Source organism: Mesoplodon densirostris, chromosome 1 (genome assembly GCF_025265405.1).
Source record: "Mesoplodon densirostris isolate mMesDen1 chromosome 1, mMesDen1 primary haplotype, whole genome shotgun sequence".
In the NCBI taxonomy this organism is placed as follows: domain Eukaryota; kingdom Metazoa; phylum Chordata; class Mammalia; order Artiodactyla; family Ziphiidae; genus Mesoplodon; species Mesoplodon densirostris.
Genome location: NC_082661.1, coordinates 150,312,238 through 150,384,326, shown reverse-complemented (window position 1 = coordinate 150,384,326; position 72,089 = coordinate 150,312,238). Strand labels below are relative to the sequence as shown.

Sequence of the window (72,089 nt, the reverse complement as noted above, 5' to 3'; positions counted from 1 at the left end):
AGACACTAGACTGAACTGAGCTTTCTTGCCCCCTTGTGGTTGAATGAGCCCCTGTGATTATTTCTGGTCAATGAGTGATAGCAGAAGTGTTACATATCACATTTGGTCCAGATTATGTAATTGCTTTTTCAAGACCCTCCGGAACACTCTTTTCCCTCTACCAAGGTCATGAGCATCTTCCAGATAGTGACTTGTCATCACCTTCAGTCCTAGAGTAGAGATGAAAATCACAAAAGCAAAACTGATCTATGATAGACATTTGATATGAATGAGAATTAAATCTTTAGTATATTGAACCACAGAGTTGCGAGGATTGTTTTGTTATTGCAGCATAATCTAACCTATCCTGCCTGATAAATCCTATTACCAGTGTTTATAAAACGTCTTTCTATTCATAGACTTTAAAGTACTAAATGAGCTTATGTCAGACATTGCAGTTTGTTAAAAAATACATTTCTAGATACCAATTGGACACAGTCAACCTGCTCTGTTTACCTCAGCCATTCTGTTTCCAGTAGGTATTTTCATCTTGTCTTTTTGCCAAAAATATCAATTTGAACTAAAATTTACGGTTTCAAATATTCAGAGTCAGGTAATGTTTTATTTACTTAAACATCATTTATGCAAATAACTCATTTATAATTAATGGATACCACTGAATATGAAAGAATTATGAAAGATGTATCATTTTCCTAGAAGCACATTTATTTGTGTATAAAGAGAGCAAGAGTGAAAGAAACTGGTCTGCATACAGTCCTGTGAAAGTCAAAGCCAATACTAAAGACCAGTTTTAGATGGGGTGGCCTGAGAACAGGTTTCACATGCTGTTTAATGATAGTAGATACATCTTAGAATAATTGTATACATTTTAGGTATAGGTAGATATCAATATTAAGCACACAATGGATGAATGTCATTCTTATAAAGCTCTCAGTAATATCAAAGTTAAAACTCTCTTGATCTTAAGAAAACCTCACATTCATTATTGTCTTTACTTCTTGTGAGATGTATGCCCTTATGCTTCTATAGCTATATGGTTGTGGAAAAAGGTTCAAATATATGGCTAAATTAAAAATCGTAACTAGATTACAGATAAGGTACAGTAAGATACTGTTTTTTACATATACACCAATAATGAGTGTAAAAAGTTTTAATTTAATAGCTGATACAGAAATTTCTGTTAGGAACACTGAGAAGGATGTCTAGATGAAACTAACACTGGCAGAAGAGAGAAACCTAAAGGATCTGGAATTAGCAAAGAGGATAAAAGAGCCAACCTCTTCACAATGTAAACTCTACATTGGATAGGAGAGGAAGCGTATAAAGTCAGACAACTATTTGGGAACTTTGGAGCCTGTGACCATCAGACTATGGGAGAGGAGGTCACCTGGGGAGGGGCAAGTGAGAGAACCATAGGTGTGACATGACCAAAATAAAAATTAAAACACATAAATAGTTTTTATTACATGACCAACACTGTTCTTTATCTCCCAAAGAACTTTAATAAAAACAAGTGCATAGTATTGAAATTAAATCAATTTGCATTGCTAAGATATAAAATGACTTTAGCTACATATTCTACAAGTCCTCTGCCCGCAACATGCATAAATTCTTTGAGAGAGTCTACTGAATTCAAAATTGTTTAGTGAATGACTTTTTGTATGGGAAGGCCCGACTTTCAAATCCGGGTTGATAGATTGCAGAACAGAAATTAAATTTCAGAATAAATACACTATGTGGTATTTGTAAACAGGACCCAGAGGCAAAGGTGACCATGTGAATTATTACAATACTTCAGACATATTCACAGACATCAATGGGTCAAAGGCTGGCTTACCTAGAACTCAAGGCTCTCATAAAAAACCCATCTCAATTTAACATTTAGCTATAATAGTAATAGTTCTAGGTGGTAAGAATGAGAATGGTTTGTGTTTTTTTATTTTTATTTTTTGATTATCAGATTACAAATATGGATAGTGTATGTAACTTTTAAATTATTTATAATCTTTGGAAATTAATGAAAATGATTATAGAATCACAGTAGCAGTAATAGGAAATAAAGCATAGCTTTGTGCTACTAAAATTTTTATATAAGCCATTCCCTAGTTTGGAGATATTTTTTCCCCTTGTAGTTTAAAAGGACACACATACTGATAAGTCTTCCATGACTATAGAAATATATTTTGTTCTAAAATAAATTTGCCTTAATTTGACAAGCAGTTTGGAAAATTGTTCAAGTTTAGGGGAGATACTTGTGTGCTCAAATTATAGCCCACTGGAAACCCGTAGGTGATAACCATCCATTAGTGGAGAAGCAAGGTAAATACAGAGTTTGTTTAGAAAAGCATTCTAATTTTATGGGAAAATGTGGCAAAGTGGAGTCAACATATTTGTGTGGAGTTTCTGACTGTGTCTTTGTTAATCTTTAAGTCTGATGCATTACACATTCTCATTATACAAATATTATTGCATATATTTCCTTATAACATATGTTATAAAAATGGGATTTGAATTCTCTGGAGAAAATGTATATGGCAAAAAGCTTATTATACCTTAGTTAATTTCATTTTTATTTTAATAATTTCATATGAATTGTATAAGATTTAGGAGAGTACGTTTTAATACATTTTAAAAAAAATGTACCCAGCTTCTGATGGATTGATGGTGCCAAAAATTCACTTTTCCTCTCATGTGACCTAATGAGAATTCACTAATGGACTGAGATAAAGTGTGTGTGTGTGTGTGTGTGAGTGTGTGTTATTGGTAATTTTAGCTTGGAAAATGTAAGTAAACATCTATCTTTTGCCTTGATTTGAACTTACCTAGTTATAGCCAAAACATTTTGCGAATGGTTATCCTTCTTCACAGTGAGGGGAAAGGGCTTTATTAGGAGATCTTACCACAAAAACAAATAAAATTAGAGGGGATAAACACTGTGCTTTGGGAATGTGTCTAAGAAAAAAAAGAAAAAAAGAAAAAATCAGAATTACACTACCATTGCCCAATTTCAGTGCAATACCCAGATGCATGGCTCAATGAATACAGACTTGCACTGATGTCACATACTTATGTGGGTTATGCCTCACTTTATATGTTTGAGGAGAAATAGACATTTTAAATTAAATACTATTTAATTCAGAACTCCCTCTAGAGCAATGGACAAGGAAATGAATGCCTGCTAAGGAAATGAACGGTAAGGTGAATGAGAATTCCCTCTAAACACTCCCCATCATATTTTCAGAACACTGGGGTTAATAACCAAACCTAAGGTCAACCTGGACCTGTGCCCACTTGTGGGAAATAAATAACTACTTACCAAAAGTCATGGCCCAACTCTGGGACTCCTCTCCCTATATCTACCACAACTTCTTGTTTATCTTTCAGAACCCCTGTAGGACTATTCAACTGTTGTCCAGAAAGCTGAAGTGAATCATATACCACAATTTTACCATGCATTTTTTTTCTCATCTCACGTAAAAGCAGCCATGTTATTCAGTAACTCACTTATGTTGATTATATAACTCAAATAATAGCATAATATCCTAAATAATATGACACAAGTAATAAAATGATTCTCAAACTTGAGGACTGTGTATTTCCCCATCATTAAACTTATAGAAATAAAGTATAAAATATCTCCTCTCCTCCTTGAAAATTTAAGTTCAAACAAAAAAAAATCAATGTGAATGTAATTAATGCTACTCAATTGTACACTTTAAAACAGTTATAATGGTAATTTTTTTTTTTTTTCGGTACGCGGGCCTCTTACTGCTGTGGCCTCTCCCGTTGTGGAACATAGGCTCCGGACGCACAGGCCCAGCGGCCATGGCTCACGGGCCTAGCCGCTCCACGGCATGTGGGATCTTCCCGGACCGGGGCAAGAACCCGTGTCTTCTGCATCGGCAGGTGGACTTTCAACCACTGCGCCACCAGGGAAGCCGTATAATTTTTTTTTTCAATTTCTTTATCTGCTTGGGTCCAATGATATCATCTTATTCAGAAGACATTTATTTACTTGTTTGCCTATGTACATATGCATGTATGTATGTATTATAGAAGCAGTTGCACCTTCAGCCCACTCCTGTGAATTACCCCCAACATTAAATGATGTTTCACCTAGGCTTCTCTTGTTCCCTCCTTTACCCTAGAGTCAAATGGCTGTATAGCTTCAGAACCAAAAAAAACTTCCCTGGACCCATCAACAAGTGCAGTAAAGAATATTTTCTTTTCCCTTTCACATTTGTCTAACCTGGTCTTTGAAATTTTTACCATTCCCCTAAGGATTTTTTTTTTCTTCTGCCAACATAATTAGCTTGTTTGCTTAATTCCATTTCCCCTTTTCACTGTTGTTCACTTTTTGAGTTCAACAAAAAATTTTCTTTAAAAATATTCACCCTTTAATCTTAAAACAAATTTGATTCTTAGAAACACATTCAGACTCTATACTTTCTTTTTTTGAAGTATGGTTGATTTACAATGTGTTAATTTCTACTGTACAGCAAAGTGATTCAGTTATCTACATTCTTTTTCATATTCTTTTCCATGTGGTTTATCGTAGAACATTGAATGTAGTTACCTGGGCTACACAGTAGGATCTTGCTGTTTATCCATCCTATATATAATAGTTCACATCTGCTAACCTCAAATTCCCACTCCATCCCTCCCCACATCCACCCTCCCCTTGGACAACCACAAGTCTGTTCTCTATGTCTGTGACAGACATATATTTTCAATAACCTCCTGTGCCTTTGCATTTCTAATAAAACTCTAGAGATTTACTTCTTTAACTCATGAAATGGTATGTATCTTTTACAGGCAGTTTCTTTTCCCACTGTCTCTATGTATTCATTGATAAAAATGTTCACACCCTATGACTGAAACCCCAGAGACACTGGGAAATATGTCATAAATCTGTGGACTCAAGGCAAGTTTTACTACCACTGCCCCATCCTTAGTCTTAGATGCAGTTGCTGACAGGAAAAAGAAACACAGTTTGGAACAGGTGTTCAGGCATTGCCTATCAATGACTAATACAGTCATTAGGCTCAATTTCCCTTTCTCACTTTTTTTTCCCATTTTGAATTCAAGAAAAAATATTCTTAAAAAGATTTCTACTGGGTAACATCTTCCTTATCTCATACAAATTAAGAGAAATTAATTATTCCTCAAAATACTTTGTAGCTATCTTCTGAAAAAAAATATACAGTAAATATCCAAAATTGTCACAATCACCATGACATGAAGAGCACTCCCTAGCATTGCATTGTGTACATCCAACACTAAGGTTCTTAACTACATTGACTTTATCTGATTTCATGGTTCAAATACCAGGCTTTAGTCCTGAATGAGATTAATTTTAAGGAGAAAAAAACACTAAATTTATTATACTTCTAAGAAAATGCCCAATAATCCCCAAATCACTCACTGTAAGCATCAGCTAATACTCACCAGAGTCACAGTGACTTTCCATATGAAATTTGAAAATCCCTGGAAAAATTAAATTGCTCACCTGCTAAAGGATCATGAGAGAACATTTCCTTCACTTCACCATACTCCTACTCATTCATTTGAAGTAATATATTAGCTTATCTTGACTCTCAAGAGATATCCCTTTTCTAACCAAGCAAACTCTGCAGCCATATTCCAGAGGACACCAGCCAATGTTGCTCTTAATGTTTATACTGCCAATATGAGACAAAGCCACATACTTGGTACATGATAGATCTATCACCATTGCCTTATTCAAAGCCTTGGACTTCCTGATTGGTATTTTGTCTCTAAGATGCTAGAGATTCTGAAGCTATCTTGGGTAATGGTCCTGAAGATATCTCAGGTAATGGTTCATATTTTGGAAGTTAAGGACTACCTGCTCAAAAGCCCTTCATTCCAGATTCTAATCAATTGAGAGCATTTTTAAAAGGTGCCAAATGATACCACAGAAAATGACACAGTAGAAAGCTCTAATGGTTTGTCCTCTCACTGAAGCAACCATTTATCTGGAAAGATCAATTGGAATCAACTACTTTGGAACCATGGAACCTGGCTGGACAGTTATAATAATCAGGGTAGTGCTTTATGAAGGGAGAGACTGCTGTTCTTTGGTAAGATAGTGGTGTGCATGAAGCAGGAGCTACCATAACCCATTCCTCAGCCTGCTGTGCCAATAGGAGCCCACATTACTGGAGCAGGTGGCCAGTACCAGGGTGGACATTAAGGACCTTGTCCTCCAAGAATTTGAGATTATACATTTTGGTTGGTCTGGAAAATAACAAGCATTGTGGATGCAGAGGAAAGGAACCCTCATGCATTGCTGATGAAAGTGGTACAGCCACTGTGGAAACAGTTTGGCCATTTATCAGAAACTTAAACACAGATTTATATTATGCAACAATCCCCTTTGTAGTTAATTATATACCCCAAATAATTAAAAACAAGGACTCAAACAGCTACTAGTACACCAATGTTCACAGCGGCATTTTTCAAAATAACCAAAAAGTGGAAACAACCCAAATGTCCAACAATACATGACAGATTGAAAAAAAGTGGTATATTCATACAGTGGGATAAATTTCAGCCATATAAAGGAATGAAGTTCTGGTACATGTTGTAACATGGATGAACCCTGAAAATATGCAAAGTGAAATAAGCCAGACACAAAAGAACAAATATGATTCTACTTACATTGGGTGTCTATTAGAATAGGCAAATTCATAGAGATAGAAAATAGAAGAGAGGTTACCAGAGGCTAGAGGTATGGGTAAATCTTGAGTTATTGCTTAGTGGATATAGAATTTCTTTTGGGGATGATGAAAAAATTCTGAAAACAAATAGTGTTGGTTACACAACATTGTAAATGTACTTAATGCTGTAGAATTGTATACCTAAAAATGATTAACATAGAAAAAATTATGTATATTTTACTGCAAAAAAAGGTGTATAGTGGAAAGTGTCTCTCCACCCCTGAACACTCCATACCACTATCAGGTAACCACTCATCATTTTCTTCTACATCCTTACAATTCCCACTTTTATTTAAGCAATAATTTAAATATTCTCATATTTTAACATTAGAAAAGTAATAAATGGTGCCGATTTCAGCAGCAAAAAAAAAAAGAGGAGAAAATAAAAAAATCCCATTATACATCCAGCTATACTAATTAAGCTATGTTAAACCCAGCTGTGTCTGTGTTGAATCAAGACAGAAACCACACAGTGAGTAAAACAGGGAACACTTGATATATGGAAACTCTATTTGTTACCTTACAGCTGAGGGAGAGAAAAAGGAGAAATTTAAAAGAGAACCTCCCTACTCCTGAAGGCTGGGATCCTGATTTTATTAGAGAAAATGTAGTTCCACCTACTGGGAATCAGAAATATTCACTGATTTGCCTAGGCCAGAACTAGTCTGAAGTCACTGGGCAAGAAGTAAGCCACCCTCCAAAGAGCAGGAGGAGTACCGTTCATCAATAACTAATTGCACAGTTAGCAAGAGGTGGTAATGGTTTGGAGGGAACCCTCTGGACTGCAGGCAAGCAGTTCAGGGACATGCAGAAGGAATCAAGAGTGCCAGTGTGGGTAGAAGGTCCTTGGGACACTGATTTCTGTGTCAAAAGGACCACATGAAGGTAATCACTAGACACATTGAGCTGCAGTGTCACTCAGTGAGCATGCTCACTGGCCACAGGCTTGGGCAGAACTCCACCTGATGTCTTCACCCCCCACACCACTGACTTAAGCAACAACTGGAAACCTAAGGTGAGGTATTTCTTTTGCAGTGTCCCTCTAGTGCCCTCTACTGAGCAAACTTGTTATGTATTGTGCTCATTATAAAGGCAAGATGGTTAAAAGGAACTGTACATGATGGGAAAGCATATATATATACAGACACATATAAATTATATATTATATACAATGGTACACATATACATACATGCATGCACGTGTAATGTATGTGTGTGTATTTTGAGCTGAGAGGCAATAAATTGATAACTGACACAGATAACACGACAAAGCTTCCTACACCCACCCAAATTCAACTTAAACACTGGGATTGAGTAGTGTGATTTCAAACATAGGGAAATAAGATGATGATTTCTTTTTGGCAGCAGATTCAAATGAGTGTTGAGTTAATTGGGTTAACTATGCAGTTGCAATGATGCTAAGCAAGGAAAACAAGTCCTAATAGGTGTTAGGCTCTCACCAAAATTCTGCTTAGTTAGTCTCTACTCCTTTCAAGGGAAAGAGTAGGGAACACCCTTGAAAAACAGACCAGGATTGATCTATTTCCTTCTGCTCCATGAAAATGTTGAAACAGGAATGTTTTCCCCCGCTGACTTCAACAATCTTTGAAGATCACATGAATGAGATTCGCGTGATAAACTTTTTCCATCCTCAACTTGAGTATAATTTTACAAACTCAGGGCTGTTTCATAAGGCTTAGAATAATTCACATTACAAGGAATAGCGTTTATCATATGAAAAATAATATTGAGTAGTATACCATACAAAAGCATCAGTTAACCCGTTTTTATGCTGTTATAGGAAATCAGATTCTTAATTATGATTCTATGCGAAATAGAGGCTACACTTTGTGATTTTTAATTGTTCCATAGGTTATAATGAGGATCTTGTTCATCAGGAGCCTTCTCTGTGTATGTGACATGGAGCTAGAAGCAACAATTTATGAAATAGGCAAAGAAATTATGAGATTAGAAGATAATGTGTACTAGTTGCCTAAATTTTTAGAGATAAAAATGATATGAACAATTTTCTCCTTTTAAAGTTTTTTGAAGTATAATTTATATACAATAAGAATAAAATTCAATATCTTTAGTGAATTTATAAAGCTATGGAAGCAGAACATCATCTAGTTTTAGAACATTTCCATCATCTTGAAATATTCCTTTGTGTCTATTTTCAGTCAGTCTCCACTCCCATCCTTAGCTCCAGGCAACTACTGATCTCCTTCTGTCTCTATAGGTTTGCCTGTCTAGGAAATTCCATGTAAATGTAATGTCTTCAGTGTCTGGTTTCTTTCATTCAGCATAAGGTTTTTGAGATTTATCCATGTTAGACCACATATCTATAGTTTGTTCCTTTTTTGCTAAATCATATGCCTTTGCATAGACATGTAACGTTTTATTTATCCATTCACAGTTGATAGCCACTTGAATTATTTTCTTATTTTTTTGCTATTCTGAGTTATCCTGCTATGAACATTCACATGTTCAGGCTTCATGTGAACAGTAGAAATATATTCATTGCTCCTGGATAGAAATCTAGGAGTGGAATTGCAGACTCATATAGTGAGTTTCCATAAAATCTTTTTTTTTTGAATTTTATTTATGTTTTTATACAGCAGGTCCTTATTAGCCATCAGTTTTATACACATCAGTGTATACATGTCAATCCCAATCGCCCAATTCATCACACCCCCAACCTCACCCCCGCCACTTCCCCCCACCCTTGGTGTCCATACGTTTGTTCTCTACATCTGTCTCTCAATTTCTGCCCGGCAAACTGGTTCATCAGTATGATTGCTCTAGGTTCCACATATATGTGTTAATATACAATATTTGTTTTTCTCCTTCTGACTTACTTCACTCTGTATGACAGTCTCTAGATCCATCCATGTCTCAATAAATGACCAAATTTCGTTCCTTTTTATGGCTGAGTAATATTCCATTGTATATATGTACCACAACTTCTTTATCCATTTGTAAGTCGATGGGCATTTAGGTTGCTTCCATGACCTGGCTATTGTAAATAGTGCTTCAGTGAACATTGGGGTGCATGTGTCTTTTTGAATTATGGTTTTCTCTGGGTATATGCCCAGTAGTGGGATTGCTGGGTCATATGGTAATTCTATTTCTAGTTTCTTAAGGAACCTCCACACTGTTCTCCATAGTGGCTGTGTCAATTTACATTCCCACCAACAGTGAAAGAGGGTTCCCTTTTCTCCACACCCTCTCCAGCATTTGTTGTTTGTAGATTTTCTGATGCCCATTCTATTTGTTGTGAGTTGATACCTCATTTTAGTTTTGATTTGCATTTCTCTAATACTTAGTGATGTTGAGCAGTTTTTCATATGCTTCTTGGCCACCTGTATGTCTTCTTTGGAGAAATGTCTATTTAGGTCCTCTGCCCATTTTCTGATTGGGTTGTTTGTTTTTTTAATATTGAGCTGCATGAGCTGCTTATATATTTTGGAGATTAATCCTTTGTCCGTTGATTCGTTTGCAAATATTTTCTCCCATTCTGAGGGTTGTCTTTTCATCTTTGTAGTTTCCTTTGCTTTGAAAAAGTTTTTAAGTTTCATTAGGTAACATTTGTTTATTTTTGTTTTTATTTCCATTGCTGTAGGAGGTGGATCAGGAAAGATTCTGCTGTGATTTATGTCAAAGAGTGTTCTTCCTATGTTTTCCTCAAAGAGTTTTATATTGTCCAGTCTTACATTTAGGTCCCTAATCCATTTTGAGTTTATACTTGTGTATAGTGTTAGGGAGTGTTCTAATTTCATTCTTTTACATGTAGCTTTCCAGTTTTCCCAGCACCACTTAATTGAAGAGATTGTCTTTTTTCCATTGTATATCCTTGCCTCCTTTCTCATAGATTAGTTGACCATAGGTGTGTGGGTTTATCTCTGAGCTTTCTAACCTGTTCTGTTTATCTATATATCTGTTTTTATGACAGTACCATATTGTCTTGATTACTGTAGCTTTGTAGTATAGCCTGAAGACAGGAAGTCTAATTCCTCCAGCTCCATTTTTCTTTCTCAAGATTGCTTTGGCTATTCGGGGTCTTTTGTATCTCCATACAAATTTTAAGATTTTTTGTTCTAGTTATGTAAAACGCCATTGGTAATTTGATAGGGATTGCATTGAATCTGTATATTGATTTGGGTTGTATGGTCATTTTCACAATATTGATTCTTCCAATCCAAGAACATGGTATATCTCTCCATCTGTTTGTATCATCTTTAATTTCTTTCATCAGTGTCTTATAGTTTTCCGCAAACAGGTCTTTTGTCTCCCTAGGTAGGTTTATTCCTAGGTATTTTATTCTTTTTGTTGCACTGGTAAGGGGACTGTTTCCTTAATTTCTCTTTCAGGTATTACATCATTAGTGTATAGGAATGCAAAAGATATCTGTGCATTAATTTTGTATCCTGCAACTTTACCAAATTCATTGATTAGCTCTAGTAGTTTTCTGGTGGCATCTTTAGGATTCTCTATGTATAGGATCATGTCATCTGCAAACAGTGACAGTTTTACTTCCTCTTTTCCAATTTGTATTCCTTTTATTTATTTTTCTTCTCTGATTGCCATGGCGAGGACTTCCAAAGCTATGTTGAATAATAGTGGTGAGAGTGGACATCCTTGTCTGTTCCTGATCTTAGAGGAAATGCTTTCAGATTTTCACCATTGAGAATGATGTTTTTTTTTTTCTTTTTTTTTTTTCTTTTTGCGGTATGTGGGCCTCTCACTGTTGTGGCCTCTCCCGTTGCGGAGCACAGGCTCCGGATGCGCAGGCCCAGCAGCCATGGCTCACGGGCCCAGCCGCTCCGCGGCATATGGGATCCTCTCAGACCGGGGCACGAACCCGTATCCCCTGCATCGGCAGGCGGACTCTCAACCACTGCGCCACCAGGGAGGCCCGAGAATGATGTTTGCTTTGGGTTTGTCCTATATGGCCTTTATTATGTTGAGGTAGGTTCCCTGTATGCCCACTTTCTGGACGGTTTGTATCATAAATGGGTGTTGAATTCTGTCAAAAGCTTTTTCTGCATCTATTGAGATGATCATATGGCTTTTAAACTTCAATTTGTTAATATGGTGTATCACATTGATTGATTTGTGTATATTGAAGAACCCTTGCATCCCTGGGATAAATACCACTTGATCACGGTGCATGATCCTTCTAATGTATTGCTGGATTCTGTTTGCTAGTATTTTGTTGTGGATTTCTGCATCTATGTTCATCAGTGATATTGGACTGTAGTTTTCTTTCTTTGCAACATCTTTGTCTGGTTGTGGTATCACGGTGATGGTAGCCTTTTAGAATGAGTTTGGGAGTGTTCCTTCCACTGCAATTTTTTGGAAGAGTTTGAGAAGGATGGGTGTTAGCTCTTCTCTAAATGTTTGATAGAATTCACCTGTGAAGCCATCTGGTCCTGGACTTTTGTTGGAAGATTTTTTTAATCACAGTTTCAATTTCAGTGCTTGTGATTGGTATGCTCATATTTTCTGTTTCTTCCTGGTTCAGTCTTGGAAGGCTATACTTTTCTAAGAATGTGTCCATTTCTTCCAAGTTGTCCATTTTATTGGCATAGAGTTGCTTCTAGTAGTCTCTTAGGATGCTTTGTATTTCTTCAGTGTGTGTTGTAACTTCTCCTTTTTCATTTCTAATTTTATTGATTTTAGTCCTCTCCCTCTTTTTCTTGATGAGTCTGGCTAATGGTTTATCAATTTTGTTTATCTTCTCAAAGAAGCAGCTTTTAGTTTTATTGATATTTGCTATTGTTTTCTTTGTTTCTATTTCATTTATTTCTGCTCTGATCTTTATGATTTCTTTCCTTCTACTACCTTTGGGTTTTGTTTGTTCTTCTTTCTCTAGTTCCTTTAGGTGTAAGGTTAGATTGTTTATTTGAGATTTTTCTTGTTTCTTGAGGTAGGCTTGTATAGCTATAAACTTCCCTCTTAGAACTGCTTTTGCTGCATCCCATAGGTTTTTTTGTGTGTGTGTGTGGTACATGGGTCTCTCACTGTTGTGGCCTCTCCTGCTGCGGAACACAGGCTCCGGGCATGCAGGCTCAGCAGCCATGGCTCACGGGCCCAGCCGCTCCGCAGCATGTGGGATCTTCCCGGACCGGGGCACGAACCCATGTCCCCTGCATCAGCAGGCGGACTCTAAACCACTGCACCACCAGGGAAGCCCGCATCCCATAGGTTTTGATCATTGTGTTTTCATTGTCATTTGCTTCTAGGTATTTTTTTATTTGCTCTTTGATTTCCTCAGTGATATCTTGGTTATTTAGTAACGTATTGTTTAGCCTCCATGTGTCTGTGTTTTTACGTTTTTTTCCCTGTAATGATTTCTAATCTCATAGCGTTGTGGTCAGAATAGATGCTTGATATGACTTCAATTTTCTTAAATTTACTGAGGCTTGATTTGTGACCCAAATGTGACCTATCCTGGAGAATGTTCTGTGCGCACTTGAGAAGAAAGTGTAATCTGCCGTTATTGGATAGAATGTCCTATAGTTATAAATTAAATCTATCTAGTCTATTTTGTCACTTAAAACTTTTGTTTCCTTATGAATTTTTTCTTTGGATGATCTGTCCATTGGTGTAAGTGAGGTGTTAAAGTCCCCCACTATTATTGTGTTACTGTCGATTTCCTCTTTTTTTTTTTTTTTTTTTTGCGATATGCAGTCCTCTCACTGCCGTGGCCTCTCCCATCGTGGAGCACAGGCTCTGGATGTGCAGGCTCAGTGGCCACGGCCCAGGGGCCCAGCCACTCCACAGCATGTGGGATCCTCCTGGACCAGGGCAGGAACCCGCGTCCCCTGCATCGGCAGGCAGACTCCCAACCACTCACGCCACCAGGGAAGCCCCGATTTCCTCTTTTATAGCTCTTAGCAGTTGCCTTATGTATTGAGGTGCTCCTATGTTGGGTGCATATATATTTATAATTGTTATATCTTCTTCTTCGATTGATCCCTTGATCATTATGTACTGTCCTTTCTTGTCTCTTGTGACATTCTTTATTTTAAAGTCTATTTTATCTGATATGAGTATTCCTACTCCAGCTTTATTTTGATTGTCATTTGCATGGAAGATCTTTTTCCATTCCCTCACTTTCAGTCTGTATGTGTCCCTATGTCTGAAGCGGGTCTCTTGTAGACAGCATATGTATAGGTCTTGTTTTTGTATCCATTCAGCAAGCCTGTGTCTTTTGGTTGGAGCAATTAATCCCTTCATGTTTAAGGTAATTATCAATATGTATGTTCTTATTACCATTTCACTAATTGTAATCGGTTTGTTTTTGTAGGTCCTTTTCTTCTCTTATGTTTCCCACTTAGAGAAGTTCCTTTAGCATTTGTGGTAGAGCTGGTTTGGTGTTGCTGAATTCTCTTAGCTTTTGCTTGTCTGTAAAGCTTTCGATTTCTACATTGAATCTGAAGGAGATCCTTGCCATGTAGAGTAATCTTGGTTGTAAGTTCTTCCCTTTCATCACTTTAAATATGTCATGCTCCTCCCTTCTGGCTTGTAGAGTTTTTGCTGAGAAATCAGCTGTTAACCTTATGGGAGTTCCCTTGTATATTATTTGTCATTTTTCCCTTGTTGCTTTCAATAATTTTTCTTTGTCTTTTATTTTTGTCAATTTGATAACTATGTGTCTTGGCGTGTTTCTCCTTGGGTTTATCCTTCCTGGGAGTCTCTGTGCTTCCTGGGCTTGGCTGGCTATTTCCTTTCCCATGTTAGGGAAGTTTTTTACTATAATCTCTTCAAATATTTTCTCAGGTCCTTTCTCTCTCTCTTCTCCTTCTGGGACCCCTATAATGCAAATGTTGTTGCATTTAATGTTATCCCATAGGTCTGTTAGGCTGTCTTCTTTTCTTTTCATTCATTTTTCTTTATTCTGTTCCACAGCAGTGAATTCCACCATTCTGTCTTCCAGTTTACTTATCTGTTCTTTTGCCTCAGTTATTCTATTGATTCCTTCTAGGGTATTTTTCATTTCAGTTATTGTGTTGTTCATCTCTGTTTGTTTGTTCTTTAATTCTTCTAGGTGTTTGTTCTTTAATTCTTCTAGGTCTCTATCTTTGCCTCCATTCTTTTTCTGAGGTCCTGAATCATCTTCACTATCATTATTCGGAATTCTTTTTCTGGAAGGTTGCCTATCTCTACTTCATTAAGTTGTTATTCTGTGGTTTTATCTTGTTCCTTCATCTGGTACATAGTACTCTGCCTTTTCATTTTGTCTATCTTCTGTTCATGTGATTTTTGTTCCACAGGCTTCAGGATTGTAGTTCTTCTTGCGTCTGCTGTCTGCCTTCTCGTGTATGAGGCTATCTAAGAGTCTTGTGCAAGTTTCCTCATGGAAGGGACTGGTGGTGGGTAGAGCTGGCTGTTGCTCTGGTGGGAAGAGCTCAGAAAAACTTTAATCTGCTTGTCTTCTGATGGGTGGGGCTGAGTTCCCTCCTTGTTGTTTGTTTGCCCTGTGGCGACCCAACACTGAAGGCTACCCAGCTCTTTGGTGGGGCTAATGGCAGACTCTGGGGGGGCTTATGCCAAGGAGTACTTCCCAGAAGCTCCACTGCCAGTATCATTGTCCTCTCGGTGAGCCACAGCCCCCCCCCCACCTCTGCAGGAGACCCTCCAACACCTACTGAACCAGGTAGGTCTGGTTCAGTCTCCTATGGGGTCACTGCTCCTTCCCCTTAGTCCTGATGCACCCACTACTTAGTGTGTGCCCTCCAAGAGTGGAGTCTCCATTTCCCCCAGTCCTGTTGAAGTCCAATCAAGTCCTGCTGGCCTTCATAGTCTGATTCTCTAGGAATTCCTCCGCCCGTTGCCGGACCCCCAGGTTGGGAAGCCTGACATGGGGCTCAGAACCCTCACTTCAGTGGGTGGACTTCTGTGGTGTAAGTGTTCTCCAGTTTGTGAGTCACCCATTGAACCATTATGGGACTTGATTTTATTGTGATTGCACCCCTCATACCATCTTATTGTGGCTTCTCCTTTGTCTTTGGATGTGGGGTATCTTTTTTTGGTGAGTTCCAGTGTCTTCCTTTCTATGATTGCTCAGCAGTTACTTGTGATGTCGGTGCTCCCACAAGAGGGAGTGAGAGCACATCCTTCTACTCTGCCATCTTGAACTGGCCATCTAATCTTTTAAAGAACTGCCAAACAGTTTTTAAATTGGCTAAAACGTTTATTGTGTTGGCCAAAAATTTTGTTCAGGTTTTTCTGTACCATCTTATGGAAAAACCCAAACAAACTTTTTGGCCAACCCAATACATTCCCACCAATAGTAGTTAAGGATTCTAATTTTTCTATAAACTCCCAAACCCACCATTGCTAGTGTTTTTAAATATAACCATTCTAGTTGTTATGTTGCAGTATCTCAGTATGTGTATGTGTTGGGGGAAGGTTGAAAATAGCTTTATCAAGATATAATTCACATACAATAAAATTTATACTTATATTTTAATATGCTTACATCAGCACTACCAAATTTTGGAAAGTTTTTATCACCGTCCAAAAAACCCTGTACCCATTAGAAGTCACTCTCTTCTCCCTTTCCACCCAGACACACCAGGTAAGTACTAATCTATTTCCTGTGTCTATGGAGTGCCTATTCTGAACTTTCAGTGTAAATGGAATTATATAATATATGTCTCTGTGATAGGCTTCTACCACTTAGCAAAACGTTTCCAAGAGTTATCCATATCATAACATTTATTCATTTTTATTGCTGAATATCATTCGATCGTATATCAAATTTTGTTTATTTGTTCATCAGATGATGGGCATCTTGGGTGTTTCTAACTTTGGCTAGTATGAAAAATGCTGCCATGAAGAGTAATATGTTAAGTTTTCATGTGGACATATGACTTCATTTCTCTTGGGTATATACCTAGGAGTGAAATTGCTGAGTTATGTGGTACTCAGTGTTTAACATTCTTGTAACTGCCAAACTGTTTCCCAAAGTGGATGCACCATTATACAATACCACCAACGATTTAGGAGTTTCTAAATTATCTGTATTTTCACCCGCATTTGTTATTGTCTGTCTTTTTGGTGTTAGCAATTCTAGAGTACGTAAAAGTGGTGTTTCATTTTGGTTTTCATTTGCATTTCCCTGATAGTTAATAATGTTGAGCATTTTTACAAGTAATTTTTGGACACATCTTTTTTGGGAAACTATCTTTTCAAATCATTTTTCCATTTTTAATTGGGTTGTCTTTTTATTATAGAGTTGTAAAGTGTTCTCTATGTTTTCTGCATACAATTGCTTTTCAGATAAATGATTTATAAAAGTTTTCTCTTATTATGTGTGTTGTTTTTCACTTTATTTAAAGTGTCATTTGAAGCATGAAAACCTTTAATGTTAATGATGTCCTATTTATCTGTTTCTGTTGGTTGTTTGTGCTTTCGGTGTTGTATCTAGGAACGCTTTGCCTGACTCAATGCCATAAAGATTTACTGCTATGATTTCTTCTAATAGTTTTATTGTTTTAGTTCTTACATGTATGTCTCTGATCCATTTTGAGTTAATTTGTGTTTATTGTGTGAAGGAAGGGTCCAAATTAATATTTTGTATGTGTTTTTTGTTGCAGTTATCAGTTATCCCATTATTGCAGCACCATTTGTTCAAAATACTATATTATTACCACACTGAATTGTCTTAACAATCTTTGTTAAAACTCAATTTACCATAAATATGAGAATTTATTAGTGGACTTTCAGTTCTGCTCCATTGATGGATAGCCAGCAAAACACAGTTTTAATTGCTATAGCTTTATAGTATAGTTTGAAATCAGGAAGTACTTTTGTACCACTCTTTTTCCATTATAGCATTTTTTTTTGGTGTGTGATAAACAGATATTTTTTAGTGTATCATTATAATTCCCTTGTTGTTTAGCTATTTTTTTATTTTTTTAATGGTTGCCCTGGGGATTAATATATTAACTTAAAACAATATAGTTTGATGACAGGAACTTAATTTTGATAGTATAAAAAGAAGTCGCTCTAGTATAGTTTTGTTATCCCTCCTCCTTTTTGCTATCATTGTCATGTAAATTACATCTTTATAAATTATAAACCCATCAATACATTTTAAAAATTATTGCATTATGCTGTTGACTTTGAAAGCAAATAGGAGAAGAAATTAATTATAAACAAACATACATTTATACTTTCTTTGTATTTGTCTATGTAGCTACCTTTATGGGTACTGTTACTTTCTTCATGTCAATTCACATTTCTGACTAGAGTCTTTCATTTCAGCCTGGACAATTTCTGTAGAATATCTTGTAGAGCACCCAAAGGCAAGAACACCACTGTTCTTCCTGGAAATTTGAGAGTTTTTCATGAATAAGTTCTTCTAAATTTGTTGTTTGTCTCTGGTCGATTTCCAGAGCTCTGAAATGTCAGTTCTTGGCAATTTTGTCCAGTATTTTAGTTGTTTTGGGGAAGGTAAGGCACATAAATCTATTCACTCCACTGTAGCCACCATATGTTAATCTTAACTGGAGTTATAATTCTAATATAAATTAAAGAAAATGAATAGAAGTTATGCATTATGTCTCTGGCTTGTAACATTCCTAAACTGCTTTATTGTTGTTAGGTTTCTAGGTGACAACTGATACAATGAATAGGAATTTTGTAATTTTTTTTTTTGCATTTTATTCATAATATAGTTTCACTAAAGATAGTATAAAGAGCATTTCATACCTGAATGTAAAATATTGGCCCGTGTCACCGTGAGGAATGAATGATTTGCTTCTGAAAAAAAACCCAAAAAATATACATATGTGTGTGTGTGTGTGTATTTATATGAAATTCACACTTTATACAAAATAAAAGAACAGAAATACAAGTTCAAATTCAGACATTTCTCAGTATAATATTCATTAACATATGATGTAATAATATTCAAGTAATAATATTCATAAATTAGTTATGCCAATTATGTGGTATATAAAATGCCTCATTTTGATCATTCTTTAAGATTATCTTAAATATCACCTTCTAGCATAAATTTCTTCCTGAACCCAGGCTGTGTTAGGTGCTAACCTTCTGTGGTACCACAATTCCCTGAATTTATTTCTACCTTTATTACAGTTCAGAGTTTTTAGTCTTCAGTTCTAGGCTGTAAATTCTTTGCAGGACTGTGCCATATGAAACTGATTTTCTAGTGCTTGGCAAAGTACTTGGCACATATTAAACAACAAAATTTAGATAAATCACTGAATTCCCTAGGCTCAGCTTTTTTCTAGTTTGCATTTTATTGAATATCAGAGTGACAGAATATTCCAAGGAGAGAAACAAAAGGGCTACATGATATAATATGTTTGGGATAATCTCAATACACATGAATAGAAAAAGTGCTTAGAAAACTTGAAGTAACAAACTTTATCTAAATCTTAACACAATGTCTCACAAAGATTCCAGAGCCCATTTTATTCTTAAATATGCAGTAAATTTTAAGTAACTATGTATGGTTTGATGGGAAATGATTACCTAGAAAATCACTGGTATCAGAGTCTGTGGGTATTTGCTAAGGTTCTACTTACTCGTTCTTTAAGTATGAAAAAGTCTGCATTCTTTCTGAGATGCTGTGTTCTCATCTGTAAAATGAAGTTCCTAATAACTCATTAAGTTCTTGTGTGAATTAAATGAAGGAATGCTGCAAATATGTTGAAAAACCAGTTATTTTCAAAACATCTATTTCCCATAATGCAGGTACTGTTTTGCACCCTTTCTACATTAGCACAATAAAAGAAAATTAAATATAAATTTCTTAAAATCCAAATGATTCTTTCAGAAATACTTTGAGGGAAGGGCTGTACAGAGTAAGAAATTTTAATTATTAAAAATAGCTTGTGTATAATCTCATATTTTAAAAGTTAATATGTCTAAAGCATGCCAGTCAATGTTGTCTGAAGAAATTCACAAGTAGACACAGCTAATCCTTATTTTTATATTTAAAATAGATTTTTAGAGACAGTCTTATGATAGGTGACTTACCTAATTGCTAGACTCCTGGTTTTTAGTGTTACAACTAAAGGCACCCATTTTCATAAATTTTGAATCTAATTATTAACTTCTCTGCTATTAATTTTAAAATAATCAAACAATATGTAGCCTTAGAGTCAGTATGTGGACAACTATTTAAAATTATACAGCAGTGATTTTGTTAAGATTGACAGATTTCCTGACATGTTTCCTAATACATCCCTTTTCCTGGATGGTCTATTAAGCGTGGTAGATATGACATAATAAAATGATTTGAAGTTAAGATTCAATCAGCATCTTGCAGTGTTTTGTAAGATAAGATTGTGTATTATCCTTCCTTGAGAAGAGCACATCTTATAACATCACCCCATGACAGAGGTAAAATTGCCTTCCATCATGTATGAAATCTTCTGGCTTGCTGGAGGGGCAAACTGCCAACCTTATAACACAAGGTTTGAAATTACACTGGAAATCACAGTGTCTCTTTTCTTGACAGAAACAGCAGGGAGCAATGGTCAGTTCAGACAGAGATAGAGACCCCCTACCTATAATGCTTTGATTTTCAGAAAAAAAAATTCTTCCGTTTTTTAAAAACAATAATTGACTGTTGCACTCATTGTCCAGTGTCTTTGCTTCAGCCTTATTTTTTGTACTTTATATCTATCTCCCTTTCTCTTTAACTTGGAATTCGTTCATTTCAGTTACATTGGGATATTAATTATGAAGGGCTATTAGTTAGCAGGCCCTCCGAAAACATCATGATGACTTCCTGCTATTAGCATTAACACAGAACTGTTTCTAACAGCTAGCTCTGTGTTCTCCAAACTGACAGCTCTTTTCTTGTCCTCTAAGGGAAAACACATTTTATTCTGTGATATCTAAAAACTAAAATTATTCCATTTTCCAAAAACAGCTATATCAAGTTCAACTAATTACATTTTTCCTTCAAGAAGAAATGTATCGAAACCTGGATGGATTTTAAATTAACATTTGGCTAAAAAAAAAGAAAAAAGAGTAAAGTATTTATGGAAAAACAAAACGGGCTTTCTCTACTAGATTTGTCACTCAGAGGTTAGTAACATTTTAATAAGGATTGAAATGAAAAATATTAATATTGAGTTTCTCTTAAAAGAATGGAAAGGCATACAATGGTATCACTTTGCTTTCAAATGTGAGTGCAGTGCTATAACTTCTGCCTCTTAAACACACACAGAATTCTGAAAAGGTCTTGCTAAAACACTCAGAAGTGGACTATTTTGAAACTACTCCTTGGTTTTCTTGCATCCTAAGCCATGTTGACCCAGAATAGAAAAACTGGCAAAATATATGGTCTATCAAGGTAAAGCATACAAGTTACAAAGCAAATCATGGTAAATTTAGGAGTTTTGTACCCATCTTTTTCAGTTGGATACAAAGACAAAAAAATGTACATCAAGCTATGACTGATTTTTCTTTTAGTTAATATATTATATTAATTATAATTAATATAATTATAGAATAATTATAATTATAGAATTAATTATATTAACTTCTGAGAATTGCACTTCAAAAACAATGCATACATTTTATTCCTGTTCTGCACCAATATTCTGTGTCAATTTTGTATAAAGAATAAATATCACAGTTTCAATTATTCTGATAATGGTGAAATTATAAAAGTTGATTTTTCAGGAAGAATATACTAAAATAATGGCAGGTAAAAACTATCTGGTTTCTGTTTCAAAGAATTGTTTGTTAGGAGGGCAGAACAGCCTGTAACACATCTCTCTTCAATGCCAGATGCCCATGTGATTTTCCACTAACATTTCTAATATAAATATAGCTAAAGTGACTTATCTTCTAGTATGCATAAATATAGGTCATAACATCAGACTGAATGCCATATGTTATTTTTTAAATAAAGTAAATATGTAAATTCTGTAAACTCGGTGCTTGACATTATAGAAATGTAATTTTTCTACTCTTGTAGAACCTTGGAATTAATGACTGTAACTCCTACATGTGAAGGTTAAATACTTATTAAAGGATTTGTTAGGCATCTCCTGATGGCATTTATGATACTTTAAATCTAATTCAAATAAAACTTGGTGAAGTTTCATTTAATATGTTAGTTTGTTCTTCTTTTAAACTTTGTGGATTCTATCCTGGTTGATTTTTAGTACCCATTATTTTCATTATTTTTAATTCTGTCCTTGAATGTTATTTTCACTGACAGATAGGGAGTTAGAAAAAAAAACTAATCATAAAGGAAAATAAAGGATTATTTTCTCATATCTTGTAGTCGAGAGTAAAGCTAAATTATGTAGCAAAATAGATTTTTTTCAGACAAAATATAGTTGGGTGAAGTATTTCTCTTGATACAAATTAATTTTTATAGATATCAATAACATTCACAAATATGAATGGCAAAGAGATCATGATGAGGATAACAAAGTTAAAACTATTTTTTAGAAATAGTAAGAATTAATAATATTTTGAAGCAAATATTTTTATCAGACTGGATATATTTTTATCATTACCATAATGTAAAGACATATAAAATCATGGATAGAAAATAAAAGAAATACTGTTTACTATATATAATTCTAAGGATATTATAATTTATTGAAGACTAGAAAGATTTGGAATATATATATATATATATGAATGATCAGGAAACATATACGATAAAAATGGAAAAGAAGGAAAAACCCAGATATTTCATGAGGAAAAATGTAACTGAGTGGTGTTTGTATTGATAAAGAATGATAATTTTACCAAATTTATAAAAGAAACAAAATCTTCAGCTTTCAGAGATTTATGAATCTTGGACACTGTTAAATATATTAAACTTTATGCAGTAAAGGAAACAAACACAATTTGGACAGGTATTTGTAGCATCTGTAATGAAGAAAGTTAGCAAAGGTTACTTACTTTCTGAATATAATAACCCTTTCTCTATTTAACTACTTATTTTTTACTTAGGGCTTGATTCCATTTCTTGTAGGTGATGCATAAATTTTTGAAATTTTATTTCTCTCTATAATAATATTTTCTCAATAACAATAATCATAATATTTCTCTTTGCTTTCTGGAAATCTTGAAGAAAAAAAAATCACTCAATCTAGCCTATACTCAAGGATCAGATTTATAAACACTCAGTGCTATAGAAAATAGATTTTTATAAGCCCTTTGAAAAAGATGGGCATATAGATGCATGTTTCAGGCCATATGTGATGGCCTGATCACAATAGGTTGAAGATAATGATATTGAACTCTTTACAAGTGCTGGGATTCCATTTATAGTATGGTACTAGTTGTTTAATACATGATTAGGCATGTTAGATTAACCAGGTTGAGCAGTAGTTGAAACAAGCTCATATGTCCTCTTCCCTCAAAAGATAAGATAAACATCCATACTGTTTTCTTGTTATTAATACAATTTTACTTACATTTTTGTTTTATTCCCATACAATAATTTTGATTTGCGATAAGATCTATGGTGATTTTTCTCTTTAAAACACATTCTCCCAAATTACACAGAATAAATAACACTATTTAATGAGTTATTCTGACATTCCACTAATTTTGTAAATTCCCTCTAAGCATGAATGTCATTTTCACACATACTAGATACTACTGAAAATGCTTAAATCTGTCCTATTTATTTAACTATTATTGCTTCAATAATAAGAAATTTATTCTAACCTTAAAATATATTATTTCAACAGAGATCTAGAGGCAAATCTCACTCAGTATAGAAGCCAATACCCTAACTGAAGCATTAGTCAAGGTACTCCAACTTGGGTACAAAATAATAAAGCTGCAATATACCATGACTGGGTTGTGTTTATATTAGTAAAGCATATAACCAGTAAATAAACAAGCAGATGAATAAGTGTTTAAGAACACATGGATAGTATATCTCCATAAATGTAGAAAAAATTCAACTACCAATTCATTGAGGAAAATATAAAATGATAATTATTTTCAGGTTATAAATGTATGCACTTAGAACAATCAATCTGAAATAAATTTAGGATTAATAAATGGCTTATGCATTTTTCTGAATATAAAATAAAGATTCAACACTTAATTTCTATTCATGAGAAACTAAGGGCCACAAAATAAAATTTTATAAGAAATTTTTAAATTATAAGAAAGTTACTATGTATAGGAATAGGATAAGGACACCCAGAATAAATCTAACATAAATGTGCAATAAATATACAAAGAATATCATTAAACTTTACTGAAAAACTTTTTAAAAGCCCTAAGTAAGTGAAGAGAGATTAAAAAGTTCATTGATAGCTAGCAATATAATAAAGGCATCAGTTCTCTATTAAAAGTATGAAAGAATCAGTATAATTCACATCTAGTTTTCAATGACAGTATCTGTGGAACTTTACAAGATAATTTAAAAATATATGCATACATAGAAGAGCAAAATGCCAAAAATATCCAACACAGTTGTAATACACAGGGAAGAAGGAGGAGAAGGGCAGCTTGCCTTACTGAGGTCCCAGAATTAGTACATTAGTTAAAACTATATACCAAGGGTGAGCATTATTGTCTTAATCTTAGAAGAAAAGTTTTCAGCTTTTCACCATTGAGAATATTAGCCATGGCCTTGTCATGTATGGCCTTTAATATGTTTAGTTATGTTCCCTCTATACCCAGGTTGTTGAAAGTTTTTATCATGAGTATATATGGAATTTTGTCAAATGCTTTTTCTGTATCTATTGAGATGACACATGGTTTTTATCCTTCATTCTGTTAGTGTTGTGTATCATTTTTATTGATTTAGATACATTGTACCATCCGTGCATCCCAGGGATAAATCCTGCATGGTCATGTTGTGTGATCAATCAATGTGAATTTGGCTTGCTAGTATTTTTTGAGAATGTTTGCATATATCATCATCAGTGGTATTGGCCTGTAAATTTCTTTGCTTTTGGTGTCCTTATCTGACTTTGATGTTAAAGTAATGCTGGTCTCATAAAATTCGTTTGGAAGTATTCCCTCCTCTTCAATTATCTGGGAGATTTTGAGAAGGAATAGCATTGATTCTTCTTTAAACGTTTATTAGAATTCACCCTTAAAGTCACCTGATCCCAGGCTTTTCTTTGATGGGAGGTTTTTGATTACTGATTCAATCTCATTACTCATTATTGGTCACTCAGATTTTCTGTTTATACTTGAGTTAGTCTTGGTAATTTGTATGTTTCTGGAATTTATCCATCTCTTCTAGGTTATCTAATTTTTTTATGTAAATGTTCACAGTAGTGTTTTATAATCCTTTGCATTTTTGTGGCATCAGTTGTAATGTCTCCTATTTTATTTTTGATTTTATTTATTTGAAGCTTCTCTCTAGTTAGTTTAGCTAAGGGTTTGTCAATTTTGTCTCAAAAGACCATATTTTTTTGTGGGTATTGTGTTAAAGAATGTTCTAATTTCATTTTTTTTACATGTAGGTGTCCACTTTTCCCAGCACCATTTATTGAAGAGACTGTCTTTTCTCCATTGTATAGTTTTGCCACCTTTGTCGTAGACTAATTGACGGTAGGTGAGTGGGGTTTTTATTTCTGGGCTTTCTATCCTGTTCCATTGATCTGTATTTCTATTTTTGTACCAGTACCATACTGTTTTGATGGTTGTAGTTTTGTAGTATAGTCTGAAGTCAGGGGGCCTGACTCCTTCAGCTCTGTTTTTCTTTCTCAAAGGTTGCTTTGGCTATTTGGGGCTTTGTTTTAGTTCTGTGAAAAATTCCATTGGTAATTTGTTAGTGATTGCATTGAATCTGTAGATTGCCTTGGGTAGTACAGTCATTTTGACAATGTTGATTCTTCCAATTGAAGAACATGGTATATCTTTCCCTCTGTGTCATCTTTGATTTCTTTCATCAGTGTCTTATAGTTTTCAGAGTATAGGTCTTTTGCCCCCTTAGGTGGGTTTATTCCTAATACTTTATTATTTTTGATGCGATAGTAAATGGAATTGTTTCCTTAATTTCTCTTTCTGATCTTTCATTGTTAGTGTATAGGACTGCAAGAAATTTCTGTGTACTAATTTTGTATCCTGCAACTTTACCGAATTCATTGATGAGCTTTAGTAGTTTTCTGGTAGAAAATCCTAAAACTTTAGGATTTTCTATGTATAGTATCATGTCATCTGCAAACAGTGATGAATTTACTTCTTTTCCAACATGGATTCCTTTTATTTCTTTTTCTTCTCTGATTGTCATGCCTAGGACTTCCAAAACTATGTTGAATAAAAGTAATGAGAGTGGACATCCTTGTCTTGCTCCTAATCTTAGAGGAAATGCTTTCAGCTTTTCACCATTGAGTATGATGTTAGCTGTAGGTTTGTTATATATGGCCTTTATTATGTTGAGGTATGTTCCCTGTATGCCCACTTTCTGGAGAGTTTTTATCATAAATGGGTGTTGAATTTTGTCAAAAGCTTTTCTTTCATCTGTTGAGATCTGCATCATATGGTTTTTACTCTTCAATTTGTTGATGTGGTGTATCACACTGATTGATTTGTGGATATTGAAAAATTCTTGCCTCCCTGGGATAAATCCCACTTGATCATGGTGTATGATTCATTTAATGTACTATTGGATTCAGTTTGCTAGTATTTTGTTGAGGATTTTTCCTTCTATGTTCATCTATGATATTGACCTGTAATTTTCTTTTTTTGTGGTATCTTTGTCTGGTTTTGTTATCAGGGCGATGTTGGCCTTTTAGAATGAGTTTGGGAGTGTTCCTTCCTTTGAAATTTTTTGGAAGAGTTTCAGGAGGATAGGTGTTAACTCTTAGAACATTCTTTAACACCATACACAAAAATAAACTCAAAATGTATTAAAGACCTAGAGGTAAGACCAGATAATATAAAGCATAGGCAGAACACTCTTCGACATAAATTGCAGCAATATCCTTTTCGATGCATCTCCTAGACTAATGGAAGTAAAAACAAAAATAAACAAATGGAACCTAATTAAACTCAAAAGCTTTTGAACAGCAAAGGAAACCATAAACAAAATGAAAAGACAACCCACAGAATGGGAGAAAATATTCGCCAATGACGTGACTGACAAGGGATTAATCTCCAAAATTTACAAACAGCTCATGAGCTCACTATCAAAAAACAAAAAACAAAAATAACTAAACCCAATAAAAAAAATGGGCAGAAGACCTAAATAGACATTTCTCCAAAGAAGACATACAGATGGCCAAGAGACACATGAAAAAATGTTCAACATTGCTAATTATTAGAGAAATGCAAATTAAAACTACAATGAGATATCACCTTACACCAGTCAGAATGGCCATCATCAAAAAGTCTACAAACAATAAATTTTGGAGGGGATGTGGAGAAAAGGGAACCCTCCTACACTGTTGGTGGGAATGTATATTGGTACAGCCACTATGGAGAACAGTATGGAGGTTCTTTAAAAAACTAAAAATTGAACTACCATATGATTCAGCAATCCCACTTCTGGGTATTTATCAACGGAGTTAAAGTAAAAATCAAAAAGAGATAACTGCATTTGCATGTTCATAGTAGCATTATTCACAATAGCCAGGATTTAGAAACAGCCTAACTATCCACTGACAGATGAATGGATAAAAAATATGTGGTATACACATACAATAGAATATTATGTAGCCTTTAAAAAGAATGAAGTCTTGCCATTTGTGACAACATGGATGGACTTGGAGATAACTCTAAGTGAAATAAGCCAAACACAGAAAGACAACTACTATGTATTTTCACTTATATGTGCAATGTAAAATAATCCAACTCATAGAAGTAGAGAATGGTATTTACCAGGGACTGGGGGAAGGTGAAAATGGGCAGATGATGGTCAAGAGTATAAAGATTCAGGTATATAAGATATTAAGTTCTGGAAGTCTGCTATACAGCATAGTGCCTATGGCTAAAAATACTGTATTGTATACTTAAAATTTACTAAGAGAGTAGCTCTTATGTTAAGTATTTGTAACTAATCATAATAGTAATAATAATAATAATAGAGATGGGAGGAAACTTTGAGAGGTGATGGATGTGCTTATGGCCTTGATAGTGTTGATAGTTTCAAAGTATATACTTACCCGCAAACTCATCCAGTTGTATACATTAAATATGTACAGCTTTTACGTGTCAATCATACCTCAATAAGTAGTTTTAAAACAAAAACTGTGTGACATGAGTGCAGGGACTGACAGACTGATGGAATGGAAAAGAGCACCCAAGAGCCAATTTACTCAAATAAAAAATATTTAATCAACACAGTGTGAAGTTCAATGTAATTATGCACTATTCAATAAGTAGTACCAGCATAATTGTTTAGAAATAAAGAAAAAAATACTGAATCCTTTCTTCACTGTAAACATGAGTAACAATTTAGGTAGGGAAAAAGCCCCTTATGTAAAAAAAATAAAAACAAAACCAATAAAAACTTTATTACCTTGTGATATGGAATGTTTTATTGCTTTATTACCTTATTTTCATCAAAATATACCATATGCTATTAAAAAATCAAGTAATAAACTGGGAGAGAGAGTTGCAGCAGTAACTGACAACAGATTGTTTGCAGAATATATAAGGGACTCTTAAAATGAATAAGAACATGGAAAGAATCAAACAGAAAAATGAACCTAAGTCTTGAGCAGGCATTTCACATAAAAGGGAACACAAATAATAGTTAAACAAGGAGGAAGTTCAATCTTGTACACAGTTAGGAATAAAAACAAATTTTTTAAAACAACAACAAATAGTAAAACCATAATGAGATACTATTTCACAGTCCCAGAATGGCAAATTTAAAGTCTAAGGTTGTCTATCATCCTTATCTACATGGAGCAAGAAGGTTTCTTAACAAAGTCTTGGTGGATCTGTAAAGTGGTAAAACCATTTTGGAAAACATTTTAAAGTGAGACACATGCACGCACACATACTAAACTCTAAGAGAAGCTAATTCATTTATAGTTATTTCATCTACATCAGCTTTTCCACTTTTACAACAGTGCATGCATATGATGCTCATCTTATCAATTTTAGTAGTTACAAATGTTCATCTATAGGAACCTGGACAAATACATTGTCCTTCATAAAATATAAAACTATATAGCAAATAACTATGGCTACACACATCAATTTGGATAAATCTTAGAAACAGTATTCAGTGCAAAAACATGTCTCTGAAGCATTCTTAGAGTATGATACTATACTTTAACACTTTTTAAACTAGCATTTTGTTTTTGGAGACATCTTGTTAGTCATGTTTTAAAGAAAAATAAGAAATAAGAAATAAATTATAAAATAGTTATTACTTCTATAGTTGGGATAAGGTAAGAGTCTGGTAGCTTGGAGCATGGAGGGAGCCTCAGTTTTGACAGTAACACTGTCTTGAGTGGGTGCTGGGCTCATGGCTTCTTATTTTGTCATTCTGTTGACAGTATTTATAATTATTAAATATTATATTGCATGGCAAATATTTTATTACTTATATTGAAACATTATATATGTAATATCTTACAAGATAATTCATCCCTTTTTTATTTTATTTTTCTAATTTTTTGTCTTTTTATTCTTACATTACTTTAGAAACTTGTTATTTAGGCAAACATTTAATATAAAAGTTTTATAAATATAAAGCAAACTTTCTTATTAAAGGTTTATATGGAAAGAATTAATAATATATGCAATCAGTTTTAATGTTCGCAAATATAGTGAATATTCCCATTCATTTAAATTTTTAAATAATTCAGTAATAGTTTGTAATGTTTCATATAATAATTGATACATCTATAAGGATAAGCATTTAATAATTTTGTTTGTATTGCCATATACATTATCAAATTAACTTGTTTTCTAATATATTTACTAATTGCAAATTAGCATATACAAAATCTATTGAAAATGTTGGTATCCAGCCAAAATTCTGAAATTTCTTGTCTGTCTAACAGTTTATTTTCTTGATTAAAAATAACTAAAGTAGTCATAACATTTTAAAATCACATTTAAAACTTAGTGTATGTCACTTTCTCTGTTAAAATACATGGGTTGCCCAGTTTTATCAGAACAATTTTATGATATGATTGTGATTATTATTCCATTTTTTAGATGAGGAACTTGAGGCTTAAAAGTGGTTTAAGAATACACACAAAGTAAGTTGGAGCTAGAATTTGAACACAGGTGGTCTCATTTAAAAACTCACCGGTAAATCAGAATTCATCTCTTATATGATGAGTAAAAGTATTGCCACCTTTTCAAAGTGTTTTAACTCATTTTTCTATTCTTTATTTAGAACTTTCTGAAGGAAATGTATACATAGGGATATACATTTACATATCCAGTTTTTATTAGATACCTACCATTAAATTTGATATTTATTAGATTTAATATTCTCTTTATTGTGTATAAAAATCCTTTTATTTCTACTTATTAAATTTTTTCTAAGGAATTAATTATTAATTGTGTCACATATGTTTGAAATTTTTAAGTTTGTTGTAATGATATTATACATTCTATTAATAAAATTTCTATGAAAACTTTTCCATCATAGTGACTTTAATTTTTAATATATTTAAGAATCCCATGTCATATTATATTATGTAAGTTTTTACTTCTATTCATTGGTGAAATTTGTCTATATATTTATCCCTTCCTACAGTTTTCCCAGTTGTATGTCATGATTAGTTTGGCTATTTCATTTAACTGAATTGGGTTCCAGTATATATTTTTGTGTATTCTAAATAATAGTCTATACAAGTTGTAAATAATTATTTGGTAATATTTGAAATAATTCAGATCCAAAATATTTTTCCCTAGGGTCTTAACACAGATATAGAAATTTATCTGAAAATGATATTTTTCAATGTTTTTGTCCTTTAATACTGAGGAAAATATTGAAGAGAGGTAAGGAGGAAAACCTGGTATACTTTCTTTGCCATATTTCTTTGATATTTTCAGAATTCTTTTTTTTAATTAAATAACTATTTGAGTGTGTATATATCTATCTTTTAATGAAATTTGCATGAAATAGGATAGTCATCCTTCTAAATTTACAAAATGTTCCCCCAGATTTGTACCCTTGATTATTGCCGCATTCATTTGTAATACTTTCTGCTTTGTGAATATCTGTTATATTTAAATTGAGTCTCCAGGATCTGGCCATAATATCATTTTAATTTTATTTTTTAAATGACATTTCTCCACTTTATTCTTTTGTGTTTTCAGGATGTTTTTTAAGTGAGTCTGTGAATTTCTCATTGGAATTTCTACATTGTCAGTTCCACACATTACTCACAATGTGGTTTTTACCTTGACAATCATGATTTTCATTTTAATGCAGTCTTCCCTACAACTTATTGACATCACTGAACAGCTTTGTTCTTAATGGAAAGAATAAATGTCTTCTTCTATTACATGGAAATAATTAGACAAGTATTTTCTAATGTATTCTTTTGTTTTTATACTACATTTTAGATAAAAATGAGGTTTTAGAATATTACACCTTAAACTTGCATTTTTCTTCATAAACTTGAAGCTGAGGGTTTTTCCCCCTTTATTGTTTGGTAGTGGTAGTTTATTATTGGTTGTCTTTCTTAAAAGTTCATTTTGACAATATAGAAAAGGTTAATCTTGATCACATGGAAAAAGCTTTTGGTTCCATGAAAAGCCACAACTTTGACATATATATAAAGTTAAACTCGAAATAAGAAAAAGTGCACAGAGGGACATGAATTCAAAGATTGAGTGCTGCTGGTTGTGGGTGATGAGTCATTTTCTGCTACCTTATGGACTCTTTATGAAGGACCCACACTACATACATCTCACTTAACAGCACAATTGCTTTTCAAATTATGGTGATCATGCTGGGGAAGCATCCCAAGAGCAGGATGATGACTGTCATGTATAGAAATACTAAAGTGAGGGTTTTTTTATGAGGTAGGATTGGTGTGGGAATGGAAATTCTGATTTTTGTGCACTTCCTCTGCTTGCTCTGTAACTTGGTCCTTGACCATGATATTTAACATTTCCTTGCTTATTATTCAGCTCTCAAATGACAATTCATTCCTAACTAATCAGTTTATCATGAGTTTGAAATACCAAGTCATTCAAAGGATGTAGGAGATAATCAACTCTATTATTTTCATGATCTTGAGAGTCTTTGATGGTTGTGGGTGATGGGTCTTGAAAATATTAACTGTACAGTGGACAAAACTATGAACTTAAATATTAACTGTATAATGGAGAGACCTGGCAAACATGACCTTAGCCAGGTAATGAAGGTTAACATCACCAGTGATATCATATGTATATCAATTACCTGGATATGATATGACTAGAAGGGTACTTCATCTCTGTTGTATTCTTTCCAAAAATCCATTACCATTATCTATTGATGTGAAAATAACAACAAAATCCCAGGTGGGCAACATTCTACAGGACACCTGGCCCATATTCCTTAAGTCTGCCAAGTTTATGAAAAACAAGGAAATGATTAGAAACTCAGTAGAAGGTTAGAAGATATGATGATTAATTACAAAGTAGTGCCCAGGAGTTTTCCTCAAAATAAGAAAAAGTGCACAGAGGGACATGAATTCAGATTCAGGGCTGATGGTTGTGGGTGATGAGTCTTTTTCTGCTACTTGATGGAAAAAAAATAAGACATCAATAGATAAGCTACTAAAATCAAAAAAAGAAAAAAATTGGGAAGGCAGTTAAAAGAAATACTCCAATGTCAGTTGCATAGTTTTGACTATGGTAATACAAGATGTTAAGGATGTGGGAAACTGGGTGAGGAATATATGGAAACTCTCCATACTATCATTAGAACTCTTCTGTAAACCTAAATTTATTCTAAAACAAAATGTTAATTAAAATTTTTGAATAGTCCATTCTATATTGCTAATGACAACACCAGATACAGATACTCCATAGAAATTTTCTTCTCTATTGAAGTAGCATATCATGCAGCAATTCAGCCCAGTTGTTTGAGGTAAAAGTAGAAGCCTGAAAATCGCTGAAATGGGCGAATTTCACCTTTGCTATTGGATGATAGATAGGCTGGATGTAGAATATTGGTTGGTTTATTATTTTCAGCACTGTGCCTGATCATTTTCAAAATAAATTCATTTTTTACCCCTTGTTCTCATTCCTATTTCTTTTTTAAAATTTAAGTGATACGTTCTTTATTTTTATTGAAATACAGTTGATTTACAATATCATGTTAGTTTCAGCTGTATAGCACAGCAGTTTAGTTACACACACACATGTATTCTTTTTTTTTAAACATCTTTATTGGAGTATAATTGCTTTACAATGGTGTGTTAGTTTCTATGTTATAACAAAGTGAATCAGCTATACGTATACGTATATCCCCATATCCCCTCCCTCTTACGTCTCCCTCCCAACCTCCCGATCCCACCCCTCTAGGTGGTCACAAAGCACCGAGCTGATCTCCCTGTACCATGTGGCTGCTTCCCACTATCTATCTATTTTACAATCGGTAGTGTATATATGTACATGCCACTCTCTCACTTTGTCCCACCTTACCCTTCCCCCTCCCCGTTTCCTCAAGTCTTTCTCTACATCTGCATCTTCATTCCTGTCCTGCTCCTAGGTTCTTCAGAACCATTTTTTTTATTAGATTCCATATATATGTGTTAGCATACAGTATTTTTGTTCTCTTTTTGACTTACTTCACTCTGTATGACAGACTCTAGGTCCATTCACCTCACTAAAAATAACTTAATTTCATTTCTTTTTATGGCTGAGTAATATTCCATTGTATATATGTGCAACGTCTTCTTTATCCATTCCTCTGTCGAAGGACACTTGGGTTGCTTCCATGTCCTGGCTATTGTAAATAGAACTGCGGTGAACTTTGTGGTACATGACTCTTTTTGAATTGTGGTTTTCTCAGGGTATATGCCCAGTAGTGAGATTGCTGTGTCATATGATAGTTCTATTTTTAGTTTTCTAAGGAGCCTCCATACTGTTCTCCATAGTGGCTGTATCAATTTACATTCCTACCAAGAGTGCAAGAGGGTTCCCTTTTCTCCACACCATCTCCAGCATATATCGTTTGTAGATTTTTTGATGATGGCCATTCTGACTGCTGTGAGGTGATACCTCATTGTAGTTTTGATTTGCATTTCTCTAATGATTAGTGATGTTGAGCATCCTTTCATGTGTTTGTTGGCAATCTGTGTATCTTCTTTGGAGAAATATCTGTATAGGTCTTCTGACCATTTCTGGATTCGGTTGTTTGTTTCTTTGTTATTGAGCTTTATGAGCTACTTGTAAATTTTGGAGATTAATCCTTTGTCAGCTGCTTTGTTTGAAAATGTTTTATCTCATTCTGAGAGTTGTCTTCTCGTCTTGTTTATGGTTTCATTTCCTGTGCAAAAGTCTCTAAGTTTCATTAGGTCCCATTTGTTTATTTTTGTTTTTATTTCCATTTCTCTAGGAGATGGGTCAAAAAGGATCTTGCTGTGATGTATGTCATACAGTGTTCGGCCTATATTTTCCTCTAAGAGTTTTATGGTGTCTGGTCTTACATTTAAGTCTTTAATCCATTTAGAGTTTTATTTTGTGTATGGTGTTAGGGAATGTTCTAATTTCATTCTTTTACATGTAGCTGTCCAGTTTTCCCAGCACAACTTATTGAAGAGACTATCTTTGCTGCATTGTATATTCTTGCCTCCTTTATCAAAGATAAGGTGACCATAGGTGCATGGGTTTATCTCTGGGATTTCTATCCTGTTCCATTGATCTACATGTCTGTTTTTGTTTCAGTACCATACTGTCTTGATTACTGTAACTTTGTAGTATAGTCTGAAGTCAGGGAGCCTGATCCCTCCAGCTCCATTTTTCTTTCTCAAGATTGCTTTTGCTATTCGGGGTCTTTTGTGTTTCCTTACAAATTGTGAAATTTTTTGTTCTAGTTCTGTGAAAAATGCCAGTGGTAGTTTGATAGGGATTGCATTGAATCTGTAGATTGCTTTGGGTAGTATAGGCATTTTCACAATGTTGATTCTTCCATCCAAGAACATGGTATATCTCTCCATCTGTTGTATCATCTTTAATTTCTTTCATCAGTGTCTTATAGTTTTCTGCACACAGGTGTTTTATCAACTTAGGTAGGTTTATTCCTAGGTATTTTATTGTCTTTGTTGCAGTGGTAAATGGGAGTGTTTCCTTAATTTCTCTTTCAGATTTCTCATCATTAGTGTATAGGAATGCCAGAGATTTCTGTGCATTAATTTTGTATCCTTCAACTTTACCAAATTCATTGATTAGTTCTAGTAGGTTTCTGTTAGAATCTTTAGGATTCTCTATGTATAGGATCATGCCATCTGTAAACACTGACAGCTTTACTTCTTTTCCAATTTGGATTCATTTTATTTCTTTTTCTTCTCTGATTGCTGCAGCTAAAATTTCCAAAACTATGTTGAATAATAGTGCTGAGAGTAGACAACCTTGTCTTGTTCCTGATCTTTGAAGAAATGGTTTCAGTTTTTCACCATTGAGAATTATGTTGGCTGTGGGTTTGTCCTATATGGCCTTTATTATGTTGAGGTAAGTTCCCTCTATGCCCACTTTCTGGCGAGTTTTTATCATAATTGGGTGTTGAATTTTGTCAAAAGGTTTTCCTGCATCTATTGAGATGATCATATGTTTTTTCTCCTTCAGTTTGTTAATATGGTTTATCACATTGATTGATTTGCATATATTGAAGAATCCTTGCATTCCTGTGGTAAACCCCACTTGTATGATCCTTTTAATGTGCCGTTGGATTTTGTTTGCTAGTATTTTTTTGAGGAGTTTTGCATCTATATTCATCAGGGATATTGGCCTGTAGTTTTCTTTCTTTGTGACATCTTTGTCTGGTTTTGGTATCAGGGTGATGGTGGCCTCATAGAATGAATTGGGGAGTACTCCTTCCTCTGCTATATTTTGGAAGACTTTGAGAAGGATAGGTGTTAGCTCTTCTCTAAATGTTTGATAGAATTGGCCTGTGAAGCCATCTGGTCCTAGGCTTTTGTTTGTTGGAAGATTTTTAATCACAGTCTCAATTTCAGTGCTTGTTATTGGTCTTGATTATATTTTTTTATTTCTTCCTGGTTCAGTCTTGGTAGGCTGTGCTTTTCTAAGAATTTGTCCATTTCTTTCAGGTTGTCAATTTTTTTGGCATATAATTTCTTGTAGTAATCTCTCATGATCCTTTGTATTTCTGCAGTGTCAGTTGTTACTTCTCCTTTTTTCATTTCTAATTCTATTCATTTGAGTCTTCTCCCTTTTTTTCTTGATGAGTCTGGTAATAGTTTATCAATTTTGTTTATCTTCTCAAAGAACCAGCTTTTAGTTTTATTAATCTTTGCTACTGTTCTTCATTTCTTTTTCATTTATTTCTGATCTGATCTTTATGATTTCTTTCCTTCTCCTAACTTTGGGGTTTTTTTTATTCTTCTTTCTCTAATTTCTTCAGGTGTAAGATTAGGCTGTTTATTTGAGATGTTTCTTGTTTCTTGAGGTAGGATTGTATTGCTATATACTTCCCTCTTAGAACTGCTTTTGCTGCATCCCATAGGTTTTTGGTCACCGTGTTTTCATTGTCATTTGCTTCTATGTATTTTTTGATTTCCTCTTTGATTTATTCAGTGATCTCTTGGTTATTTAGTAGTGTATTTTTTTAGCCTCCATGTGTTTGTACTTTTTACAAAACTTTTCCTGTGATTGATATCTAGTCTCATAGCATTGTGGTTGGAAAAGGTACTTGATACAATTTGAATTTTCTTAAATTTATGAAGGCTTGATTTGTGACCCAAGATATGATCTATAATGAAGAATGTTCCATGAACACTTGAGAAGAATGTGTATTCTATTTTTTTTGGATGGAATGTTCTATAATTATCAATTAAGTCCATCTTATTTAATGTATCATTTAAAGCTTGTGTTTCCTTATTTATTTTCATTTTGGATGATCTGTCCATTGGTGACAGTGGGGTGTTAAAGTCTCCTACTATGATTTTGTTACCGTCCATTTCCTGTTTTATGGTTGTTAGCATTTGCCTTATGTATTGAGGTACCCCTATGTTGGGTGCATAAATATTTACAACTGTTGTAACTTCTTCTTGGATTGATCCCTTGATCATTATGTAGTGCCCTTCTTTGTCTCTTGTAATAGTCTTTATTTTAAATTTTATTTTGTCTGATATGAGAATTACTCCTCCAGCTTTCTTTTGATTTCCATGTACATGGAATGTATTTTTCCATCCACTCACTTTCAGTCTGTATGTGTCCCTAGGTCTGAAGTGTGTCTCTTGTAGAAAACGTATATACGGGTCTTGTTTTTGTATCCATTCAGCCAGTCTATGTCTTTTGGTTGGAGCATTTAATCCATTTACATTTAAGGTAGTTATCAATCTGTATGTTCCTATTACCACTTTCTAAGTTGTTTTGGGTTTGCTACTGTAGGTCTTTTCCTTCTCTTGTGTTTCCTGCCTAGAGAAGTTCCTTTAGCATTTGTTGTAAAGCTGATTTAGTGGTGCTGAATTCTCTTAGCTTTTGCTTGTCTGTAAAGGTTTTGATTTCTCCATTGAATCAGAATGAGATCCTTGCTGGTTAGTGTAATCTTGGTTGTAGGTTTTTCCCTTTCATCACTTTAAATATGTCCTGCCAGTCCCTTCTGGCTTGCAGAGTTTCTGCTGAAAGATGAGCTGTTAACCTTATGGGGATTCCCTTGTATGTTATTTGTTGCTTTTCCCTTGCTGCTTTTAATATTTTTTTCTGTGGATTTAATTTTTGAAAGTTTGATTATTATGTGTCTTGGAGTGTTTCTCCTTGGATTTTTCCTCTTTGGGACTCTGTGTGCTTCCTGGACTTGATCGATTATTTCCTTTCCTATATTAGGGAAATTTTCAATTATAATCTCTTAAAATATTTTCTCAGTTCCTTTCTTTTTCTCTTCTTTTTCTGGGACCCCTGTAATTCGAGTGTTGTTGCATTTAATGTCCCAGAATTCTCTGAGACTCTCCTCAATTATTTTCATTCTTTTTTCTTTATTCTGCTCTGCTGTAGTTATTTCCACTATTTTATCTTCCAGATCACTTATCCATTCTTCTGCCTCAGTTATTCTGCTATTGATTCTTTCTATAGAGTTTTAAATTTCATTTATTGTTTTCTTCATCATTGCTTGTGTGCTCTTTAGTTCTTTTATGTACTTGTTAAATGTTTCATGTATATTCTCCATTCAATTTCCAAGATTTTGGATCATCTTTACTATCATTACTCTGAATCCTTTTTCAGGTAGATTGCCTATTTCCTCTTAATTTGTTTGGTCTGGTGGGTTTTACCTTGCTCCTTCATCTGCTGTGTGTTTCTCTGTCTTCTCATTTTGCCTAATTTACTGCATTTCGTGTCTCCTTTTCACGGGCTGCAGGTTCATAATCCCCGTTGTTTTTGATGTCTGCCCCAGTGGCTGAGGTTGGTTCAGTGGGTTGTGTAGGCCTCCTGGTCGGGGGCACTGGTGCTGTTTTCTGTTGGATGATGGTGGATCTTGTCTTTCTGGTTGGCAGGACTGCATCCATTGGTGTGTTTTGGGGTGACTGTGACCTTATGATTTTAGGCAGCCTCTCTGCTAATGGGTGGGGTTGTGTTCCTGTCTTGCAAGTTGTTTGGCATAGGGTGTCCTGCACTGTAGCTTTCTGGTCATTGATTGGAGCTGGATCGTAGTGTTGAGATGGAGATCTCTGGGAGAGCTTTCGCTGTTTGATATTACATGGAAGCAGGAGGTCTCTGGTGGACCAATGTCTTGAACCTGGCTCTCCCACCTCAGATACACAGGCCTGACACCCAGCCAGAGCACCAAGACCCTGTCAACCACATGTCTCAGAAAAAAAAGGGAGAAACAAAGAATGAAAGAAGGGAAGGACGGAAGGAAGGAAGGAAGGAAAATAAGAAAATAAGAGAAAGTTATTCAAATAAAAAAATTATTAAAAATTAAATAGTAAGGCTTCCCTGGTGGCACAATGGTTGAGAGTCCGCCTGCTGATGCAGGGGACACGGGTTCATGCCCTGGTCTGGGAAGATCCCACATGCTGTGGAGCCTGTGCGTCCGGAGCCTGTGCTCCACAACGGGAGAACCCACAACAGTGAAAAGCCCGTGTACTGCAAAAAAATAAAATAAATAAATAAAAGTAATAGAAAGAAAGAAGAGAGTAACCAAACCAAAAAACAAATCCACCAATGATAAGATGTGCTAAAAACTATACAATAAAAAAAAAAAAGAAGAAGCCTAGGACAAATGGCAAAATCTAGGCTATATAGACATAATCACACAAAGTCCACTGCCTCAATTTTGGGATGATTCATTATCCATTCATTTCTTCCACAGATACAGGGTACATCAAGTTGATTGTGCAGATTTAATCTGCTGCTCTTGAGGCTTCTGGCTGGAGATTTCCCTTTCTCTTCTTTTTTTGCACAGCTCCTGGGGTTCAGCTTTGCATTTGGCCCCGCCTCTGCATGTAGTTCACCTGAGGGCAGCTGTTCTTCTCTCAGACAGGACAGGGTTAATGGATCAGCTGATTAGGGGACTCTGGCTCACTCAGGCCAGGGGGAGGGAGGGATACGGAATGGGGAGTGAGCCTGCAGCGTCAGAGGCCAGCATGAAGCTGCAATAGCCTGAGGCATGCCGTGTGTTCTCCCGGGGAAGTTGTCCCTGGATCATGGGACCCTGGCAGTGGCAGGCTGCACCGGCTCCCAGTAGGGGTGGTGTGGATAGTGACCTGTGCTTGCACACAGGCCTCAGCAGCAGCCTTAATGTCTCGTGACTGTCTCTGGTGTCCGATCTGAGAGCCACAGCTCACACCAGTCTCTGGAGCTCGTTTAGGCATTGCTCTGAATCCCCTCTCCTCACACACTTCGAAACAATCTTCTCTTGCCTCTTAGGCAGGTCCAGACTTTTTCCTGGACTCCCTCCCATCTAACTGTGGTGCACTAGCCCCCTTCAGGCTGTGTTCATGCAACCAACCCCAGTCCTCTCCCTGGGATCTGACCTCCGAAGCCCGAGCCTCAGCTCCCACCCCGTGCCCACTCCGGCAGGTGAGCAGACAAGCATCTCGGGCTGGTGAGTGCTGGTTGGCACCAATCCTCTCTGCAGGAATCTGTCTGCTTTTCCCTGTGCACCCCTGTTGCTGCACTCTCCTCCAAGGCTCCGAAGCTTCTCCCCTGCCCACCACCCTCATCTCCACCAGTGAAGGGGCTTCCTAGTGTGTGGAAACTTTTCCTCCTTCACAGCTCACTTCCAGAGGTGCAGGGCCCATCCCTATTCTTCTGTCCCTGTTTTTTCTTTTGCCCTACCCAGGTATGTGGGGAGTTTCTTGCCTTTTGGGAAGTCTCAGGTCTTCTGCCAGCGTTCAGTAGGTGTTCTGTAGGACTTGTTCCACATGTAGTTGTATTTCTGATGTATTTATGGGGAGGAAGGTGATATCCACGTCTTACTCTTCCACCATCTTGAAGGTCTCTCCCCACATATGTATTCTTAAAAGAGCACTTTTAAGGCACATTTCTTTAAGTTTTGGAATCAGGTTTGCCTCTCCTTTTTCATTGTGAGAGGACTTGGCCAAAATCATTACAAAGATAAGAATAAGTTGCATAACAGCTGCAAAGAAACAGAACAAAATCCACACACAAACTACTAATAAGATTTATTTAAAATAATATTGTATCAACTCCTAAATAGATTTTATTCTTCTATGCCGGTAAGTGCCAAATAGAAAATGTAATGAAAAATTAGATGCCTTTCTCAGAAACAATAAAATAAATATTGTGCCTAATTTTTATCTAATGAGAAGTTCCTAAGTCCTTGGTGAACAAAATTTGCAAAACTATTTGAGGACATAAAATGCCTGAACACAGGAAGAGATATACTCTTTTCAGGCCTAATGTCTAAATATATTAATTGTGAATATGCTAAGTCTTTCCAAATCAATCCATGCATTCAATGCTATTCTAATTAGAATTATGGTTGGAAAAAATAAATGTCCATGTATAGTTAAGGGAACTTTGAGAGAGATCAAGAAGAGACAGACTTACTCTATATCTGCAAAGATGTAATAACAATGAAAATAATTTAAGAAATAAGTTACTAACACATTACAATAAATTTTCCAATGAAAAATAGTGGAGAAACTAAACATACATCCACGAATATAGTGGAAATTAATGTAGAGATGACATTATATAATAGTTAGAAAAAGACAGAATATCTCATAGATATGGTTGAGACAAGTTCTGTTTTCATGGAAAAGAACTATAGCCAGAATCCTGCTTCATACCACTTACTAAAAACAAACTAACCCCTAAAGGTGAAGACTAAATCTGTAAAATTGTAAAGTCAATAGAAAAAAATTGTACCTACAGTATTTTGTGGCCTTATAGAAAGGGCTTAATATTGACCAAGTTTACAACACATGATATCAGAATATATCTTTTTCTACATTAAAATATATGATCTACAAAAGAAACTATAGGCAACATAAATAGAAAAAACTGAAAGAATACCAATATCAAGACTCTAAAGATATTAGTATGTACAGTATATAAAGAACTGCTGCAAATCAATATCAAAAAAGAAGAAACACCCAAAAGAAAAATGATTAGTAAGCAATCAAATCTTAAAAATAAACACCTGGGGTTCTCATGCTCGCTGTTGGGGTCGGAGGTCAGGGCGAGCGTCTCGCGGGCCGCAGGAGGAAGATGGCGGTGGAGTCGCGCATTACTCAGGAGGAGATTAAGAAGGAGCCCGAGAAGCCCATCGATCGGGAGAAGACCTGCCAACTGTTGCTGCGCGTCTTCACCACCAACAACGGCCGCCACCACCGCATGGACGAGTTCTCCCGCGGAAACGTGCCGTCCAGCGAGCTGCAGATCTACACCTGGATGGATGCAACCCTGAAAGAACTGACTAGTTTAGTAAAAGAAGTCTACCCAGAAGCCAGAAAGAAGGGCACACACTTCAATTTTGCAATTGTTTTTACAGATCTTAAAAGGCCTGGCTATCGAGTAAAGGAGATTGGCAGCACCATGTCGGGGAGAAAGGGGACTGACGACTCCATGACGCTGCAGTCGCAGAAGTTCCAAATCGGAGACTATCTGGACATAGCAATCACTCCTCCAAATCGGGCACCGCCTCCTTCAGGGCGCATGAGGCCATACTGAATTTTATTTACTATTTCTTGAATTTATTTTCCATTCAATTATGTAAAATAAACTTTTGCTTTTTCCTCCTCCCCTTACTGCCATTAAGCCTTTAAACTCTAAACAAATTGTAATGCATCTATTTAGGAGTTAGACTTGGCTTTGCTGTGGTATGAATATTAATAGAAAGTCCATGTTTCACGTTCTTCTGTAAAATATGAAAAGTGCTCTTAGCATTATATGTAAAACTGTATTGTTAAACATATGTTGCAGTCACTTTGAGTGTGAAAGTTAATGGGGCATGGGTTCAGGGTTTAATTTAGTATTGGGGGTTTATGCTAAGTAATGGAGTTGGTATGTTTAAGCCCAAATGGGGCAGAACAGGAAAGCCATGAGATTGTATTAAATAGAGCAGTTTGTCGCCCAGAAGGTTGTACGGAGTTGGGAAGAAGACCTTTGGGAAGGTGAGAGGGCAGCTGAGGCGTTTTGGAACAGTCTGAGCTGAGGCGAGTTGAAGAAGCTGTCTGTGTTTGAAGGGAGCAGCCTGCCTGAATCAAGGTGTGATGACAAGTTAGAGAAAAGGAGAATGGGTGCCACAGTGAGGCCTTCTTATGTTTTAAAAATGGTGAGAATGGGGCATTCTGAGGGCAGGAAGTAGTACAGAGGAACAAGGGTTAGAACTTAGGATAAGGATGGAAAGGTTTACCTTGAAGATCTGAAAATGCAGGGAGGAATGAAAGAAGAATCTTAAGATCAAGGGAGAAGGTCAGGGATGAGGTCAAGTTAAGTAGGGGATGTTCACATGCCCTGTTCAGTGCTGGGGCTGACCCGTGTCTGATTTGAGAGGCAGTATGCACAGTGGTTATAACCAGCTGGGCTGAACATTTAAATCCTGGTTACACTAATAGCAACCTTGGACCAGTTACTTGAACCTGTTTTTTTTGTTTGTTTAAAATTTGTAAAATGGAGGTAACAGCCCACAGGATTGTGAAGACTAATTAAATGTTTGCAAAGGGCTTAGAATAGTCCCTGACACGTAAGAAACAAAGTGAACTACAGAGTTCGGTCAGGACGGGTGCCGCCTCCTCCACGGCACTGTTACAGTCTCAGCTTGAAGGTTATAAACAGTGTGCAGTATGTGATCAGGCCAATTACCTTTAGTCTACTGCAGTAGAAAAGTTTGAAAATGTGTATTCCAAAATTTGAAAAAATGTACTAGCAAAGTAACATGGCAGTCATTTGATCTTGTACATACAAAAGCAGCCTTTTAAATCTAATGATTGTAGGATTGGGGTCCCTGGTGCAGTCAGCAGGTGACAGATGCCAGCCTGGAACCCCGATCTAGGGCCTCCTCTCCACTGACGTTTGCGCAAACCCTTGGATTCTTTATTCATTCACACTAGGTAGGCTTGAGCTCCTTCAGTCACACAGTTAACTTACACCTAATTGTTTGGGGAAGAGGAGCCATGATGACCTTCCTGTCTGTGGAGACGGTATGTACTCTGCAGGTCAAGAGGGCAGGAACTCATTAAAGGACTCTGAAAGCCAACTTCTCTTAATGGTGTGAACTCCTACAATGGGGGCTTCGCCTGTAATTCCAGGCGAGTTGAAAATAAAGCGGTTTATTTGCTTGGTTAAAATAAATAAATAAATAAATAAACACCTGAATTGCTAACAAATGCTTGACTAATTACTTAAACTGCCTAGAAGTAAGTAAAGTGCAAATTTGAAATAATGGCATGACACTGCTGTACACCTATCATTTTGGCATAGGATAAAAGTGTTACAGAATCAAAATTGATCAGGACATTAGGAGACATCAAATTCCTGTATTTTTATTGAAAACATTATGAAGATAAGCCGGTATTAGTTACTGAAATTATGTGTTTAAATTAAGGAACATGATGTTCCACTCTTTTGTATGTATCTCACAGTATTTCAAGCACAGATTCATATAAAACATGAACAAGTAGGTTCATTATAATATTGTTTATGGTAAAAGGGAATTAGAGGAGGCTTATGTGTCCATCACTAGAAGATAAAAGCAAGTTAAATGTTGAGGATGCAGTTAGATGAAATAACCTAAAAATACCAAGTAACAGAGAGATTATGCAATTTTCCCAGCATTATATGACTAGTAAGAAGTAGAATCATTACAAACTCTTTGTCATATTTCAGAGATTGTACTTTTAATCACAGCTCTCAAAGAAACTAGCTTTGCATGAAAAATGTAAACAAGATGTTGAAAACTACAGAGAAGTACAATTTATATAAACTAAAAATAAATGTACACTCTAACCAGTGCTATATAATCTCAAGGATAAATACAGATGTAAGAATAGTAAATAGGTAAGGAGTGGTGGAGATGGATGGGAATGGGATTGGGACACAAAGAGTAAAAGTACTCAAATAAAATAATACAAGCAGAAGTGCTCAAGATGCTGGCCATTATCATTATTAAGTAATTAGAATAATTTATTTTTCAGAGTCAGACATATTTATAAATAATCTATTGTTAAGATAATATTTTTTTCTGATTTTGAGAAATCCTCAGTTATTTAAAAGTAAAATTCAGCACGTATTCAAACTTTTAATAAAAATAGTTAACAATTATCTAAGCCATAGGCCACGCTATGAGTCAGGCACGGTTTTATGATAGATAATAGATAGCTAAACAGTAGATAGCTAGCTAGACATATTGAATACAGAAATATAGATAGAGAGATAGATATATGTATAGCTATGTAATCAGTGATATACATACATGTATATATATACATATCCTCATTCTTTACTCAAAACATCAGTGCTATTAAATACCTTCTTCATTTTTGTGATAAGAAAATTAAGACCACGGAAACTGAAATGGCTTGTACAAGTTCAACCAGTGTGGTAGACTGAATAATGCCCCAAAGATGTTCACATTCTGATCCCTGGAATCTGTGAGTATTTACCTTATAGGGCAAAAGGGTGAATATCTTATGGCAAAAGATGTGATTAATTTAAGGATCCTGAGATGGACTGATTATCCTGGATTATCTGGGTGGATCCAATATAATCACAAGCATTCTCATAATACAGGAAGCAGAAGGGTCAGACAGAGAAAGATGATCTGTGAAGGAGGAAGATGTGATTACAGAAGAGGAGAAATTAGAGGAAAAGAGAGATTTGGTGATGTTACACTTTAAAGATGAAGGAAGGGACCACAAGCCTGAGAATATAGACATCCTCTATAAGCTGGAAAAGGTAAAGAAACAGATTCTCCTCTACAGCCACCAAAAAGAAAGCAGCTCTGCCGTCACCTTTATTTTAGCCCTTTAAGTCCCACTTTCTGCTTCAAATTTCCAGAAATTTAAGAAAATAAATTTATTTTAAACTACTAATTTTGTAGTAATTTGTTGCAGCAATTGGAAACTAATAGAACCAGCTAGTATCAGAGCCACATTTCAGTCTTATCTAATATTCTCCAATTGTACTTTCTATCTCAATTTAATAACTTGGAATATTCTTAGGTGACACATTATGGAATTATTATGAATATGTTTTTCAAATTAAGTCCTTCAAAATCTTCTCATGACTCAACTAAATTTGACCTTTGTAACAGACAGTGAAATTTCCTAACCTGTGAAGCTGTATCACATTATGGCACAGAAATTAAAATATCCCTGTTTTATATGGACCCAGGCAGCATGCACTTGCTTTCCAAATTGCAACTTTTCTACTGATATTTGAATATGTGCTAAGGCATGATGATGAACCCATAATCGATCCCTACTTGAAAAGGTGTGAAATAATACCTAAATTACCTCAGTGACATTTCAGAATCATACTCTTACTGAAAGAAATGCAAAGAAACAAGTAATGACTTAATTCAGAAGAATATCTCCCACTTGTTAGCACAATGTCTGACATATAGTAGAGATTAAAACAATACTTGTTGAATAAAAATATATATATTTCAAATAATCTCACAGTGAAATTAATTTAGAAAAATTATTTCATAAATCTGCTTCATTTCTATTGTCACATAAATCTTTTATTTTAGTTCACATAGAAGAGCAGAACATACTGTTATAATTACAGCTATTATTATGAATTCGAATGATGTTATTTTTTTATCTATCATTTGGAGCTAAAAAAGAGCAATGCAGCTTCACTTGAGTTAGTGCTAAGACATTTACAATAGATGAGAATTAATTTAAATGGTATAATATACCAATTGTCATTAAATAAGCCTAGAGCTGCTTTAAAAAATTATTGTCACTTGAGTTAGGAATTATAACTTTCTCTGCTGTTTTATATTCATCAAAAAGACTAAATTTGGAATTAGAAGAAATGCAATGTACTGCTTTAAGCCACTTTTGAGTTTACAAGTTGACAGAACTTTTCTTTAAGCACAGTTTACAAGAAGGAAAATTTGAACTGAAAGAAAATGGGACACAGCTATGTCTCTGTGTTTGAGTATCATGAATACCTTGGTTATGAGAGACTATCTGGAAAATGCTTCTTTCCTACACACTATTCAATTGTTGTCCTATGTCATGAATAAATACCTGGCTTTTTCTGGTTGTACATAAATGATCAAGGTCATACACAATCATATAAATAGGTAGAGATTTAATGAGAGGACAGTTAAAGGTCTGAGATAACTAAGGAGGCGTCAAAGCATTTCCTAAGGTAAATACAATCTTGAGAAATCCTTAGGGCCTTAATTGACAGTGGATTACTCTATTCTCTCCTTTTATTCCTCTCAGGCTCCCAAACACAGGCCTTTAAAAATTAAATTTTCCAGATTAAGATTCCTAGACTTCATAGGTATTGTAAATGCATAGTTCAAAACCCCATAAACACAGGGCTGTTGTTTTAAATCCTCTCATGATAATCTTTTTGTTTGTTTATTTGTATTTCATTGCCTAGAATTTTGTAAAAAAAAAACATAGTTGTCATCTCTCTTTACCCGTGAGCTGACTGAAGATGTAGCACTTCAAGGAGTCTCCACATTAAATAGGGGATCTCAGTCTCAATTCCTTTTACCACATCTTTGCATGAGCCAAATGACTTATCTCTCCTGAGTGGTTTCTGTGTAACCTTTAGATCTTTTTAGCCAATATTTTCAGCCATCAGCAGGGTAACTGAAATTTAAGGTCACCACTCTGCTTTTAAATTACTTCTAATTTTTGGCATCTGCAGATTTTCTTTCTTTTCAGTTCAAAAATAGACTGAAAGGGCAGTTATTGTATTTATCCAGTATTTTTGTTTGTTAATCTGGTCCACAATTGTGCTAGAATTAAAAAATGTTAGTGTAACCTCATTTTTAGGCAGAATTTGTGATTAATCATTTGAGTATAGTGCTGTCATAATTTAGTTTGATAAAAGTAGTAATTTATGATTTTGTTAAAGATATTGAAAATATTTATTCATTAAGACTACCTTTTGAATTATCCACCGAGAACAAATCAATAATTGTTTTTACCATTTCCAGTTGCTCAGGGTTTGTTTCCAGCCCTATTTATCTAATTCCCCAAGCACATAATCCCATGGAATTTGACATTCTGAATTAATCTGTGGTAGATGTCTGCTTTTCCCTGTCCAACAAACCTTCTGTTGTCTTTTGGAAATACAAGCCAGTTATTCTCTGAGGAACTTCTCATCTGTTACTGGATAGAGATCTCAATCAACAGGTCATGATTCCCCCATGAACTGGGGTGGTCACCACAGTTATTTTTCCAGTGCAAAGTTTTGGTTGAAGAGAAAACTCTTTTACTCTTTTCACATGTAGTCCTGGAGGTACTGAGGACATGATCACAAATACATAATGCCTGCCTAAAATTAAAACTGCAAAGTTTAAGTCAGAGCTGAAAAGGTAGATTTGGAATATTATGTGACTCTGTGCATTAAGCCAGTCTTAAAAGGAGATCTTTTACTGAACATTTAACTTAAGCCAAAAAAATTCAATATTTTAAAGTTAGTTGAATGTCTTTTTTTCACTTGTTTTTTTTTTTGTTCTTTTTTTTGTTGTTTTTTTAAACTTTAAAGAATTGAAATACAGTTAATTTACAATGTTGTGTTAGTTTCAGGTGTGCAGCAAGGTGAATCAGAATGTCTTCAAAAATAAAGGTCATGCCTGAAATATTCTAGATCCATCCTTCTTCCATGGGTCATATACATAATTTCAATTAAGATACACATATTTATGACTACTAAATGTATATCTGCATCCCAAATTTCTACTCTCAGCTCCAATCATGAATAGCAAATTTATAATATTTACTTGAATATTTTAATGTACCTCAAATCCAAACATTTCTATGATAAAAATCATTTACTCCATCTTTCCCTTTCTTACACCCCTCCCAATAACTGTTAACTGAAAAAAAAATGCACAGTCTAAAGTTGTGAGTTATGATTTATCCCAGGACCTTACTGAGGACTAAAGCCCAGGAGACAGCCTCTTAGATAGCTCTGAAGAGCTGTTCCTAAGAGGTAAGAGAGGAGCCAGGATATATAGCAGTTTTTTGCTGAAAAACTAAACAAAACAAAACAAAATATATAGTCAGACATCATAAGATTACTGCTAATCAGAAAAACAGACATCTCAATAATTTTAGCAGTTTTCTGTGTATGGGAAAATGCAAGAATCTGGGCTCAAATTTTTCCTTTTTTTTTAAAAAAATTTATTTATTTATGACTGTGTTGGGTCTTCATTTCTATGTGAGGGCTTTCTCTAGTTGTGGCAAGCGGGGGCCACTCTTCATCGCGGTGCATGGGCCTCTCACTATTGCAGCCTCTCTTGTTGCAGAGCACAGGCCCCAGACGTGCAGGCTCAATAATTGTGGCTCATGGGCCCAGTTGCTCCGCGGCATGTGGGATCTTCCCCGACCAGGGCTCGAACCTGTGTCCCCTGCATTGGAAGGCAGATTCTCAACCACTGCGCCACCAGAGAAGCCCCTCAAATGATTCCTTTGATGTTCATCTTAACTATCTAGGACCACTATCTTGTTTTTCTCCATCCTGAATCTCCCTCAGGGCACACTGTCAGGGATAGCTGCAGTGGCTGATGGTTTGATGGTGGGCAACATTCGTTATTTACTGGAATGGCAGGCAATAATATTTGTCTTCATAACTTTGTTCCTATTTTCCAGTGCTCCCTAGCCTATTGAATGGTATTTATATGTATCCATAAGTGCAAACACAGGAATCATAGTTGGCATGTCCCTCACTTAGAAATCTCATATCAAATAGAACATCAATTTTTCTTAGTTTTACCTTCTTTTTTAAAAAAAATGACCTGGAAATACAATATAATGTTAAGTGAAAAAACATTTTTGAATAGATTTTAGGTTAAGTAAATTACATATTTACATATATGTACAGGAAAAAATAGTGGAATAGTGTACCAAAATAATAGTGGTTTTCTCTGGGTGCTGGAACTTTCACTTTTACATTCTTATATATGTATATATATTTCATTAATATTAATATGTCAATGTTGGCTTTTTTGTTGACATATATTTGATTTACAATGTTGTGTTAGTTTCAGATGCACAGCAAAATGATTCAGTTATACATACATATATATTTTTTTTTTCAGATTCTTTCTCCTTATAGGTTATTACAAAATATTGAGTATAGTTCCCAGTAGGTCCTCGTTGGTTATCTATTTTATATATAGTAGTGTGTATATGTTAATCCCACATGAATAATTTATCCCCCTCTTTTCCCTTTGGTAACCATAAGTTTGTTTTCTATGTCTCTGGGTCTATTTCTGTATTGTATATCAGTTCATTTGTATCATTTTTTTTACATTCCAAATATAAGCTATATCATATAATATTTGTCATTCTCTTCTGGTTTACTACATTTCATACAAGAATCTCTAGGTCCATCCATGTTGCTGCAAATGGCATTATTTCATACTCTTTTATGGCTGAGTAATATTCCATTGTATAAATACACCACATCTTCTTTATCCATTCATCTGTTGGTGGAGAGATAGATTGCTTCCTTGTCTTGGCTATACCTAGAGACAAATGGAAATGAAAACATGGTGATTGAAACACTATGGGATGCAGCGAAATTAGTTGTAAAAGGAGAGTTTATAGTGATATAAGCTTACCTCAGGAAACAAGAAAAGAATGTCAAATAAACAAACTAACCTTACACCTAAAGCAACTAGAGAAAGAAAAACAAACAAAATCCAAAGTTAGTAGAAGGAAAGAAATCATAAAGATCAGAGCAGAAATAAATGAAATAGGTACTAAGAAAACAATAAAAAGATCAATGAAGCCAAAAGCTGGTTCTTTGAAAAGATGAACAAAATTGAAAAACTTTTGGCCAGATTCATAAGGAAAAAAAGAGAGAAGGCTCAAATCAATAAATTAAGAAATGAAAAAGGAGAAGTTACAACTAATAGTACAGAAATACAGAGATTACTGCAAGAAACAATATGTCAATAAAATGGAAAACCTAGAAGAAATGGACAAATTCTCAGAAAGGTACAATCTCCCAAGATTGAGCCAGGAAGAAATAGAAAATTTGAACAGACCAATTACAAGTACTGAAGTTGAATCTGTGATTTAAAAACTCCCAACATAAGCCTCTTAGATAGCCTTATCCACGAGAGGGCAGACAGCAGAAGCAAGAAGAACTACAGTCCTGCAGCCTGTGGGACAAAAACCACACTCACAGATAGACAAGATGAAATGGCAGAGGGCTATGTACCAGATGAAGGAACAAGGTAAAACCCCAGAAAAAAAAACTAAATGAAGTGGAGATAAGCAACCTTCCAGAAAAAGAATTCAGAATAATGATAGTGAAAATGATGCAGGACCTTGGAAAAAGAATGAAGGCAAAGATCGAGAAAATGCAAGAAATGTTTAACAAAGACCTAGAAGAATTAAAGAACAAACAAACAGAGATGAGCAATACAATAACTGAAATGAAAACTACACTAGAAGGAATCAATAGCAGAGTAACTGAGGCAGAAGAACGGATAAGTGACCTGGAATACAGAATGGTGGAATTCACTGCTGTGGAAGAGAATAAAGAAAAAAGAATGAAAAGAAATGAAGACAGCCTAAGAGCCCTCTGGGACAACATTAAAAGCAAAAACATTCACATTATAGGGGTCCCAGAAGGAAAAGAGAAAGAGAAAGAACCCGAGAAAATATTTGAAGAGATTATAGTCAAAAACTTCCCTAACAGGGAAAGGAAATAGCCACCCAAGTCCAGGAAGCACAGAGAGTCCCATACAGGATAAACCCAAGAAGAAACATGCAGAGACACATAGTGATCAAATTGGCAAAAAATAAAGACAAAGAAAAATTATTGAAAGCAGCGAGGGAAAAATGACAAATAACATACAAGGGAACTCCCATAAGGTTAACAGCTGATTTCTCACCAGAAACTCTACAAGCCAGAAGGGGGTGGCATGATATACATAAAGTGATGGAAGAACCTATAACCAACATTACTCTACCCGGCAAGGATCTCATTCAGATTTGGTGGAGAAATCAAAAGCATTACAGACAAGCAAAAGCTAAGAGAATTCAGCACCCACAAACCAGCTCTACAACAAATGCTAAAGGAACTTCTCTAAGTGCAAAACATAAGAGAAGAAAAGGACCTACAACAACAAACCCAAAACAATTAAGAAAATGGTCATAGGAACATACATATAGATAATTACCCTAAACATGAGTGGATTAAATACTCCAACCAAAAGATATAGACTGGCTGAATGGATACAAAAACAAGACACATATATATGCTGTCTACAAGAGACCCACTTCAGACCTAGGGACACATTCAGACTGAAAATGAGAGGATGGAAAAAGATACTCCATGCAAATGGAAATCAAAAGAAAGCTGGAGTTGCAATACTCATATCAGATAAAATAGACTTTAAAATAAAGAATGTTACAAGAGACAAGGAAGGACACTACATAATGATCAGGGGATCAATCCAAGAATAATATATAACAATTACATATATATATGCACCCAACATAGGAGCACCTCAATACATAATGCAACAGCTAGCAGCTATAAAAGAGGAAAGCGACAGTAACACAATAATAGTGGGGGACTTTAACACCTCACTTGCACCAATGGTCAGATCATCCAAAATGAAAATAAATAAGGAAACAGAAGCTTTAAATGACACGATAGACCAGATAGATTTAATTGATATTTATAGGACACTCCATCGAAAAACAGCAGATTACCCTTTCTTCTCAAGTGCGGATGGAACATTCTCCAGGATAGATCACATCTTGGGTCACAAATCAAGCCTCACTAAATTTAAGAAAATTGAAATCGTATCAAGCATGCATCTGACCATAACACTATGAAATTAGAAATCAATTACAGGGGAAAAAATGTAAAAAACACAAACACATGGAGGCTAAACAATATGTTACTAAATAACCAAGATATCACTGAGGAAATCAAAAAATACCTAGCGACAAAGGACAATGAAAACACGATTATCCAAAAGCTATGGGATGCAGCAAAAGCAGTTCTAAGAGGGAAGTTTATAGCTATACAAGCCTACCTCAAGAAACAAGAAACATCTCAAATAAATCTAAACGTACACCTAAAAGAACTAGAGAAAGAAAAACAAACAAAACCCAAAGTTAGTAGAAGGAAAGAAATCATAAAAACCAGAGCAGAAGTAAGTAAAATAGAAACAAAGAAAACAATACCAAAGATGAATAAAGCTAAAAGCTGGTTCTTTTAGCAGATAAACAAAATTGATAAACCATTAGCCAGACTCATCAAGAAAAAGAGGGAGAGGACTCAACTCAATGAAATGAGACATGAAAAAGAAGTTACAACAGATACCACAGAAATATAAAGCATCCTAAGAGACTACTATAAGCAACTGTATGCCAATAAAATGGACAACCTGGAAGAAATGGACAAGTTCTTAGAAAGATATAACCTTCCAAGATTGAACCAGGAAGAAATAGAAAATATGAACAGACCAATCACAAGTAATGAAATTGAAACTGTGATTTAAAATCTTCCAACAAACAAAAGTCCAGGACCAGATGGCTTCACAGGTGAATTCTATCAAACATTTAGAGAAGAGCTAACACCCATCCTTCTAAAAATCTTCCAAAAAATTACAGAGGAAGGAACACTCCCAAACTCATTCTGTGAGGACACCATCACCCTGATACCAAAACCAGACAAAGATGCTACAAAAATAAAATTACAGACCAATATCACTGATGAACATAGATGCAGAAATCCTCAACAAAATACTAGCAAACAGAATCCAACAACACATTAGAAGGATCATACACCATGATCAAGTGGAATTTTTCCCAGCGATGCAAGCGTTCTTCAATATACACAAATCAATCAATGTGATACACCATATTAACAAATTGAAGTTTAAAAGCCATATGATCATCTCAATAGATGCAGAAAAAGCTTTTGACAGAATTCAACACCCATTTATGATAAAAACTCTCCAGAAAGTGGGCATAGAGGGAACCTACCTCAACATAATAAAGGCCATATAGGACAAACCCACAGCAAACATCATTCTCAATGGTGAAAAACTGAAAGCATTTCCTCTAAGATCAGGAACAAGACAAAGACGTCCACTCTCACCACTATTATACAACATAGTTTTGGAAGTCCTCGCCATGGCAATCAGAGAAGAAAAAGAAATAAATGGAATACAAATTGGAAAGAAGAAGTAAAACTGTCACTGTTTGCAGATGACGTGATCCTATACATAGAGAATCCTAAAGATGCAACCAGAAGACTACTAGAGCTAATCAATGAATTTGGTAAAGTTGCAGGATACAAAATTAATGCATAGAAATCTCTTGCATTCCTATACACTAATGATGAGAAATCTGAAAGAGAAATTAAGGAAATAGTCCCATTAACCATTGCAACAAAAAGAATAAAATACCTAGGAATAAACCTACCTAGGGAGACAAAAAACCTGTTCGCAGAAAATTCTAAGACATGGATGAAAGAAATTAAAGATGATACCAACATATGGGGAGATATACTATGTTCTTGCATTGGAACAATCAATATTGTGAAAATGCCTATACTACCCAAAACAATCTACAGATTCAATGCAATCCCTATCAAATTACCAATGGCATTTTTTACAGAACTAGAACAAAAAATCTTAAAACTTGTATGGAGACACAAAAGACCCCGAATAGCCAAAGCAGTCTGGAGGGAAAAAATACGGAGCTGATGGAATCAGACTCCTTGCCTTCAGATTATACTATAAAGCTATAGTAATCAAGGCAGTATGGTACTGGCACAAAAACAGAAACATAGATCAATGGAACAAGATAGAAAGCCCAGAGATAAACCCATGCACCTATGGTGAACTAATCTATGACAGAGGAGGCAAGGATATACAATGGAGAAAAGACAGTCTCTTCAATAAGTGGTGCTGGGAAAACTGGACAACTACATGTAAAAGAATGAAATTAGAACACTCCCTAACACCATACACAAAAATAAACTCAAAATGGATTAGAGACCTACATGTAAGATGGACACTGTAAAACTCTTAGAGGAAAACATAGGAAGAACACTCTTTGACATAAATCACAGCAAGATGTTTTTTGATCCATCTCCTACAGTAATGGAAGTAAAAACAAAATAAACAAATGCTGCCTAATGAAACTTCAAAGCTTTTGCACAGCAAAGGAAACTACAAACAAGACGAACTCAGAACCCTCAGAATGGGAGAAAATGTTTGCAAATGCATCAATGGACAAAGGATTAATCTCCAAAATATGTAAACAGCTCATGCAGCTCAATATTAAAGAAACAAACAACCCAATCCAAAAATGGGCAGAATACCTAAATAAACATTTCTCCAAAGAAGACATACAGATGGGCAAGAAGCACATGAAAAGCTGCTCAACATCACTAATTATTAGAGAAATGCAAATGAAAACTACAATGAGGTATCACCTCACACCATTTAGAATGGGCATCATCAGAAAATCTCCATACAACAAATTCTGGAGAGGGTGTGGAGAAAATGGAACCCTCTTGCACTGTTGGTGGGAATGTAAATTGATACAACCACTATGGAGAACAGTATGGAGGTTCCTTGAAAAGCTAAAAATAGAATTACCATATGGCCCAGCAATCCCACTACTGGGCATATACCCAGAGAAAACCATAATTCAAAAAGACACATGCACCCCAATGTTCATTGCAGCACTATTTACAATAGCCAGGTCATGGAATCAACCTAAATGCCCATTGACAGACGAATGGATAAAGAAGATGTGGTACATATGCACAATGGCATATTTCTGAGGCATAAAAAGGAAGCAAATTTGGTCATTTGTTGAGACATGGATGGATTTAGAGACTGTCATACAGTGTGAAGTAAGTCAGAAAGAGAAAAACAAACATCATATATTAACGCATATATGTGGAACCTAGAAAAATGGTAGAGATGAACTACTCTGCAGAGCAGAAACTGAGACACAGATGCAGAGAACAAACGTATGGACACCAAGGGGGGAAAACAGTGGCGGTGTGTGTGTGTGGGGTGGTGTGATGAATTGGGAGATTGGGATTGACATGTATACACTGATGTGTATAAAATGGATGACTAATAAAAACCTGTTGTATAAAAAATAAATAAATAAATAAAAACTCCCAAGAAACAAAAGTCCAGAACCAAATGGCTTCACAGGTGAATTCTATCAAACATTGAGAGAAGAATTAACACCTATCCTTTTGAAACTATTGCAATATATTGCAGCGGAAGGAACACTTCCGAACTCATTCTACGACGCCACCATCATCCTTATACCAAAACCAGGCAAAGATACCACAAAAAAAGAAAATTATAGTCCAATATCACTGATGAATATAGATGCAAAAATCCTCAACAAAATACTAGCCAATCAAATCCAACAATACATTGAAAGGATCATACACCATGATCAAGTGGGATTTATCCCAGGGATGCAAGGATTTTTCAATATCCATAAATCAATCAGTGTGATACAGGACATTAACAAATTGAAGAGTAAAAACCATTTGATCATCTCAGTAGATGCAGAAAAAGTTTTTGATAAAATTCAACATCCATTTATGATAAAACTAATTTCACCTTCTTAATTATTATTGTATTGATCTGTTTCTCTCCATCCCCAGGGCACCACACCAGTTTATCATAATATAATTTTCCAAAAAGTTAAAAACATGACTCTTATGAATGTATGAAGTGAACACATATCAAATTTTTTGATTCAATGCAGTATTTATTGGCTGAAGTAAATAGGTGGTAAATCTGGTTCAAAGAACATTTTTAGCAATAAGGGAGGTGTAAGATATGTACAGTCCAACAGCAGAGATATTTTTGAGGCAGATTTGCTTCAGAGTTAGAAATAAAATTGATATATATTCAACAAGGCTATAAAACTGTAACTTTGGTGTTATGTTCTCTACCAAAGAGTAATTTATAACTTAGAATGTAATTCTTTTGAGTCTGAGTTCTTAATATAAAGTCAACCTAAGTATATTCCCTTAGATAATTAAATAATCTTTGTGTGAGTCCATCATTTTGTTTAACTATCAATTTTTAATTTTTTTCTAAGTATTCTTCCCATTTCGATCATGAATAATTGCCATGGATTATTCTCTAGCACAAAGAGCTGTTCTCATTATGTTTTGACCCATTTCTTTTTCAGAGTGCAGCCAGAGTAATTTTAAAAATTACAAATATTATCAATTTATTCTGCTCAACTCTCAATAACTGGGTTTGAAACCATTCAGTGCTTTCCTTAATGTGGCCTACAAGATGCTGTAGTTTTAGAGACTTCCCTGCCTTTCTAATTTTAATTTAAAACACTCTCACCTTCTCCCTTGTTGTATACTTCAGCTTCTTGGAACTTGGACCTTCAATTTAATCTTTTACTAGTCCATATTTCTTCCAAGAACATAGAACCTTTCTGTTCTAGGGGTGACCCTTCTGTCCTGACCTTTCCTTCACCCACCTAATTTCTATTCAGTCTCTGCAATGTAGCTCAACAGTAACTCCCTCAGAGTATGTTCCTGATACACCAGTGTAAATCAGATTCTTTACTATGTGTTCTCACTGTGCATTTATTCTTTCCTTCAGAATTATTGTCTCAATTTTTAATCATGCATTTATTAGCAGGCATATTTAATTAATGTGAATAGAAGCCAGGGACATTATATATTTAAAATCTCATATGTAACACCATTCCTGGCACATAGTATAGAGTCAGTGTTTATTCTGATTAATAGTTAAAATGAATTCAATATAGTCTTTAATGTTTTGAGCACTGCATTCTTACAGTGAATAGTAGAATAAAAAATCCAAACTCTTGTGTGCCAGTATTTTCTATTATGTTGAATGACACTGAAAGTTATACCAAAGGCAGTATAAATTGTGTCAGATGCTTAGTATTTCAGACAATTTATAACTTAAATGTCAAATTAATAAATGTATATTTTATTTTAATATAACAAAATTCAGTTATTAGATTTCCTTTTTAAAATCTTTTGATTCTCCTGTGTATTCCTTTAGGACAAACACCATACATATTTTTTTCCAGTAAGTTACACATGTTAACTTGTAAGATTGCCTTAGGCTTATTATAAACTTATTTAAATGCCTTCTTTTCGGTGCATTTTCCCACTGAATCTCATATATATGATGCCACATACACCCATGTCATATGTTCTGGTACGATAGATCAGCGTTCTGTGTTTTAAATGAAAATGCACACCTATTTATCAATATTCACATGAGTCTGTATAAAGCAACCCAAATAATATGGAAAACATAAAGATATAAAAACCACCTGAAATTTTGTCCATAGATTAATCATTGTTAACATCTTTATCATTTTCCTTGCAGATATCTTTTGACACATGCCTGTAATTTACACAAATGGGATAAAATTATTCATGCAATTCAATGACTTTTAACAAAATACCTTTTTATTTATTATAAACTAAAATATGTAATAGTTCAAATTAATTAGTGATACATCGATTTTAGAAAAAAATAAAAAACAAAACAGTTCTCTTGCCTCATTGCTTCCTATTTTCCAGTTGTCATCCACAGAGGTATTTGCATTCAACTATTTTAGTTGTCGTCTATTCTCCCCACTTTTCCTCTGTAGAAGATATATCACATGTTTAGTTAAATTATAATTTATTTAAGTTATTAGTGATGTTTTAGACATTCTTACTTGGGGTTCAAAGATGCCCACGAACTGAATTCAATAACTCTGTGAACTTGAATGAGGACAGTATTTCTATCTTCATTTCTATTAATTTCTATCTGAAATTCAACCTTCCTTAAAGTATGAATGTAGACAAAAACCAAGTAGTCTTAGCAGTATTTGTTACTTTATCACCAATAGCAATATACTTTAAAAATCACATTCTAGTTGTCATAGAGATTTCAAAATAGCAACTATGTTCATCACTACTTATTAGCTCTATAATAAATCTTATTTGTTGAATGAATAGAGAAGCACATATGTAACTGTAGTATATTTTTAATAATTCATGAATAGTATTTAAACATTATCTGTTCAAAGGTTTCCTTTGCAACATTATCTGTTTTGTTTTCTGCCTTTGAAAATATTAATCTAAGAAAGGGTCCATAGGTTCTAGCAGACTGTCACAAACGTCCATGGCACACAAATGTTAAAAACACCTTACCACATTATTACCATATAATTTTTTTCACAGCTGAATCAATTAATAGAATATAGTTATGTATATTTCTTTTGCTACTTTTTCCAAAATTAATAATTCCCCTAAAATGTTAAGCTCCAAGCCTCACCAGGGATTGGAGTGTGTCAAATTGCTTCCTCTTGCAAGATCTCTGTTCTCACTGAACAGGAACTTTCACTATTCTTTTAAATACAATAACACAACCAAAAATGTGTTGTCATCACTCATCCAGTCTGCTATGTCTTTCTACTCTTGTTTTTCATTTAAAAAAATTTTTTTTCTGTTTTTGTTTTGTTTTCTTTAAGGATACACGCACACAAAGGCATACACAGTCACACATGATTCAATTACCTTTATTTTAGTTGTATTATGGGAGGGGGAGGAGATTAATGCTTTTGGTCAGTCTCCTCTGTTTAATTATAATTCATTAGTGCTCAATGGCATGTTTCAGGAATTTTCCATTTTTTCCATGTAAATAAATGAGCTACATTATTATTTTCAGGTTGCATTTTGTAATGCATGGACCATCATTACCTTATCCAATTTCTATGTTGCACATTTATGTGGCTTCTAAGTAATGCCATTGTAAAAATGGCGTGATGAATAAATACTCTTGTGCATATAGTATCTTTCTGCAGTTTGATTATCTCATTGGATAAATTACTAAAAAAAATGAATTTCTAGTGCAAAGTGGGCACATTTTCTATCTAGACTCACATTAACTCTTCCACATACTTGCTCCATGTCCATGAGCAAATTTCTTAACTATTCTGAGTATGTTTTCATATGTGCATAAAGGAAGTACTACAATAGAATTATCTTATTGGATTGTTGGTGTTGTTTGAAATAATATGCATTCGTTTATCTCACACATTTATTAAATCTGGTTACTATTACTGATAAAGTAATTGGTGATATAATAATAATAGTAATAATAATAATCTTTTCAAATGGCGTTTCAGAAAGGTCGTGTACTCATATAATTTAATAGTGAAAGTATTTGCTTTCCCATATCCATTCTGGTATTGATATTGACCTATGCTTCTTCATATTTGCTGCATTTTAATTCTTTTTTAGTAAGTTGCTTTTTTATCTGCTCTATCCATTCTATTTTTATATTCAGTTGCTTATTAATATGTGAATATTTTAATATTTTTCCATTTTAATTGAAGTAAATATTATTTTTTATCTTCTTTCATTTGTCTTTTAAAATTTTAAATGACTTTTTTCTTTTGTCATATGATTTTAAGCTGTTAAATATTTACAGGTATTTTTATTTTCCTTTAAGGTTTTAAGGTCAATTTATAATAGCCTTCCTCAGTTCAAGGTTACAAATATCTTCACTACTATTTTGTTTTACATTTTTTTATGGTTTTAAATTCTTTCTGGAATCATTATTTGAATTGGTATTTCTTCTATTATAAAGCATAATGAATGAAAGTTTATTTTACTTGTTATTCCAGATGGCATGGGAAGTTATCCTAACACCAATTAGTGAATAATTCATTCTTTATTCCACTGAATAGAAATTATATTTTAATCATATACTAAATGCTTCTAACTCTGGATTTATAACTGTGCTCTCTGTTCTGGTACATTGATTGAAACGTGAGGAAGAGAACCTGACTTGCCTATTCAATATCCTTCACTGCCTTTTAACATTGTTAACATTATCTCAGTTATGGCCACAAGGAAAGATCATTGTGAGGAAAGGTCAGGAGATGAACCATTATAGCCCTCTGTCAGTAACTATAATTGCATTGTTTCCCTCGTGATTAGACAAGAAGTAAGCATGTAACCCACTTCTGGTAAATGGTATGTTGAGAGAAGACTTTGTTTTTCCTGATAAGAGAAACCATTATAGGAAGAAAGTTTTCTTTCCACCCATTCTTTTCTTTCTTCATTTTTTTATTGTGTGAGGACTTGATATTTGTTGCTATGGCAAGCATATTGTAATGAAGAGGAAAAGGCCAGAATAATTGTGACACAGATCTGGTTCTACTGAAAAAAAAATTGTAAAACTGCTTACTTCAGGGCATTTCAGATAAATAATAAAGATCATTATCATTTAAACCACCATTCATCAAGCATTCTATATCTGGCTGCCAAACTAATACAGTTATTTTGTTATAATATGACATCACACTGTTTTAATTATTAAGAACTCAATATGATTCAACATCAGATATGAATAATTTTCTACTTATATTTTCTTATACTTCCTAAATTTTTTTTGTTGTTCTCACTGCACATAAGTATTTTTTAAGAAGGCTTCTAGACTATTTCTTGTCATAAAAAGATTTTAAATAGTGTACTAGGACCTTGAATAGAATTACAGGGAATGTATTTATTAATTTATAAAGCAAGGATATTTTTAGAACATTTTCAAATATGCTCTTATGAGAATTAGTAAAGTTTTATAACCTTCTTCATATAAACTAGGTTGAATATATTGAAGTATTTCTTTTGATTTTCATTTAAATTCTAACTAGTCTCTTGACATTTCTCATATACCTATTGCTTTGTTTTCTTATGTTTCACAAGCATACAAGAATAACATCTACACACAATAATAATTTTGACCATTCTTGTGTGATAGTATTTCATCTTATTGTGTTAGTGAGTACTCCTATATAAATATTATATAATAGTGGTGATAAATTCTAGGTTTTATTCCTGACTTTAGCAGGAATGGTTTGACTATCACCATTAGGCTAGAAATTGGCTTTTGTAGTGTGATACATTTTTTAATCATTTCAAAGGTATATCTAGATAATCTTATTATGGTTTCTTTAAACATGTTTATATGTTTTATTTGGATGAGAATATGGGTTGTCATATTGATCTATAAATATGTTAACTTAGCGTGGGAGGTGAAGATGACATAGTAGGAAGACACTGAGCTTACCTTAGCACACCAAAATTACAGCTATTTACAGAGCAACTGTCTTTGAAATGACCTGAAGATGAGCAGAAAAAATATTCCACAACTAAAGATATAAAGAAGAAACCACAAGATGAGTAGGAGGGGGCAGAGACACAGTATAGTCAGTACCCACACCACTGGGTAGGTGACCTACAAATGAGAGGATAATCACAACTTCAGAGCTTCACCTCAAGGAACAAAGAGTCTGAGCCCCACAGCAGACTCCCCAGCCTAGGGGTCCTGCACTGGGAAGACAAGACCCCAGAATGTTTGGCTTTGAAGGCCAGCGAATCTTGCTTAAGAGAGAGCCAGAAGGCTAAAGGAAACAGAGTCTCCACTCTTAAAGGGAACACACAAAATCTCACATGCTCTGAGTTCCATTGTAGAGATGGTAATTTAAAAGGAAGCTGAGTAAGACCCACTTGCTGATCTCGGAGAGCTTCCAGAGAGGCAAGAGGCAACTGAGACTCATTGTGGGGACACAGATACAGCAGCCATTTTCAGAAGCTCATTCTACCAAAAGGACACTGGTGCTGACAGAAACCATTTTGGAGTCCTTCCTCTAGACTATTAGCACTGAAAACCTACCTGCTTACCAGCAGACTAACACCAGTCGCCGGAATCCCTGCACTGCCAGGTTAACCAAGCCAGGACCTGGCCCTGCCCACCAGTGAGTTGGCAGCCACTGCAAGAGGCAGGGTCTGGCAGCCAACTTAGCTGAGAACCAGACCCACCTACCAGTGTGCCCACTGTAGTCAGCCCCACTACAAGAGAGGGGCCCACACAGCCCACATTGGGCACCCCTAGAGTATATGTCTCTGGTGATCAGAGGGGAGTGTGCTGTTGGTTCCCATAGGGTATATTCCTACAAAAGGCCAATTCTCCAAGATTGGGAAACATAACTGACATAACTACATAGAAATAAACACAGAGAATTAGACCAAATGAGGAGACAGAGGAATATGTTCCAAGTGAATATGAAGACAAAACCTCAAAGAAAGAACTAAGTGAAGAAGAGATAAGCCATCTAACTGATAGAGTTCAAGTAATGATCAAAAGGTCCTCAACAAACTCAGAAGAATTGATGGATACAGTGAAAATTTGAACAAAGTGTTAAAAAATATAAAGAAGAACCATACACTAATAGGAACCAGTGGTAGATTAGATGGTACATAGGAATGGATCAGTGAACAGGAAGACATAGTAGTGGAAATCACCCAATATGAACAGATAAAAGAAGAAATATTTTTTTAAAATGAGAACAGTTTAAGAGACTTCTGGGACAACATCAAGTGTACTAACATTCATATTACAGGGGTCCCAGAGGAGAAGAGAGAGAAAAAATGGCAGAGAACTTATTTGAAGAAATAATAACTGAAAACTTCTCTAACCTGGGGAAGGAGACGTCCAGGACCAGGAAGCACAGAGCCCCAAACAAGATAAACCCAAAGAGAACCACACCAAGACACATAATTAGAATGTCAAAAATTAAAGAGAGCATCTTAAAAGAAACAAGAGAAAAGCAACTAGTTACGTGCAAGGGAACTCCCATAGGACTATCAGCTGACTTTTCAGTAGACATTTTGAAGGACAGAAGGGAGTGTCATGTTATATTCAAAGTGCTGAAAGGGAAAAACCTACAACACAAAGTACAGCAAGCCCATCTTTTAGACTTGGAAAGATAAAGAATTTTACAGACAAGAAAAAGCTAAAAGAATTCAGCACCATTAAATCAGCTTTATATGTTAAAGGGGTTTCTCTAAATGGAAAAAATAAAAAGACCACAATTAGAAATCTGAACATTACAAAAGGAAAAATCTCACTGGTAAAAGCAAATGTACAATAAACGTAGTAGATCAACCACTTATAAAGCTAGTAGAAAGATTAAAGACAAAAGTAGTAAAATCGTCTATCTACACTAAGGAGTTAAGGATACACAAAAGAAAAGATATAAAATATTATTTCAATAAAACAGTACAAATGGGGGGCTAAAATGAGGAGTATTAGAGTGTATTTAAGCATAAGAGATCATCAACTAAACATAATTGTGTGTGTGTGTGTGTATACAATAGAATATTACTCAGCCATAAAAAGACCAAAATCTTGCTATTTGGGAACACGTGGATGGGTCTAGAGGGTATTATGCTAAGTGAAATAATTCAGACAGAGAAGGACCAATATGGCATAATCTCACAACCAAGACAAACAAACAAAAGGAAAACAGACTCATAGATGCAGAGACCAAATAGGTAATTGCCAAAAGGAGGAAGGTAGTGTGGTGGCTGAACAGGTATAGTAGATTAAGAGGTCCAAGTCTCCAGTTATACAATAAAAAGTCACAAGGGTATAATATACAGTGTGAGGAATATGGTCAATAATATTGTAATAACATTGTATGGGGCCAAATGGTCAGTAGACTTATTGTTGTACTCATTTCATAATGTATGGAAATGTCAAATCTTTATGTATTACACCTGAAAGTTACATAATATTGTATGTCAGCTATATTTCAATTTAAAAAGTTAACAATTAACAGATTTTTCTAATAATGAACCATTCTTGCATTTCTGAAGTTATTATACTCTTTTATTATTTATTTTATTGCTAGTTATATTTAATATTTATTAATTTTTATTTAAACTATTTATTCTATATAATCTACCTGTTCAATATTATACAATTTAGTATATATTATGATAGTAGCTATAATAAATATTATTGTATTTATATTAATTACTATTTAATACCTAATATTATTCCTTTCACCCATTCAATAAATAAAATATCAATACTTTATTTTTTTATTCTGATTTTCAGTGCCATTTATTGATATTGCATACTGCTTGAAACCATTTAAGATGAAATTTCTATAGGACTGACATAATCAGAAAATGTAAGAACCAAGTCAGTGAATGCTTTTTTTAAATATAATTAAATTTTAGAGCAATTTTAGGTTTATAGAAAATTGAGCAGAAAATAGAAAGGTCCATGTATCTTCTCTTCCTTCTACCCTCAGTTTTCCCTAAAATTAATAAGCATTGATGTGGTACATTTGTTACAACTGATGATACAATACTGATGAATTACTGTTAACTGGAGTTCATAGTTTACATTAGGGTTTACTCTTTTTGTACAGTTCTATGGGTTTTGATAAAAAATGTATTTTTTGTTTATCTACCATTGCAGTGTCATACAGCATACTTTCACTGCCCTAAAGATCTCCTGTGCTTTACCTAATCATCCCCTACCCCCACCCTGAGACCCCTGGCAACCACTAATTTTCTATTGCTTTGTAGTTTTTTCTTTTTTTTTTCTTTTTTTTTCCTTTTTGAAACTATCCTTGCTTTTTAAGATTGAGTGGTGTAGTTTTGAAGCAAACATTTGAGTGAGATAAATTAATGTGAATCAAAGTACACTAAGAATTGAAATGTGTATGTCTGTGTGAAAATGTTGGAGTATTGAGTAAAGTAATATGGCCAACACAGTTGAGCCAGGGTTCTTTTATGTTATGTATCTGCCAGCAACACTGGAGCCTATGCTAGATATAGGTGAGAAATAAATTACCTCAGTCATTACTATCTCAAGAATATCATGTCTCTGTTTCTCTCAAAATTTGCCAGCTGCTAGCAAAATATGTATATTTCAATGCTTTAGGCCAAACTTGTAGGAATATTTACAGTTAGTAGAGATATTTTATATGCATTTGCCACCACTAACTCTCCTTATTTAGATATAGAACAAGTACTTATCGAGGAGAAACCATGGGCAAGTCATTGTCCTAGACTGTGAAGATGAAAGGGGTAGAAAGTGAAATGAATTTAAATAAATAAAATGTTTTATCTAAAGTCTTCTTAAGAATTTTGTTACAAGTCTTTATGAGCATTCTGAATGTACCTTATTTTTCTTAGTAATAAAAATAAGATATCCGTATTTTACTCTTCCCAGGGCCTTTGTTTAGGAGAATTTGATAAGATATGTAACAGAGGTGACCCCAACTCTCCAATTAAATGAGTTTATTACATATATATATATGTAATATTTATTCTCTGATATCTGTATCATGCATATTGAAATTTTCACTCTAAAATTGAGTTTGCATTCTAGTGAAAAATAAATCAGAACTTTTTTGAAACCTGCTTCCATAATAAGCTATGTAAATGAATGATCATGAAGATTGAGGCCTAAATGATAAACTTGAAAAAGTTTTTTGGAGCTTGATCGGCTAATTTCCCATACTTCATTTGCTGGAAAGATGAGAGGAGATGGCTAAAGTTCTAAATATTGACTGAATCACAGATTAAAATAGAAAGTTGATGACTCACTTTCAGAACCTCATAATATCACCTAACAAAGGGAGCTATCAAAACATCAATATTTTGTCCATATTCATCTAGCCACCATTAAATGCTATAAAGAGTTTTAACTGGTTTCTATTTTCTCAATTTTTATAACTCAAAATGCTTTATTCACAGTGAGTTGCCTCAGATATCAAGAAATTCTTGAAATATTGTTAGGTTAAGTATATTTTAACAATCTATATTTAGTGAACAGGGCATTCCAGGGTCATTCAAAAACCATATGATATCAATATTTGTGTTTGGAAAATATGATAAAATTTTAATTTTTTAATTGTTTCCCTAGGTTTTTAAAAAATTTATATTGGAATATAGTTGATTTGCAGTGTTGTGTTAGTTTCAGGTGTACAGCAAGGTGAATCAGTTATACATGTACATGTATCCACCATTTTTTTAGATTCTTTTCCCACATAAGCCATTACAGAGTATTGAGTTGAGTTCCCTGTGCTATACAGTAGGTCGTTATTAGTTATCTATTTTATTTTATATATAGTAGTGTGTATATGTCAATCCCAATCTCTCAATTTATTCCTCCCACCCCCCCCCTTACCCCCTGGTAACCATATTTGTTTTCTACAACGGTAACTCTTGTTCTGTTTTGGAGATAAGCTTATTTGTACCGTTTTTTTAGATTCCACATATAAGTGATATCATACGATATTTGTCTTTCTCTGTCTGACTTAACTTCACTCAGTATGATAATCTTTAGGTCCATCCATGTTGCTACAGATGACATTATTTCATTCTATTTTATGGCTGAGTAATATTCCAAATTGTATATATGTACCACATCTTCTTTATTCATTCCCCTGTTGATGGACATTTAGGTAGCTTCCATGTCCTGGCTATTGTAAATAATGCTGCAAAGAACATTGGGGTGCACGTATCTTTTCAAATTATGGTTTTCTCTGGATATATGCTCAGGAGTGGGCTTGCTGGATCATGTGGTAGCTCTATTTTTAGTTTTTTAAGGAATGTCCATAATGTTCTCCATAGTGGGTGTACCAATTTACATTCCCATGGACAGTGTAGGAGGGTTCCCTTTTCTCCACACCTTCACCAACATGTATTGTTTGTAGATTTTTTGATGATGGCCGTTCTGACTAGTGTGAGGTGATACCTCATTATAGTTTTGATTTGCATGTCTCTAATAATTAGTGATGTTAAGCATCTTTTCATGTGCCTTTTAGCCATCTGTATGTATTCTTAGGAGAAATGTCTATTTAGATCTTCTGCCCATTTTTCAATTGGGTGGCATTTTTTTTGATATTAAGTTGCATATGAGCTGTTTATATATTTTGGAGATTAGTCCTTTGTCGGCTGCTTCATTTGCAAATATTTTCTCCCATTCTGTGGATTGTCTTTTTGTTTTGTTTATGGTTTCCTTTGCTGTGCAAAAGATTTTAAGTTTACTTAGATCCTATTTGTTTATTTTTGTTTTAATTTTCATTACTCTAGGAGGTGGATCAAAAAAGATCTTGCTGCAATTTATGTCAAAGAGTGTTCTGCCTATGTTTTCCTCTAGAGTTTTATAGTATCCAGTGTTAAGTCTCTAGGTCTTTAATCAATTTTGAGTTTATTTTTTGGGCATGGTGTTAAGGAGTGTTCTAATTTTATTCTTTTATATGTAGCTGTCCAGTTTTCCCAGCACCACTTATTGAAGAGACTATCTTTTCTCCATTGTATATTTTTGCTTCCTTTGTCATAGCTTAGGTGACCATAGGTGCATGGGTTTATCTCTGGGCTTTCTATCCTGTTCCACTGATCTATATTTCTGTTTTTGTGCCACTACCATACTGTCTTGATTACTGTAGCTTTGTAGTATAGTCTGAAGTCAGGGACCTGCTTTCTCCAACTCCATTTTTCTTTCTCAAGATTGCTTTAGCTATTCGGGGTCTTTTGTGTTTCCATACAAATTGTCAATTTTTTTGTTCTAATTCTGTGAAAAATGCCATTGTTTATTTGATAGGGTTGCATTGTATCTGTAGATTGCTTTCGGTAGTATAGTCATTTTCACAATATTGATTTTTTCCAATCCAAGAGCATGGTATAGCTCTCTATGTTTGTGTCATCTTTAATTTCTTTCATCAGTATCTTATAGTTTTCTGAGTAAAGGTCTTCCTTTGCTTCTTAAGGTAGAGTTATTCCTAGGTATTTTATTCTTTTTGCTGTGATGGTAAATGGGATTGCTTCCTTAATTTCTCTTTGTGATCTTTTGTTAGTTTATAGGAATGAAAGAGATTTCTGTGTACTAATTTTGTATCCTGCAACTTTAGTAAATTCATTGATGAGCTCTAGTAGTTTTCTGGTAGCATCTTTAGGATTTTCTATGTATAGTTTCATATCATCTGCAAACAGTGATAGTTGTATGTCTTCTTTTCCAACTTAGATTCCTTTTACTTTTTATTCTTCTCTGATTGCTATAGCTAGAACTTCCAAAACTATGTTGAATAAAAGTGGTGAGAGGGGACATCCTTGTCTTCTTCCTGATCTTAGAGGAAATGCTTTCAGTTTTTCACTATTGAGAATGATGTTTGCTGTGGGTTTGTCATATATGGCATTTAATAATTTTTAAAGTTCATTTTCAGAATATTTTGACTTTTTTTGGACTACAGATACTTTTCTCTAGAAATAAAGCATCCCTGCTTTCTATGATTGAAAATATAATATATATTCCCATTATTTCTGATTCTTAAAATCTCCAGAAACTGTAAGTTTTCAAGTTAAACTGTCATTCTCAAAATAATTTAAAAATTCATTGAAGGTACCCCTTTTTTTCATCTAGAAAATTTAATGGAAAGAGATACTGTCTTTAAAATACTTCCTACATTATTTAGCATTGAATTATTTATGTGAGATTATTGTTTATGCATTTGGTTCATGCTTGAATATATGTTTCTCCTCAAGAATGTTTATAAGCTCTCTGAGAGATTAGAGCACATCTCTTACTTTTTTCTTTTAATTGTACCTAGCCTGGTGTTAAACATGGAATAGATATCAAATCAATACTTGGTAATTATTTATGGAATTTCCTCTTTTGAAAATGAAAAAGAACTCTCACAGTAGTGTTACTATGATAGTTTTACTTATAACATCATGTATTTCTAGATAATTTAAAAAATCTCTTTTATAATTAGCATTCTATTTGCATGAAAATATTTTAAAAATACAAGAAATTCAAAACTAAGTTAACATTATTTCTCCTTATGTGTGGATCATAATTCAACCTATGAATCCAAGTTGTTGTCATTAAAATAGAGATCAGGGCTGTTTTATTACCTGAACAGTGGCAATGTAGTTAAATATATAGTGGTGCTAATAGTGTGATTACCATGTACAGACACTGGCCTAAGCATGTTACCTGGATTATCTTAACTAGCCATTCTAAAAGCTCTTTAAGGTAAACATTTTCCTCATTTACAGATGAGAAAATGGAGGATTATAAAATTTAAGTAATTTGCCAACTTTTCTTTAAGATCAAAACTCATGCTCTTAAATTAATTGAAAGCATTATTTTAACTAAGTTATCCCATTCTCCATCAGAACTTTCTGTTTTCATATCTCACTATTTCCCTTATCTTATAAAAAGAATCCTTTGACAATACCAGTCTATTGGCCCTCTCCCCTTTTAATTTCCTCCCACTTCATGTCACCACCCCTTTTCCTGCTCCTTGAATATAATAATCACTGTCTTGTCTCTGCCTTCAGCCCCTTAGGCCCCCATTCTCTTTGTAGTCTTGGGAAAAGGCAACCCTCTGTTAAATTCAACTCTTCCCTACTCTAAACCTAGCCTTGGGGAGCTGAGTGTGACAAGAGAAAAGTACAACCCTTTTGTCAGGGCTCACTTTAAATTCATGACAACTAGGTAAAGCATGCCCAGTGTGATGCCAGGAAATCATATTTCAGTTTTCTGATCTGTTGACTCTCACACACTTCTAGAAGTAAATTTCACATTTTTTCTCTCATGAAACCACCAAACTCCACCTCCATTGTCATTCTCAACTGATGATTTTCTTCCCCTTTGACTGAAAAATTAGGAGCTGGTGAAAGAGAACTTTAGCACAATGCCACCAGTGAATTACCCCTGTACATGAAGCCTTGCAAAGATACTCTGCATTCCCTTCTGTTACCATGGATGATTGTCTGGGCTCCTACCTAACACAAACATCTCTACTTGTGCCCATTATTCTCTCCTTTACTTCCTCCTCAAGGACATATGCCTACCAATACTCTTGTCTCTTTCGTATACCACCAATTTTTTTCCTTTCCTACTGGAATTTTCCCAGTAGCACCCAATCCTGCTTTAATTTTTCAATTTTTAAAAAAACTCTTACATATCCTAATTTCCTCTGTGATTTGCTGTCACATTTCTATTTCCTTTATCTAAAAATCCTCAAAAGAATCACCTGTGCTCCATGTCCCCAATTCCTCTCCATGCTTTATCGAAGCTATTTCTAATAAGCTGTTTTCCACCACTACTCTACTGAAATTGCTTTGTAAAAACATCAGTGGCCTCCACTTTGCCAAACACTATCTTTATCACAGTTTACAGATTATTGGATATAGCTGATCACCTGCTCCTCTCTGTTAGCTATTTTTTTGTCCATTTGCCTTTCAGGTCATCTACCTTACTTCCCTCCCTCTGCTTCCATATCTCCTTTGCTTTTGTTTCTTCTTTTCTGTGAACTCGTAACATGGGAGAGTTCTAAGGCTCAGTAATTAGACCTTATCTCTTAACCATCTACATGCACTCTCTTGGTGATCTCATGAAATTGTATTGCTTTAACTGTCATAACTGAGCTGATGTCCCTGTAATTTATATGATTCTTGAACTCCAGACTGATATATTCAACTACTCTCTTGGCATCTTCACTGAGGTGTCTAATAGATGTTACAATCTCAAAATATCCAAAAGAAATTCCATTTTATCTCTCCCAAACCATGCCTTTTTCATCCCATCTTTCTCATTTCAGTTGTAGAGTACTCCCTAATTTTAGTTTCTAGGGACAAAATTTAGATTCACTCCTGAATCCTCCGTTTTTCTCACATCCTAAATTCAATCCATCAGCAGCCTATTTGCTCTACTTTCAAAATGAATTCAAAATTCTACCACTTCCCACCACTTCCCACCACTTCCATGTCTGCTTCTTGATCCAATTCATCCAAATATAGAAAAGCCAATTTTTAGATTTTTAGCATCATAATTTCTCATCTAGAATTTTATTGCAATTGACTTCTAATTGTTCTCCCTAGTTCAGCCCTTGCATTTCTATATAAAACACAGTAAATAAAAAGATCTTTTACAAATTTATTTGATGTTATTACTCTTTAAAATTTCTACCCTCTAGTGCTTTTCAGTATCAAACAGTATGGGGATGTAAGTTTATATGTAGCCTGCCCTTCACAATACCAGTTACCTTTCTGACTTTATACCCTCCACTTTCTGGACTACTCTGTTGCCAACATTGGTCTATTTGTTACACTTCAGGGCATTTGTACCTTGTGTTTTCTTTACCTTCAATGTCTTCCCCTCAAAAACCTACTATATTTTATCCCATCCCTCCCTTGGTTTACTTTTCTCCATAGCACATTCAGTACATACTACACGTTATTCCTATTTGTTTACTATGCAAATCTTCTATTAGGAATCAACTTTCATTAGAGATGAGGCTTTGATTTGCCCACCGCATTCCCAAAGTGTAATGCATAGTGATATTAGTTATTCAAAAAAGATTTGCCCTGTGAATATACAAATCAAATAATGAAAGTGATAGAAAATGAATTCAAATCTAGAAATAATGTACTATTTCCCTCAATTTCCATTTAATTAAAGTTAATGAGTCTGAATGGTTTCAGAGTATGCCACCCCAAATATGCCACTCAGGCATAAGGATTATTTTAAGACAAAGGCAATTGAAAAGAAGCAGATTCAAGAAAAACACTTTACACTGCACCCCCTACTATGAAAGGCAAAACCATTCTTAATTACCTGAGACAACTCTAGACTCATATCAGACTGGAGACAGCACCAGAGGAACCTATATAACAAACCCTACTAACTAGTACTTAATCTTCCATTAGGTTTCCTCATAGATTTACTTCCCCACAATTTGCCTCCCCTAG

General features: G+C 34.6%; 1 protein-coding gene across 1 annotated transcript; it reads left to right on the top strand.

Annotated features, from left to right (window-relative positions):
- The first annotated feature begins 41,450 nt into the window (after positions 1–41,450).
- LOC132484599 (histone deacetylase complex subunit SAP18-like) lies at positions 41,451–42,224 on the top strand. The gene has a single exon (XM_060091325.1). It carries the CDS (start codon positions 41,451–41,453, stop codon positions 41,967–41,969), a length of 519 nt encoding a protein of 172 aa, XP_059947308.1. The 3' UTR covers positions 41,970–42,224.
- The last annotated feature ends 29,865 nt before the right edge of the window (positions 42,225–72,089 follow it).

Bases quoted from the DNA above. Each gene is read 5' to 3' on its own strand.
- LOC132484599 (XM_060091325.1), top strand. From the start codon at position 41,451: ATGCTCGCTGTTGGGGTCGGAGGTCAGGGCGAGCGTCTCGCGGGCCGC.